Below are 72089 nucleotides of genomic sequence, written 5' to 3'. Positions count from 1 at the left end.
AGGGGAGCAATGTTACTCCCAGACTGGATTTCACAACTTTCTAAGTTCCTCTGGGCAGGGAACTTTGTCTTCTGTGTTTGTGGGGTGCCAGCCATAGCAATTGTGCCATAGTATAAAGTGGAGTGCCTGATCCTAAATTCAGTGGGGTCAACTAGACTTTTCCCATGGGTTTTGTATCCACTACAACATTACCAGAGAGGGGAGATATCTCTCTATATATAGTGTAGCAGGGCCTCTGGGTCTACTGCCACACAGCAAAATTATTTCAAGATAACATCTACATTAGAAAGTTCTTCCAAAAGACTTTTCAAAAGAAGGGGGCTCTTTCGAAAGAGCCCATGGAGAGTCCACACACAAAAAATGTTCTTTCAAAGGTAAATAGAAAGAACGTGGTGCTCCTTTCGAAATCTCTGTTCCTTTCCCTTGTCAAGAAGAACGCCGTCTTTTGAAAGCTTCTTTCAAAAGGAAAGATGTGTAGATGCTCTGCAGGCTCTTTTGAAAGAACAGGCTTCATTTTCGATCCCCAGCACATTCCTCCAAAACAGTGGGGGCTGTATGGACACTTCCTTTCAAATAGCAGATCTTTTGGAGGAGATCTTCCGGAAGAGCTTCTTTCGAAAGATCTCTGTAGTGTAGACATAATGTAGACATAGATTATGGCTGCATCTACACTAGCGCCCTCCTTTCAGAAGGGGCATGGTAATGAGGGATTTTGCAGATGCTAATGAAGCACTGCCATGAATATGCAGTGCCTCATTAGCATAATGGCAGCTGCATGTTATTCGAAAGTGCCACTTCTGAAACACGTGCCACCAGTGTAGATGGGAGCCTTCAAAAGGACCCCTTGATTTCGAAAGCCCCTTCTACCCAGTTGATTTTGGGAAGAAGGGGCTTTTGAAGTCCAGGGTTCCTTTCAAAAGGCCCTGGCTACACAGGCGGCAAGTGTTTCGAAAGCTGCACTCTCCTTCCATCTTTCCCTGTCGGGTGCAAAGAAACGAAGCCGATCCACACTGATCTACTATATCATCTACCCATTCTCTGTGGGGTCTGCCTCTCCTATTCAAACCATCCATTATGCCAAATACCAGGGTCTTGATTTTTTTCATTCATCATTCATTCTGCAGCTATGCCTGACTAGCTGTAACTTCTGTTATATAAACTTCTCCAGTAGGTTCTCTTTCAGCTGTATCTTCCTATTTAATTACTTGTTGGTGACCTTCTGCATCCATCCCATTCTCAGAATCTTTCTATAAGAACTCCTCTCAAATGCCAAAATCCTCCTTTTTGAATCTTTTGTTATCACCCATATCTCACATCCATACAACATGCTGCTGAATATACACATTTTCAAGACACTCAGCTTCATTCCTAACCTAATTGCTTTGCTTTTCCAGATCTTATGCATCACCTTCAAACTTGCTCTTGCTTTTGCTTTTCTAGTTGCTATTTCCTTATTAGACTCTAGATCAGTGGTTCTTAACCTGGAGTGCACACACCCACTGGGAGTATGTGATGCCATTTCTGGGGGTGTGAGACATCCCAGATTTTTTTGAAAGGTAAATCATCGAAAACACAGATTAAGCACGGGCAAGTAAGTACAACTACTTTGGTTTGTCAAACCTATACATTTATTAACATTATATAATTTAAATATATTTAGTATGCATTTGAAAGTATATAGCCCTCCCCCATCTCCATTTTTCATAAGAGGTGCATGAACATATTTGATTTTTGATGAGGGGCATGAGAACAAATTTTGAGAACCAAAGGGGTGCTGTAAAGGTTAAGAACCACTGATCTAGATCATATGTTATGTTGCTCCCCAGTTATATGAACGTCTCTGCATTCTCTAGTTTGATCCTGCCTACACTGATCTTCCTTCCTATTTCCTTATCTCCAAATACCATGGTTTTTGTTTTATCAGTGTTCATAATGAGTCCATACCACTTCCCTTCCTTGCTTAGCACTTGCACTGTTCTCTGTCATTTCTCTTCATCTTCTTCAATGATAGCTGTATCATCCATGACCCTCAAGTTGATTATCATCCCATGTACAGATATCCCTTCTACCTCTTCCTTGATCTTGTTAATCAGCCTCTCTACGGCTACGTCTACACGTGAAGCCTACATCGAAGTAGCCTATTTCGATGTGGCGACATCGAAATAGGCTATTTCGATGAATAGCGTCTACACGTCCTCCAGGGCCGGCAACGTCGATGTTCAACTTCGACGTTGCGCAGCCCAACATCGAAATAGGCGCAGCAAGGGAACGTCTACACGCCAAAGTAGCACACATCGAAATAGGGATGCCAGGCACAGCTGCAGACAGGGTCACAGGGCGGACTAGCGCTTCCGGGGCAACAGCTAGCCGCTCCCTTAAAGGGCCCCTCCCACATACACTCAGCCTGCACAGCACGCGGTCTGAGGAGCCATAGGCACACAGACCCCGGGCGCCGCAGTCATGGGCCCCCAGCAGCAGCAGCAGCAGCAGCAGCTAGAGGTCCACCCAGCCCTCCCGGCAGGAGCAGGGCTTGCCCTGCTCCGTGCCATGCGGGAGGCAGCTGAGCACCTCCTTGCCCCAGAGGAGGAGATGTCCCCAGGGCAGCAGGGCTCAACCCCTACCCCTGCAGCACCCCGCCCCCTCCCCGCCTCACACGCCGGCGGCTGTGGAGCTACCCCACCAGCACCGACTGGTGGGAGCGGCTGGTGCTTGGGGAGTGGGACGACGACCGCTGGCTCAGGAACTTCAGGATGAGCCGGCAGACATTTCTGGAGCTGTGCCAGTGGCTCACCCCCGCACTCAGGCACCAGGACACCGCCAAGCGGCGTGCCCTCACAGTGCAGAAACGGGTCGGCATCGCTGTCTGGAAGCTGGCCGCTCCAGACAGCTACCGATCCGTGGGCCAGCAGTTTGGTGTCGGCAAGGCCACCGTCGGGGCTGTCCTCATGGAGGTAAGAGAACCCACGGGGGGAGGGCAGGGCAGGGCAGGGCCATGCACACCCTGCTCACCCCTCATTGGTGCTGTCCCATGTGCTTTCTCTGCAGGTTGTGCGTGCCATCAACGCCATGCTCCTGCACAGGCTCATGAGGCTGGGGGACCCAGATGCCAACATCGCCGCCTTTGCCACCCTGGGCTTCCCCAACTGCTTCGGGGCTCTGGCTGGGACTCACATCCCCATCCACGCCCCGCATCACAGTGGAGGACGATACCTGAATCGAAAGGGCTACCATTCTGTCGTCCTCCAGGCCTTGGTGGACAGCCGGGGACGTTTCCAGGACATTTATGTGGGCTGGCCTGGCAGCACCCACGACGCCCAGGTTTTCCGGAACTCGGGCCTGTGCCGCCGGCTGGAGGCGGGGACCTACATCCCCCAGCGGGAGATCCCTCTGGGGGACACCACCATGCCCTTCTGCGTCATTGCAGATGCGGCATACCCGCTCCGGCCCTGGCTCATGCACCCCTACACGGGCCATCTCTCCGCTAGCCAGGAGCGCTTCAACGAGTGCCTGAACCACGCGCACCAGGTGGTGGAGCGCTCATTTGGCCGCCTGAAGGGACGCTGGAGATGTCTCCTGACCCGCCTGGATGCAGGCCCCAACAACATCCCCCAGATTGTGGGTGCCTGCTGCGCCCTGCACAATTTGGTCGAGAGCAAGGGGGAGACTTTTTTCCAGGGCTGGGCTGCGGAGGCCGGCAGGGCACACGTCCAGCCACCTGCTGCCCCCAGTCGGCAGGTGGACCCCGAGGGGACCCGGGTCCGGGAGGTCCTGCGGGCCCACTTTGATGAACAGGCCGTGGGGTGAACTCTGCCCAGGCCCCCTACTGCCCGCCCCTTCCTCCCCCACACTCCTGCCCCAACGCCTGCACCATGGAGCACCCCACCGCACCCCCCTCCCACTTGTCCTGGACAAATGACAGCACGCACTTGTGGCTGAGTGTAAACTTTTTTTTTTCTTTCCGAACCTTTTTTTTTTAACTGTAAATAAATATTTGAATCACAAACCAAAAACTATGTACAAACGTTGAACAAAAGCAATATGTACAAAAATAAAACAATACAAAGAAACAACTGTCTGCAATAATAAAAAGAAAACCAGGGAGGATAAAGGGGAGAACTATTTACATGGGGGGGACGGGGCAAACTGGGGGCCGAAAACAACATGGTCCAACTATATACAAGGGGGGGGGCCACGTCCCAGGCCTTTCGCCCCTATAGCCCGGCACCGGGCGTTGGCGGCTGGGAGCCCCGCCGCGGTCGCAGCCTGGTCCGTGGCTGGGTGGGAGCGGGCTGGACTGGAAGGTATGGTGGCCGGCGAGTGTCAGGTGGCTCCAGGGGTCCCTCGGTGCTCCGGCCCTCGCTGGTGGGTGGCGGGGCAATGGCGGACGGGACGGCGACGGGCGGAGCAGCTGGTGGTGGGGCTGCAGGAGCAGGCAAGGCGGGCGATGTTGCGGCCGGCGCGGCATGGGGGGCCAGGTAGTCCACCAAGCGGTTAAATGTCTCCATGTAGGCCCCCCATGCCTCCTGGCGCCAGGCCAGCACCCGCTCCTGCAGCTGGAGGTGCTGCTCCGCGACCTCCAGCTGCCGACGGTGGATGACCAGCAGCTGGGGGTCCGGTGCCGTCGGCGGTTGGTGGCGCGGGGTCCGCCGTCTAGCCCGCCTTGGGGCCGGTTGGTCCTCGGCCGAGGGGCTGCCCCGGAGCGATGGTCCCGGAGGGCTCTCGGGGACGACTGACGCCTCGCCGGTGCTCTCTTCCGGTCCTTCTGATGGTGCAGGTGCAGGACACAGGAGAGGAGGGGGGGAAGAAGAATGGAGACAGGCATTAGTGTGGGCCCCGAGCTGTGGCCTTTGTCCCCCCAGCCCTGTGCTGCAGGTTCCCCATCCCCGTCCCCGGGAGATGCTGCTGTGATGGATGGGGTTCAGGGGTCCCCCTGCCCTGCACCCCATCCCCTGGTGGGAGCGACTCTCACTTCACCCCCCAGGGTCTGAGAGCAGGAGAGGTTTCTTAGGCCACAGATGCCCAGTTTTTCCCAGGAGTGACAGCACCAGCTGTCGGAAGAGACAGTCCTTCCAACCCATCCTGGGGAGAAGACCCCAAGGGGTGCCCCTCGGGGATGCAGCTTTCCCCCTCCTCAGGCTGGCTGCCTTCCAGCTCTCCCTTCCCCTAGCCTCTACCTGTGTCCCCCGCCCTCGCCCCCCAAGTCCAAGCCAGCTCGGCTCCTCCCTCCTGTTTGTTCAGGGCAGAGGTGTCACCTGCCAGCTGTAGCGCCAGGATCCTCCTTTGCCCCGGGAGCTATTCGGCTCTGGTTGCTCATATGTAGCCTGAGTCTCCCTTTGGCACCCCCCCCACTCCATCACATGCTGCTTCTGCGGGGTGTCCCACCCCCTCCTCCCGGGGGCCCCTCGAGGTTCCGCTCCCCCCTGGCCCGGGGATGGGGCATGGCACTGTCATGCGGGGTGGGGGGGGGCAGGGGCTGATGGATGCAGTGCTGTGAGGGCCATGGCCCTGGTGTCCTTGGGGCCATGGCCATGTGAGCATGTGGGGGGCCCTGGACACATATCTTTTACCCCCGCCCCTCAAGCCCAGGGGTGTCCACCAGAGGGGGGTACCTACCTGTAGGTCCGCTCCCACGGTCCGGAGATCCTCGGGGGGCGGAGGCCCTGCTGCTGCTCCGGGATGGCAGGAGGAGGATCTGCAGCCCGGATTCTGCGGAGGAGGAGCCCCCCCCCATCCTCCTTCTGCCGCGATGTCCCAGGGGTGGCCTCCGGGGGGGGCCCCCGGGGTGCAGGGCTTGCCTCCGGGGCGGACTCCGTCTGCAGGGCCTGCTGAGGCTCATCGGCCGAGGTGTCAAGGGTGGCCGGAGGGGAGGAGGTGTGCCGGGAGCCCAGGATGTCCCTGAGCTCCCTGTAAAAGGGGCAAGTGATGGGGGCGGCCCCAGATCGGCTGGCCGCATCCCGGGCCTGGGAGTAACCCTGCTGCAGCTCCTTGACCTTACTCCTGACGTGGTCAGGAGTGTGGGCAGGGTGACCCCGGGCAGTCAGGCCGTCGGCCAGCCGAGCGAACGCATCCGCGTTCCGCCTCTTGCTCCCCATTACCTGGAGCACCTCCTCCTCTCTCCAGAGCCCCAGCAGGTCACGCAGCTCGGCCTCCGTCCAGGAGGGGCCCCGCTGCCGCTTGCCAGCCTGGCTGCCCTGGCTCCCCTTGTGGGGGGGTCACCTGGGGGCGCTGGGGGGGGCTGCCGGCCAGCCATCGCAGCTGTGTGGGGCTGAGGGTGGTGCAGGCTGGCCGTGTGTGCAGGCTACAGCCTGCACGTTCCCTCAGCTTCCTGCAGAGGAAGGGAGGGGGAGGGGACCTTTAAGGGGCCGCTCCACGCGGCCACCAGTGAGCTGAGGGGCTGGAGAGAGCGTCTCTCAACCCCCCAGCTGATGGCCGCCATGGAGGACCCGGCAATTTCGACGTTGTGGGACGCGGATCGTCTGCACAGTCCCTACTTCGACATTGAACGTCGAAGTAGGGCGCTATTCCGATCCCCTCATGAGGTTAGCGACTTCGACGTCTCGCCGCCTAACGTCAAAGTTAGTGCCGCTACTTCGAAGTAGCATGCACGTGTAGACACAGCTTAGGTGTGTGATGAAGATACTCTGTGATATCTGATCTCCTTGTCTCATACCTCCACTCGTTCTAACCCAACTTTCCATGTGTTCTCAGTGCTGCCTCTGCATTGTTGTTGATATCCTTCAATAACCGTATCAGTCTGCTATCTACTCTGTAGAACTCCAACACTATCCATGTCACTTTCTGAGCTATAAGCTGTGTCTACACGTGCACGCTACTTCGAAGTAGCGGCACTAACTTCGACATAGCGCCCGTCGCGGCTACACGGGTCAGGCGCTATTTCGAAGTTAACTTCGACGTTAGGCGGCGAGACGTCGAAGTCGCTAACCTCATGAGGGGATCGGAATAGCGCCCTACTTCGACGTTCAACGTTGAAGTAGGGACCGTGTAGACGATCCGCGTCCCGCAACGTCGAAATTGCTGGGTCCTCCATCAGCTGGGGGGTTGAGAGATGCTCTCTCTCCAGCCCCTGCGGGGCTCTATGGTCACCGTGGGCAGCAGCCCTTAGCCCAGGGCTTCTGGCTGCTTCTGCGGCAGCTGGGGATCCATGCTGCAGGCACAGGGTCTGCAACCAGTTGTCGGCTCTGTGTATCTTGTGTTGTTTAGTGCAACTGTGTCTGGGAGGGGCCCTTTAAGGGAGTGGCTTGCTGTTGAGTCCGCCCTGTGACCCTGTCTGCAGCTGTGCCTGGCACCCTTATTTCGATGTGTGCTACTTTGGCATGTAGACGTACCCTCGCAGCGCCTATTTCGATGTGGTGCCGCGCAACGTCGAAGTTGAACATCGACGTTGCCGGCCCTGGAGGACGTGTAGACGTTACTCATCGAAATAGCCTATTTCGATGTTGCTACATCGAAATAAGCTTTTTCGATGTTGGCTTCACGTGTAGATGTAGCCATACAGTCAAATGCCTTCTGAAATTCAACGAAGCAATTATAGATGTTCTTGTTCTTTCTTTGAGCTTGCCCTGCTCTCAATCTTAGTGACAATATCTGCTGTATGGTACTTCTATTTTTCCTGAATCCCTCTTGCTCATCTGCTAGATGTTCTTCTATCTGCAGTCTCAGTCTCTCCGTCAATATCATCATCAGCACCTTGCTGCTTGCTTATAAAGCAATAAAGTAGAAGATTGGGTTATTTGCAATGGAAGACTGGATCGGTGAGGAGGATTGTACTTTAACTTAAGCATAACATTGCATTTAGTGTATCATACTGCAAATAAACCAGTTCATCCTTCAGCATGACTTTAAGGCCATTGTGCTAATTGGATTTCTTAATAAAACCTAGCTCTGATAATATTTCATTAGCCAATCTGAAAGCACTTTACAAGGCAGGGTCAGGGATATTATTTAGCCCTGTTTACAGATGGGTGAACTGAGAACTAGGGAGGGATGAGTGCTGTTTTCAGGCTTGTTCCCGCAATTAGATTATTTTATCCATAACTTTATGTAGCATCAGTTACACTGACCTCTTGGATAACCACTGGCCCTGCGGAACACTGTGAGGTTATACAGAGGGGTTAATTCCATCATGTACACACACAGAGAATGTCTTTTTAAGACATTCCCAAATTAGTCTGGAAATTGATCAAATCCCTCAGGACTCAGATATCAATAATAATCTCTGGGTAAATGGATTGTTTTGAGTACTTAGGGCTCAGCGGCCCAGCAATAACTGGTAGGTAGATTTTAACTACTGGTTTACTGGGTACCTAGACAATGAGGTGTAAATCCCATTGATAAGAACTCTTAGTATTACAGGGGCCACAGCAACTAAGTCAGTGGCAGACTGGAGAGTGGTTTGGTTGGAGACAGGCACATGAATCGCTAGTCCCTTAGGGGAGATGGCTAGTGAAGAACAGGAGATTCTCAGCTCTGCCTCTCCCTAGGCTGTCAGCTGTGCAGCCTGCATCTGGCACTTCAGCATCCTTCTTGCTCACATGGTTGTGTGGAATTGATTTGAGGCATTGGGTTATCGCCAACGGTGGGGGCTCCCCCGATTTACTCCTGCTGAGGATCTGCTCCCATTAGTTCAAAGTCACCTCCTCTCAGCTCTTATCAGTGTTTAGAAAGAGAGCTCCAATCTGTTCGTTAGTGGTTTGGCCTTAGCTATAAATCGAGGGGCCCAGTACTTTGCTCTGACATTGTTGTCTTTTTTATCTTGCCTGTGCCCCCAAAGGGAGGCAGAAGCATTAGTTAGGGCTGACCTCAGTGGACTCAGAATGAACAACTCCCCATTCTCACTATTTTCCTCATTCCCAGGTTATTATTACATCAGAGCAGGATACTTAATACTTCCCAGGCCCTAAAATATTTTTCAAATCATTTCGTTGCTCAGTTACATAGACATTGCAAATCACCATAAATAATGAAAGGATAAGAGGGATTAACAGCAAGGATAAAAATGTATCTTACATCATTGTTTTTCCAACAAGACCAATTAAGATGGCTCCTGCTTAAGTCTGAGTCACCCATCTGCCATCCCTTTGGCTCGCATCTCAAAAAGCACCTGTGTTTTATTCCTGATTAGCACTTCCAGCCTCCCGTTGGCTGAATCGCTGGCAGATTATATAGCAATGTATGTACACCTCTCTGTCTTTGTCAATGCAGGGCAAACCTCTAAAGGTTCAGAGGTTGGTTGGCTGGGTTAGGGTTGGATGAGCCAACATTCTCAGATAAATTGTATCCAGGGGTTGGAATGGTGAATTTAGAATGGGATCCAAGCTCTTCAAAATTCTGGGTTGTTTAGTGCCAGGGTTTGGGTGGTTCAGATGGCGAGGGGGAGGTAGATAAACATGGGTTTTGAAACCAGCCCATGCAAAAATCCTCCATTAGCAGTACCACTGAGACACAATGTGTGAGTTTAAATACCCACTGAGTATATGCAAGTCAAATATATGCACATATGCTCATGCACATATACCAATATGTAGCTATGCAAGGCAGGTCTATATAAAATGGTGCACAAGCTTAAACATTTGACCCCTAGAATCTCATTTTATTCATTTGAGCCTACAAAACATGCTGTAAAATAATTGTGATGTGTTTGCTTAGATTGTAATGGAAGTTGTATGTTGAGAGCTCAACAATGCTATATGACTTCATTTTGTAGGCAGTGTTTACATCTGTTTAATTATGAATCCTTATGTGATCTCTCCAAGCCTAGTTAGTCAGCAAAATTGGACTGAATTTTTTCAGTCTGGCATTTTTATGAGTTGTCTGATACTTCCTGCTTTTTGCTATGCCAGGAATAGCACAAGACCAGCTTTTCTGTAGGACTTTGGCTTGCAGTCCCAAACATCATAATGCACAGCTGCAAAGGAACTAGACAAGGGTTCTCTGTAAGCTCAATGCTCATGCGGCCCTTTAGCAGAGGTTCAAATATTGCCTAGCTAATTAGCAGAGTGCCCACAGCTAGGCTTTGGTTTGTACTGGTCATGCACATTAGCACATGCCCAGGCGCACAGAGAAAATGTATTCCACACATGGATGGAAAAAATCTGCACGTGGATGGAAAAGATTAGAGAAACCATTGAGCTGGACTATTGAAAACTAATAAAGGAATGTCCAGAACATTTCTTAGCCTCTCTCTCTTAAAATAAAAATAAAATAAAATAAAAAGAGAGAGAGAGAAGATTTGAGCTTGAGTAAAATTTTGATTGGTGGTTTAGATCAGCTGTTATTTTATTCAAATCAGTTCACAAGTGCTTACATGAATATACACACACACACACACACACACACACACACGGTCTGACAAATAGTAGGCAGAACTTTTGGTTCATGGATTGCCATTGTGGAACAACAAAGCCACCTGTCACCCTTTTTTGAAAGATGTCACTGAAGAATAATAATATATACAATTATTTTAAAAATATTCTTTGGAACATTTTTTGTTTGCTAAAACGCCAGTATTTCCTGGGAAGTACCTTTAAATAATTTCAGGACAAAATCCTCTTTCATAAAAAGCTGAAACGTGTAACTGCTCTGGTTTGTGCAGAGATTTGGGCCTGATCTAACCCAACAAACTGATTCAGAAAGGTACATGCCACTTTTAGGTCTCTGTAATTTCCCACTTCTGCTACTACTTGCCTCACCGTAGATCTGTTTAGAGCAGGTCTAGCCATAGACAGTAAAACTGCAGCAGCCAGTGCTTTTATTCTTTCCCATCAGAATCACTTTGTTATTACAGTTAGTAACATTTGACTGTTCCCATACTAGTGCACCTGTTATGACATTACTAGGTTGTTCATGGTCATCCCTAGATGCTCAATAAGTCATCTGCAAGGATTAGGGTGACCATATCTCCCTACCCCAAATATGGGATGGGGGGGACAGCTCCCAGGCTGCAGCTACCAAGGGCTGCCAGCTTCGGGGACCTCCCCAGCTGCCCCACACCTTGGGGTACTGGGAATGGAGCAGCAGCCATGCTGGTGTACTCCCGGCTTCCCCACACTTCTGGGAGCAGGTAGCAGCTGCACCAGTACTACTCCCATCTTCCCCAAGCCACCGGAAGCCAGGCAGCAACCATGCCAGTTTGCTCCCAGCTTCTCCACACCTCTGGGAGCCAGGAGGCAGCCACACCGGTGATCCTCCCAGCTCCCACAAGGCATGAAGAGTTAGGAGCCAGGTGGCAGCCTCGGGAGCGGGTTCCCTGCTTCCCTGTGCCTCGAGGAGCTGGGAAGGAGGGGCAGCCACCCCCAGAGCTCCAACATACCCTTCATTCTGCATGGCCCCCTCCTGGCTCCATCTGGTGGGGCCAGAAAGCAAGCGAGTATGTGTTCTCCAGCCAACAGCTATGCCTGCGCACCAGTAGGGGCCAAAAATGGGGCAATTAACCCCTTTGTTAAAATAAGTTGGGACATCTTTCCAGCGCCTGAAATACAGGACGGTCACCCTGTCTGTGAGTAACTGTATAATTAAAAACACGCTGGGAAGGCAACAAGAAAGCTTGTTCCCCAGGACACAATGGTTCACTTTTCATATCTTAAGTCAATGTTCTATATAAAGGGCAAGTTGGAGATCTTTTGCCTTAATGGATCCTTGTCATGTTTGTGTCCTGCCAGTAACCATGGGGCCAGGCCTGAATCAGGAAAGGAGAAAAGACACAGAAGCCAAAGCCAAGATGCTAGATCAGAAATATAATCTTTATTATTAATAATATGTGAGCAGCAGCATGAAAACTGAAAAATAAATAGACTTTCTTTACACAGACTGGCAGGTCCATCCAAGGCAGCAGCAACAGTGAGAGAACCATTCATTGAGGCATTAGTATACACATAGATCAGTGAATAAATTAAAGGCTGAATCAGATGACGGCTTTGCATCTTCCTTCTCATCCCTGCCTCAGGACTCCTCTTGCCAGCATGCTTTATTTAAAGGAGGGTTAAAACAGTGACCAGTTGCTTGTTCAGCCTCTAGGTCATATTTCTACAAACTGCCTCTACCTGTCATGAGGCCTGGGGAACTGGCACTGTAGCTCCCATGCTTGAGCCCAGAGCACTTAAGAACGTGCTACACTGTAAGCATTGAGCAATCTCACAGTGGGTGAGAGCTAACACATCCAAAGTCAATGCAAAGATTACCATGGATGAGATTACCTACATGCTTAACGTTAAGCATGTGCTTAAGCACTTTGCTGAATCAAAACATCAATCACTCCTACTAAGGCACCTTTGACCCTTGATGGTCCTTCTCCTCAGCCTGCTTGATTGCAGGGAGGGGAGAGAAACGAGACAATGGCGCAACAGTAAATATGTATGTATTCAGTTGTGTCTTGTATTTGAACAATGTAAAATAGTTAAACTACTCCATTCTGTTAGCATGGCTGAATGCAGACTAACATATCCTTTTGAAGATATTTGTCTGCCATTGAACAGACTAAGCATGGGGCACCCTATGCCCATGTGACTCTCTGAATGGGTTAAAGGGGTGATGTGTGTTGGCTGCATTACAATCCCTTAATGAATCTCAATGGGAGGTAGGCAAATAGAGTGAAGGGTTAGTTTATCTTTCCTGCCTTCTAATTATCCTTATCCTGAGGACCATAGATTTTAGGTGTTTGTAGCTTGGGCTTATACCTTTGTAGAGTTTTTCTGCAACCCAGAAAAGGCCACAATGTTTGCTACTAGATATGAGACTCCATTTTGGGTTAGGAGGAGGGGGCTGATTGGCCAGATGCTACTAGCGGTGGGGCTAAGGTTCTGTTAAACTGACTACTAAATCCAAGGAAGTCACTCCAGACTGGAAGCTCAGTCTGGTCAGAAGGCTGCGCCAGTTCTGGGCTGATGGTTGTGGTCTGATGTAGCTCAGAGTTCACTTCTATTCTGAGTGACCATCTGTCCCATTTTGGCCAGGACAGCCCCGAATTTTTGGCACCAGGAAGGAGTCCTGATTTATTTTAACAAAGGGGCTAATTGTCCTATATTCATGTGGGGGAGCAGCTGCTGCCCAGTTCCCAGCAGCTTGAGGGAGCTGGGACCCAGACTAACATGGCTGCCACCTGGCTCCCCACAGCTCGGGGAAGCTGGGACCCTGACCAGCACAGCTGTCACCTGGCTCCCCGCAGCATGGGGGAGCTGGACAGGTACAGCTGCACTTGGCTCCCAGCTCCCCATTGCATGGGGCAGCTGGGAGGAGCACCAGCACGTGGAGGTCCTCAGTGGGACCACAGCCCCATTCCTGCTCTCCCAAGGCATGGGGTAGCCAGGAGCTACAGCTGCCCCCTGCAGCCAGGGAACACACTTCCTCTTAACTATTCAGCAGGACGGCAGCCCTCACAGAGCAGCCACTGCCTGAGTAGGATGACCATCCATCCCATTTTGGCTGGGATAGTCCCCTATTTCAGGTGCCAGGAAAGCGTCATCATCTGCTCCACCTCGGGCATCCCATATTTAGCCTAGGGAAATATGATCTCCCTAATTCTACTTGGGAGTCTGACAGTGCTCAGAAACACATCCCGGCTCAGGAGTTTGCTGTGGCTCAGCTGCTTATTTCGGCCTTGAAGGTTAGTTTAGCTCAAGAGCTTGTTTGAACTTTGGTGGTTTACTCCAGCCCAAAAAGCCCAGCCCAATTTCAGAAATTTAATCTGGGTTAGGAGTTCAATTCAAGCTCGTACCTAGCTGGTAGGATTCACTTAGAAGCCTTTTTTCCCTAAAAGGAGATTTAATAGAGAGCTGTTTGTTCTTCAGAAAGCTGCTACTGTTTATTATTATTATTATTATTATTGCTATTATTACTATTATTATTATTATTATTATTATTATTAATTAAACAAATTTGTTTCCTATGAGATCTGGACTCCTGATTTCTGCTCTTAATTCCCTTAATTATACTCAAGTCTATGACCCACAGTTTGTTGGGTGAAGGTCTATTTGGGACTGATCCAAAGTCCATTGTAGGCAAGAGGCATTTCAGTCATGTCAGCAGGGTTTGGGTCAGGCCCTTAATCCTTCCAACTCCCATTCACACTGGATCATCTGTAAATACAAACCTCCTTCTTTAAATGGCTGTGGAGATACAATGGCAACGGGCACCAGTACAAACCCTAAGACAGAACGGGTTGAAGCTCTCACCCAGGACTTGGCTGAAAACATAGAGGCCAAGTGCCAGAGCAGGGTGCCTTCTCTGTGATGATGGAAGGAGGAAGCCCCAGTGGCAGAGGTGAGAGAAGGAACATGATTTTCATATTAACTGATAACATTCAGAGCATCAATTAGGGAGTGAAGCTCATCCTTCACATTCTCCAGAGAGTGGTGGATCTTCTGTGTGCTGTCCAGGATCTCAATGCTGTGGGTGTAGGGATCATATTTCACTGCAAAGGGTCGCTTGATGCGTGCAGCGTAGCTCCTGCAAGGGGAGGGGAGACAGCAAATATAAGGAGTATAAAGGAGCTGGGAGTAGAATCGGTTGAAAATATGAGGGGTGGCATGCTCCCATGAAATGTCTTCAAAACTTTCTGTTTTCAAACAGTTTTCATTTTAAAATTTTGTAATTTAAAAAAAAAATCTGTTCCTGTCCCAACATCAAATTTATTTCCTTCAACAATGGCAAAGATGTGATCTCAATATATATCTAGTGCATTCATAGAATCACAGAACAATAGAGCTGGAAGAGACCTAAAAAAGCCACCAAGTTCAGCGCCCCTGCCCTAGGCAGGACCAAACCCATCAGATCAGCCCAGCCAGGGCTTTGTCAAGGCAAGACTTAAACACCTCTAGGGATGGAGACTCCATTACTTCTCTAGGTAGACCATTCCAATGCTTCACCACCCTCCTAGTGAAAAAGCTTTTCCTAATGTTCAACCTGGACCTTCCCAACTGCAACTTGAGACCATTTCCACATAACGGAACCACATCTGGCACAAATTTGTCTCAGCACATTTAATTGGGCTAAGATAACTCTGAAAACAGGTTAAAATATTGCCTTAAGTCAAATGTGATAGTGAATCTAGTTGGGTGGATGCTTGTGCAGATGACAAAACACCATCCATTTTGGCATAGGGCAACATGACTAACACCCAGATCTTCACATTTAGCAAACTAATTATTTTAATTGGACTTAATTGCTTAAATACTTTTGAGACTTTGGGCATTAGGGTGTTTGGAGACTGAGATCTAGTGTACATGGGGAAGATATGAGACTAGAAAGTAATACAGGTTGAACCTCTCTAGTCTGGCACCCTTGGGACCTGGCTGGTGCCAGATGAGAGAATTTGCCAGACCAGAGGAGGTCATTTTTTTCTAGCAGCACTACCAACACTTTCATTACTTACTGGGCTCTTAGAAGACATTTAGGGATAAATTACAGCTACATAGCAGCCCAAAACACTGAAAGGCAGGACTGGTGGTTGTAAATAAACTTTATGAAACCTTGGGAAAATTTGGCCACACCCTTAATAAGTGGTCATCCCACTAAAATGATGGCAGATTACGGATGTTTCCAGGTGAGAGAGTTTTGGATTAGAGAAGTTCAACCTGCATGTGAATTTAAATTGCTATAAATATATCAGCATAACTCCCTTGTGTGGATGCTCTTAATCCATAATAAGAGGGCCTTTTTCCAGTCGATCTTAAGACCCTTTGGAAGCAGTTTAATCTAAACCAGAAAAAAATTATGCCTGAATAAGAGTGCTCAGATGACATGATCCATGTAGCTATAGTGATCTATCCATAGGCGTGCCATTAGACCAGTATAACGTCTCAGGTAGAGAAGCCCTAAGTAAAATTTTCAAAATTACCTTAGTGACCTTGAAACCAAAATCCCATTGATTTTAATTGGGGGTTAGGCACCATAGGTACTCTTGAAAGTTTCACTGATAGTTTATAGTCTGTGCTCAGGAATGGAATGACAGCAAGTTCTGCAGGCCAGGAGAGACATACATCTGCATAGCTTAGAACCAAGGGTGGACTATGGGGAAGAGAGACTGTGTTGTTAGAAATCTGCAGGTGAAGGGCAAGTTGGCATGGCTTCTCAGTACAGTGTCCTGATCCAAGTCTCTACTCAACTCTCAATTAGTAGTCCGGCAGCTGCCTCAGCATTAACCCATTGACTTCAGTTGCAGGTGTGAGTGTTTCAGCATCTTTCAAAAATCAGACCCATAGATCCCAACGTTCTAAACCCCAAATGAGGGCTAAAGACCTTATAAAGGTCAGAGGAAAAGTTAACAAAGGCCAAGATTGTCAAAACTAGCTGTCAGACATTAGGTTCCTGTGCCAATATTTAGGAATCTAAATAAGCAACATGCTTTTCCACTGCTGAATAAATACGGACTTTTTATAATTGGAGATACACATCTCCTAGAACTGGAAGGGCATCTAGTCCAATCCCCTCCCCTCTTGGCAGGACCAAGCACCATTCCTGACATCTATTTACCCCAGTCCATAAATGGCCTCCTTAAGAAATGAACTCACAACCCCAGGTTTAGCAGGCCATAACACTGAGCTATCCCTTCCCCATTAGGATCCTGATATCAAACACTCATATCTGAAAACCTTACAAATATGGGGGAACAAGGTTGTTCCACTAAAGAGAGTATTTCTGATGAACACCAGTTATATGATTCATTATTTCTGATGGCAATAATTGGCACCAGTAAACAATTTCAGTATAGGTTAGGTACAGGTGCACAGCATCTGAAGCATAAGACCTCTAGAATAACCAAATGGTGTTAAACAATATCTTGCCCATTTCTCATTGTTGCCAATATTTGAGCAAGATGCATAATACATGGTTCACCTACAGGTTTTTACCAGCAGCCTTTACAGAACCAAGCAGTATTTGTCTCTCCTTAAGTTCTGGCACCCTCTTGTGGTGTTTCAAATGCTGGTCATTTGCAGTTCATTTTGAGGAATGTATTCTCTTCAACAAAGCAGTATTTTGCAAGAAGAAATGTCTGGCTGAATCCAAAAAGTGACCTGAATCACAGTGTATCACCATCCCAACAACCCTTTTAATGACCATGCTGTTGGCTACACTGTGTGGATGAGCCAGTCAATCTCTCTTGCTTTTTCCCCAGAAGTTCTCCTCCCACCTCCCAATGTAGAACACAACCATATCTCAAATTGTTTCATGAAATGAAGCTTTTGTTTTCTGGCCAGCTGTATTATCTTCCTCACGCTCCCAGTTATGCCGCTATTGAATGCTGTTTGTCATTGTTCCTCGGATTAGAATAATAGTTCTTTGAATGCTGGCTCGGACAGGGCACTGTAAAAGTTAACATGATTGATAATGATAGTCTTGTTGGAACTGTGCTGGTCTGCTTCAAATCAGGATGGGGAAAATATTAATAATTAGAAATATGGGTTCTCTGAGCATCCATACCATCCTTGGAAATCTTGATTCTCTTGGTGCACAGGAACCAGACCAGCTGACAGTGGGGCAAAGGCCCAGCGATTCAAAAAATCTGAGGCTCCCAGCCCAGACTACTGCAGCAGAGGTGGCACACAGAGCCTCAGACCCTTTAAACCACCACCAGAACACCATATGGCATGTTCCAGGCAGCACAGAAGGCTGGGGGAGGGGTGCCCCCCAACATTGCTTCTTCTGCCCAAGCTCACCCCCACCCAATTAAGGTGACCATCTGTCCCATTTTTCCCAGGACACTCCTTTATTTAAGCTGTCTCATAGGTCTCCTGACTTCTTTAAGAAAACAGGCAAATTGTTCCATATTTTGTGGGGCTCCTGTTCCCTGGCATCCTGTGTCTTGAGGTGGCAGCTAGGGAGCAGGTCAGCCACCCTGCTGTGTGAGCTTTGCAGAGTGGCCTTAAACCTTATTGTGGCTTGGTATCCCCACCTAAAGAAGGCATTAATATACTTACTTACCTGCAGGGCCTTGTGAGGCCTAATTAATGATGGTTTCTAATGTGCTGTGAGGACAGAGACCTCCTTTAAGTACCAAGTATAGCCAATGAATAATGCAAGGGGAAGGCAGGCCATGATATAATCAACTGTGTATTTACTTGCCCTGGTTGCATTTCCATTCCAGATCCTACCTGAGTTTGTTTTTGGCATCGTTGAAGCTTTCAGATACAAAATACACTGGCTGGTAGTTCTGATCTTGGTAAGGCTGCACAGCAGCAGCATCTGGGTCAAAGTCCCGGATCTCTGGTTCATCCGACAAGGAGTGCTGAGAAGATCGAGAACAAAAGCCGGTGCTTAAAGGAGAAGAAGAATGTTTATATGCATGTGTAATGCTGACAGACCCAGGTTGCTGGCCCTAGGGATAGGGCCTGCAAGCATAGGGTCTGAAGCCCTGCACTCTACCACGTGAGCTAAAGGCCAGCTGGCTCTCATCTGAAGCTGTAGAGCAGGGACTTTAGTACCCAGAGCAACTGAGATCTCATCTGGGGTGAGTACACATGTTTCAGAGAGAAATGAGGAAAGTGGCTTAGATAAAGAAACCAGAAGGAAAAGAGTCCCTTGAGGCAATGTGTCTGAGCACTGAAGGGCAGGACAGGTTCAGACTTACTATTAGCTCCCCATAGGAGGATAAGAGCCCAGCTCCATAAGCTTTGATTATTCCATTCTGTTTGCAGAGACCAAACTCCACTGTAAACCAATAGAGCTGTGGAGGAAAGAGAAAAACAGGCAAGGAGTCACTCCTTTTCTCCCACATCTTCATTTTCCTTTCACCTCCCCAACGCCAGTTCAACTCAGAGAACAGTTGTCCTGGGGCTTTTACTTGGGTTTGAAAGGAAACAGAGAAGTCACTGGTCACAAACCCCAGTTAGAACATTCATTCATTTTGGGAACAGCTCTCATCTTTCTAGCCTGTTTGTGCACACTGTGCCCATCGCTGTCATATCTGACTTGCATTGACTGAGACCTTCTCCAGAATAAGTCCCTCCTTCACAACAGGGCGAGAGCTGCCCGGTCACTCCTGTCCTGCTTTGGAAGATTTGGGGACATGGTGCCACTGTGTCTGAATTCATTGCTGGAAGTAGTGAGGCAGGCAGTGAGTTAATGATCTTATTGGGGGGCCCCATAGCAAGGGGCTCCAAGCAGTTGTTTGTGTTATGGGTGCCCAAGGCCAGATAATTCCAAGGTGGCGCATGATTTCTCTGAATAATGTACTATATATTTTGTTTATGTCCCTGAGTATTCAGCATCAACAAAATGCTTTTGTTAATTGACCTTGACCCGGAATTTGTTCAGGCAGACTCAAAGGGAAAGGATGTAAATTAATCCCTCCCCAAAGATGCTACACAGTAAATTCCACATCTTTGAAAATCTGATGCCAGATGATGTATACATGGAAGTGCCAATGTACATGACACTTAATGTGCAGTTGGATGAACTCTGATAAACTTTAGTCCTTTGTAACTAACCGCTGTCACTGCGAGTGAGGTAGAATATGTTCCCAGCATGCACTTCAATGGACACTATACAGCCCCACAAGTAGGCCCTGAGTGTTTCATTGGTAGTATGTGACACCCTGGAGAAGGCCACCTAAGAAGAACCAGAGTTCTGTGTTCTCAACTAACACTCTTCAGTGATGTAAGGCAGAGTCCTGGATGGGAAAGACGCTAACAGAGGTGCCATGGAGACACATTTGCGGACTGAACAGAGAATACATGAGGAAAGACAATGAAGATACTGTGCATGGAGACAGGCCCTTAGTAGCTGACTTCAGGGCCTCTACTGACCCTGTATGTAACTCAGGAGAATCTGTCCCATCTCCTGAGTACACCACATCCTTCAGAATCCTCCCAGCCACTGACACCTCAGAAGGAAAAGGAAGAGGAGAAGCTCATTGATTCGGCTAGGGAAAGAGCAATCCCTTCAGAGTAAAAGACAACTTACTGTGGCAAGTTTCTCAATCTCTTCCTCAGTCGCACCCAGTGATGCCAGGCCAATATCCTAGAAAGAGAAGGAAGGAAGAGGGTTAAAGTGAAATGTTGGTTGTGCTCACGTCCATTTCAGTCCCATTTTACTAAAAGCTTTGGTTTCTAGCCTGCTCAGATGTCCCTTGTTGTATGGATTTCCCACACCATCCCTCGTCACCCACTCAGAAATCAGCAGCAGGGGGCACTATGCTAATTTTGAGCAACACCAGTAGCAGCAGCTTCTGTACCCTTTTCTGTAGCCACCCCACCCCAACCCCTGCCCCGAGCCCCCTGCACTCCACCCCACACTTAAATTTCTTAGAGGAACTGTTGTATCACAACCCCCGCAGCCAGCTGCCCTGAGCACACACACCCATCCCCTGCTGCCCACCAGGGCAAGCTGCAGTATGACAATACCTTTAAGGAATTTAAATTATTTCCACCCCTGAACTACTACTACTACCACTCCTAATGAGGTAGGTGGCCAGTCACCTGTCGAAATAAAAAGCACAGCTCAGAGCAGAGAGGGCACAAACAATTGTGAGCTGAAACACATTCACACTGTGTATTTGAGGAACACTTAGTAAGAGTGAATATGTTCATTAAATGCAAAGTTTGATTTGTTCCTAATTTGAGGGGGAAAAAGAAGAAGAAGAAAAAAATAGGCCTAAATCGACTGGATAAATTGTTTGCTATGGATACTTTGTGCGGCTCTAGTCTGGGATCCTTTAGCATGCACTATGATGACTCCTGATAGGATAGTGGCAGCAGTAAACTCCCTCATAGCTACTATTCCAATGCCATTCCCAACCATACTTCCAGGAACAATTTAAGTGGGGTAGCTCCCCTATAGCCATCATAGTTATGCAGATTCCCATAGTAATCCCTGGTGAAGGAAGTTGGGATTGGAATAGATTTGTGCTCCCTCACCATTCTCTAAAACAGCTTCCAAGCATTGGGACCCACTTCTGCCCTAATTACCTGGGAGAACTGTGCGAAGGTCCTGTCGGCCAGCATGGGTACATGCCCCAGAAGTTCATGACAACAATCCCTTCCATCGGAGAGACAAGAGGAAGGATTGGTTAGTCACTGCTTGAGAGCTGAATGGCATTTCCTGACTATCCCACAGGCCACGAGCAGTATGAGGACAGGGAGGAGTCTGCATCGTATGCGGCAATACTCACGGCTCTGGGGAGTGCATGGGCGAGGATGCATGGCGGATGTACTGGGTGCACTGGAATACCCTGAAGGCCAAGCTGGAGAGAAAGTCCCGTGCAGACAGCAGGCCAGCTACAGGTCGGAGCTGGAACCCAGTTCTCTCTGAAATAGTCCAAACAGTCACTTATCTAGGGAGAGACCATTCAGTCTCAGAGTAGAGCAGGCGGAGAGGGCATGGTGACTGGCAACTGCTGAAACTGACTGTGTACAATGGGGGCCATACGCCATTATCTCACAGCTTGGCCAATCAGGGTAGGTCTACCAGGCGAAGTTATTTTGAAATAACAGCCATTACATCTACAAAGCGCAACTGTTATTTCACAATAGTGGTTGGCTTATTCTGAAATAGCTAAGCCTCATTGGCTGTGTCTACACGTGCACACTACTTCGAAGTAGCGGCACTAACTTCGAAATAGCACCCGTCGCGGCTACACGCGTCGGGTGCTATTTCGAAGTTAACTTCGACGTTAGGGGGCGAGACGTCGAAGTCGCTAACCTCATCAGGGGATCGGAATAGCGCCCTACTTCGACGTTCAACGTCGAAGTAGGGACCGTGTAGACGATCCGCGTCCCGCAACGTCGAAATTGTGGGGTCCTCCATGGCAGCCATCAGCTGGGGGGTTGAGAGACGCTGTATCTCCAGCCCGTGCGGGGCTCTATGGTCACCGTGTGCAGCAGCCTTTAGCCCAGGGCTTCTGGCTGCTGCTGCTGCAGCGGGGGATTCATGCTGCATGCACAGGGTCTGCAACTCGTTGTCGGCTCTGTGGATCTTGTGCTGTTTAGTGCAAGTGTGTCTGGGAGGGGCCCTTTAAGGGAGCGGCTGGCTGTTGAGTCCGCCCTGTGACCCTGTCTGCAGCTGTGCCTGGCACCCTTATTTCGATGTGTGCTACTGTGGCGTGTAGCCGTTCCCTCGCAGCGCCTATTTCGATGTGGTGCTGCGCAACGTCGATGTTGAACATTGACATTGCCAGCCCTGGAGGACGTGTAGACGTTATTCATCGAAATAGCCTATTTCGATGTCGCCACATCGAAATAGGCTACTTCGATGTAGGCTTCACGTGTAGACGTAGCCATTCTGAGACGAATAGAGCCTATTCTGAAATAAGCCTTACCGCATCCAATGGCTCATTTCAAAACAGGCTGAACATGTGTAGACGCCATATTTCAAAATAGCTAAGAGTGTAGTAGTGTTATTTCAAAATAAGTTAGTCCGGAATAGCTCTTCCAGAATAGCTGATTTCAGAATAAGGTTGCTGTGTAGACATACCCTCAGTCCCAGCCCACACACTCTTCACAATAGACCCTACGTTCCTTGGGCTGATTCTCACTCATGTGCTTGGAACACACATTTCCACACCAGACATCCCCTCAAACCCTTCTTTACGCTTCAGACTCAGAAGCCCACAATTCAATGCACTGACACAGACCACCACCTCACATTCACAGGCTGGGGTCCACAAACCTTGCTTGCTCCCTTCCTTCCTCTGTAATCACATTCAGGCTCCTCAGAGGAGCACACGCACTTGCACAAGCCCCACTACTTCCCTCTTGGAGCACGGTAGACCTTTCCCCGGTTTGCCCTACCTTGCAATCCCATACACACGATCTGCTGCCTCAGCAAGCTCTTCTTTACCTTAACTTGCTGTCCCTCCTCCAAATTCACACGTTGCCTTACAATGCCCACTACATGCTGATCCTCTTGACCCAGTGATCCCACTCCTGGCCTGGGAGGGCACCCATGCCCACCTTTCAAGAAGCGGGAGACATCCTCCAGTTGAGGGATGTTGTTCTCACTGTAGCCACAGAATCTCTCTAGCAGATGAAAGGCCTCCAGGTGCTCTTTGCAGGCATGAGTCGGGTACAGGCTCTTCAGTGTGGTGTAAACCTCCCTCCTTCAGAGACAAAGGTAGGAGAGACCCTGTGAATTCATGATCTAGCTCTGTCACTCCTCTCATCAGGACAGATGTGACTTGTTGCTCTTACTGCTGCAGTTCCTCTCCCTTGTGGGTTTATTTTTTTTAAGCCATTGAGTTTGTATCCATTTACATACACATGGACATGCGCGCTTTCCAACCAATATTTGATGCCTGACTGTGGGAGTGGAGAACTCAGAGGGTGTCTTGACCAGCACAATTAACTGTGGGCCAAGGATGCGCCAAGAGAGTTCCTTCTAACAAAATGAGGGAACAAAAATCCAGTCCATTGGCCCTGATAAAAAAAATTAGACTAGGGCTAGACAATTAAGAGAGACACCAGATGGTCAATCCAGAAATGTACATCAGATGTTCTCCTCTGATGAGCATCTTCATTCCTATTAATCGGCCTAGTTATCATGAGTACATCCACGTGGCAAATAGTAACAGAGGTAGCCAGGTTAGCCTGTATTCTAATAAAACAAAACAAAACAGCAGTAATGCAGCACTTTAAAGACTAACAACATGATTTATTCAGTGATGAGCTTTCTTGGGACAAACTTGGTCTGTCTCACAAAAGGTCATCACTGAATAAATCATGTTTTGGTCTTTAAAGAGCAATATTACTGCTGTTTTGTTTTGTTACATGGCAAATAGAAACCTGCAGCAGTCAGGCTCAGAGCCCAGGTTTACAAACTCAGGCTTACAGGGTTCATGTTAGGGGGCTAAAAGCAGCAATGAAGATGTTCTGGATTAGTCTGGATTTCAAGATCTGAAGCCTGAGCCTGTTCCTAGGCTTGGAGGCTCACTGCTGTTGGTTTAAAATGGCTTAGACATACCATTAGAGCGGAACTGTTACAGACTTTAGGCACAACCCTCAGAGACGAGGAGTGGCTGAAACTGATTTATGGTACTGAAGGGTCCTGGATTATCTTAGATCTTTTCAGGTGACTGAGCAGTTAGCAAGCAGCATGGCAGTATAGGGTCAGGATTCCTCCATGCTGTGCCTCTTTCTGTGCATTATGAACAAGAGCATTACCTGATGGTCTTGTTCTTTAGGGACGGACCTCCTGGAATTTCCTCTCAGAATTCCCTTAGCTCACAGGGAAGCCCATGCAGACAGTCAAAATTCTTTGCATAAAGTCCATTAGGCAACATCCATGCCTTAGTTCTGAACTTCTAGTCAGGCCCCAGGATAAACCCAGGGCTGTTTTCTGATTTCTCTCTTTGCTCAGAGCACACTCCTCAACAGCTGGGTAATGGGAAAAAATCTTTTATTTCTTTCATGGTTCCTAATTCAGCTGGACTGAGCCAGAAAGGATTTTGCCTTAACTCAAACACTCACCAGGTAGCAATTTCATCTGCCCTGTACTCCACTCGAGGGATTGGCTCCCCACTGTAAGGCAAACATGGTGTTGGAGACAATAGGACATGGGGAAATAAATTAGCAATATGATATACAAGGTGGAGCTCCAGAGGTAAGAAAATTCACTAGGTTTCTGATGCACAACATCCGCACAGTTTAATGTGGGTTAGCTACATTTAAACCTAAGACATGGCTAGCAAATAGGGTACAGGATTAGCATAGGTCTAGCAGGAAACACAAAGCTTTAGCATGCATAGAGTTGGGCCATAACAAGGCAGATTCAGGGACATCAACCCTTTTAGTGAATTTGTGTCAAGATTGCCATCTGTTTTGGTCAAACCCTCGGATGCATAAATGGAGGAATATTAAGGAGGGACTGGAAAGTGATGTTGTACCTGCAGCCAGCACTGAATAAACTATTACTAGAATGCTGTGTCTAATCCTGGTGTCCATATGTCAAAATGAATGTTGAAAAACTGGAATGGGTTTAGAAAAGAGCTACAAGAATGAATTGAGGACAGAAATCATACCTTGTACTCACTGTTCACGCTTGGTTTTTGCCTCCTGGGTGGAACAAATTTTGTTCTGTGCACCAAGATGGGCAGATGTGCACCACCAATAGAAATACATGCTGCGGCTGTGAGCCTCTATGGGCATACTGCTAATCAGCTGAGCTGCACCTGAATGTCTCCTGGGCAGCCAACCAAGCACTCAGCTTACAGGGAACCCTGCTTATAATGTGATAATTAGGAAGCTCAATCCAAGAGAATATTTAGTGTTGACTGGTTGCAGTCTATAAATACTTCATGGGGAAGAGAATTCAGATATTATATGGTTCTTTAATCTAGCTGAAAAATTTGTAACAAGATCTAGTGATTGAAATCTAAAGCTAGACAATTTCAGTCTAGAAATAAAACACACATTATTAACAGTGAGGCTAATTAACCATTGAATCAGTTTACCTAGGCATGGGGTGGTTTCTCCATTACTTGATGTCTTTAACTCAAGACTGGATATCTTTCTAAAACAGATGTTCTAGCTCAGACAGAAGTGGCAGGCTTGATGCAAAAATTATTGCCTGAAGTTTTATGGCCTGTGTTATGAAGGAGGTGTGGTCTGGCCTTACCATCTATGAATTAATAAACATGCAGATTTTTAACATGATAGGAAGCTGGCTGAGTGGAGAGAGCACAAGAAATGAGAAAAGAAGCTCAGAAGGGAGAATGAAAGGGCAAAGCATGGAGCGAGTTCCCAGCAGGTGGCACTGTGCTATGAAATTGCTGTCACGCCTTATGCTGGGAACGTGTCTTACTGCTTATAGTGAAAGGCAATTTCTGCAATCATTCTCCTTCGTTGCCGGTATGCTTGGTCAGAAAATCCCTGTAACAGAAAGGAACAGAACAAGTATTTCAGTTAGTTAGCTTTCCGCACAGAAAAGGTCTCATATTTCCTGCACCATCACACGCACAAATACGAGCAATGTGGTGGAGTAGATAAACACACCCACACATTAACAGGTAGCAGCTGCCCCTCATTACAACAGAGCCCCTCCTTTCATACCTATAGGTAGTTCCATTCCCCAACTCAGAGTGAATGCTCTGTATTCTCCTTCTACATGGGAGGAAGTGGGCCCTGCCCCAATCCAGTGTATGTTTTATCTATTTATTTTCTGGGAAGCAGGTCCTTCAAGCCAAAGATAAGGCATCTTTACTGTGTCTCTCAGAAACCAAGTCTGAAACAGAGCTAGTTTAAATTATGCAGGATTGCCAAGAAAATTGCTTCAGAAGCGGGCTCATTTGCTCTCGGGACCAGTCCTACTAGAGATGTAGTAGAACCCCCATCTCTGGATAAAAGTAGACTAGACAAAGCACTAAGGAATAAATGGTGCCAGAACCAATCCTGTACTGGCTAAAGGGAGATAAACAAGGTGGGATTACAGGTAGAGAGGGCCAAAAATGATTTTCACATCCTAAGAAAATGTTTGACATTTTGAAAAGTTTTCCCGCCCCAATTTGGGATGAGAAGTCAAAATCTTTAAAATGTTCATGAATTGATTATCCCACAGAAGTTCTCATTTGAGCCTATGAAAACACTTCCTTTTTCACTTTAATCTTTTTATATTTTAATTTCCCTCCATAAATTATCTTAAATTTCAAACTGCAAAATCTTTTGGAACAAACAAGTATACCCATCCACAAAACCCCCATCATGAAAATGTCAGAATTGGATTTCTCAACAATTTTGAATTTTTTCAATCATTTTAAAATGCGACATTAGTCAAAATAGACCCTTTCCTGGAAATAGTTTTGGTTTTGCAGCGTGAATCTTTTCTGATAAAAAAATAATTCAGCCAAAAAATTCCTGACCAGTTCCAATCACAGGTGCTTCCATTGCTCTGTGGCTGCATCTACACTACAGTGATCTTTCAAAAGATGATCTTCTTTCAAAACAGCACATCCATACACAAAAAAGCTGGTTGAAAGATCAATCTGCTTTTTGATAGACAGAGTCCACACAGACCCCACTCTTTCAAAAGAATGGGCCAGGGACTGAAAAATCCGGCACCATGAAAACTGTTCTTTTGAAAAAAGGGCTTGCAGAGCATCTACAATGCTTTTTTTTTTTAAAAAGAAACTTTCTAAAGGAGGTGCTCTTCTTGATCCAGGAGCAGAAGGCGGCTTCCAGAAGAAGAGCCTCATTCTTTTAAGTTCAGATTGAAAGAGTGCATTTTGTGTGTGAATGCTCCACATGTTCTTTCAACAAAGGGCCTGATTTTCTGAAAGGACTTGCTAGTGTGGACGTGGCACATGTCTCTGTTGGAAGAGCTGTGGCTGAAAAGTGAGGCTATGTTTGAATGCACCAACTCACCGGGTGGTCCAAATCCAAGTCTGGGTCAAACTTGGTGACTAAGTGGTGACACTTGTCCAGTTCAGAGATTTTTCTTGGAAACCAATAAACTGTAAAGGGAAATAAGACCACAGAAGTGAACACTGAGTTAAATGTATCTCATGTCTTCTGAAGGAGATGGGTCATAGCACATGCATAACCTGATGTGGCACATGCATAGACACATGCCCACATTAATTCCAAATGATTTAAGTGCTCATGACATCATGGTGCTTCAATGACTATGCTTCATGACTGCCCATGATCCCTTTATCTGGTGCACCTACCCACAGCCAGACTTCATAAACTAACCTCTACCTCATGACCAAACATGTCTTCCCTTTCAATATCTCTGCATCGAGGCCATTTTCAGACATGAGCAAACTACTAAGGAAAAAACTGGCTTTCACTCATATCAGCTTCACTCTCCCAAAGGTAAAATAGTCCACTGTCACAGTAAAACACCTGGGATCCTGAATGACCACCCCTCCTCCCACACACAAAGCCTTTCATTATTTCTATCGATGAAGCTCAGGTACATCAAGGGGTTAGATAGCAAGAGACTAAATCCAGTTTAGCAGCCTTCTCAGGCTTGCATGAACATTGGGAACAATCATCCCATGACTTGGTCTATGCTATTCACTTGTTTTGCTAGGTCAAATGCAGCAGTGATCAGCTGAAGATGAAGGACAGAACTATAAGGCATGTGGGGAGATAAACATGGCCCCATATTATCAGGGTGACACCGAGGACCCCAGGCACATGATCTTCTGATGCCAGGTACAGTAAGAAGAAAAACCCGTAACTACTTGCTTTCCCATCACCCCATTTTCTGCTTTCCTTTTACTTTGTATCTGTTGATCACGTTTAGCCAGAGCTGGTTCCTATACGTCACAAATATAGGGGCTGAGACAATATCATGTTTAAATCACCTACCAATTGCTGATGTGCTGTCATCTTTCCAGGAAACAATTCAAGTGATTTTCCTGATGAGTCTCTAGGGCTACTTTTCACTTTCCCACCTACCTAATGGCTTTCCTGTGAATCAAAACTGGGAGGATGTGAGAAATCCTCTCATCTTCATGTTGTACCAAAGTAAAAATTTAGCCCAACTAGGAAGAATTCACTTTACTAGTCCTTAGAGACAATCAACAGATCACTGGTGTCACACTGATGTAGAAAAGGCACCATCCAAACACACTTCCAGTTGCTGACACATGGGTAGAAAGGTCATAACTGTGAAGTTAGACAACTGGCTATAATAAGTAGGGTGGAAGCTGTACAGTGCTAAATGTTGGGCATTAAATTCCTAATCCTGTTGCTCTTTGGACCTGGAAGAAATAATCTGGCACACCTTGAAAGGAGAGAAGTGAGAGAGAAAAGAAGCGAGTCTGCTCTCATGGGAGGTGCATTCTATTCTGTTCTAGTCTAGTCAGATTGCCCGTACGTGAGTATTGCAATCCCTATGCCACAGTTTCTTAAGATCAGTCTTCATGTTAGAATTGAAAAAGCTGAAACAGCTGCAAGTTCCTTACACTTGTCTTCCTTAGTGCTCCTCACTTCTTCTGACATTCTTTTGATGGAGCTCATAAGAGTGCTGACATCAGTGCTATAGACTTCACAGCGTATAAAATATTCCAGCTCAGTGGACCCCGCCTGAGTCTTCCTGCTGGGCCTTGTCTCCAGGTGGTGAATTTTAGCTTCAAATGTCTTTCGAGAGTGGAAGAGGAGAAACATATAAATGTAAAAACACAGGTTCTAGTAACATTGCATTGCAAACTTTCCAACAGGTGAAATTCAGAAGGGGAAGAAAATCCAGAAACACAAATTCTTCCCCAAGATGTTTGCAAGGCAGAAGCAAGGGTATTTCTGGTCCTCATCTGGCAACTCCTGAAATCAGAACAGGGTACTTTCTTATCAGTTCCATCCCTTTTATATACTGTAACATGATTAAGCTGAAATTCTATGACTGCAACTTTCTCCAATTACAAAACGCAGTTTAATCAAGAAAACAACCATGGTGTTTAAAGTGCATTTTGAAATGGAGAAAAGTTTCTTCAAGAAAATACCAATTACGTTAAAAATGTAATGTTAAAAATTGCACACAAGCCAATTTGAACCCTTTGAAATGGGAACACGGTGACACTTTCAGTTCTCCAGTTTGGAGAACAAAAATGAGAACAAATGTTTTGAAACAAACCATCTCAGTTTGAAGGAACAGAGAAGTAGCCATGTTAGTCTGTATCCCAACAAAACAAAACAAAAACCAAAAAAGCAGATCCATTTCTTCAGGTCTGCTCCATGAATAAATTATTATGTTAGTCTTTAAATTGCTATAGGACTGGTTTTTTTGTTTGTTTCATTTTGAAGTAGTGATTCAAAGCAAAAAATTGCTTCTATTTAAAATCTCAAAATCTAACATTTCAAATTTGATATTTCCAGCATTCTGTGAATGTTTTCTGTATTTTGGCTTTTCACTCTGACTCAGATAAAAAGTAGTTTCTGAATGGTCATGTTTCCTACCCATGGAATATTGTCCCCTTCAAACAGCGCTGTTACCAAAGTGATCACGGCTCTGTCAGTCAAAAGGGTCCAGCTCTCAGATTAGATTGGGCAAACAAATGGCTGCAATTTGTTATAGTTGCAGAACTTTATTACAACTGCAGTACATTTAAGGAAGTGACCTTCAACCGATGCATTTAACATCTCTCAAATTCCTACTATGGGTGTGGTTTTCAGCCAGCATTACCCAAAAGGAAGCAAAAATGTGACTCAGGAGTGAGCTTTCATTTACCAGGCAGTGTCAGTCCTGTGCTCTGGCCAAGGTGCTGAAATATTGACAGTGAAGAAACTGTCAGTGGCATGGCTCATGTATTAGTTCTCTTTTCTCTCTCAAGGCACTACAGGCTCAAACACACCGTGTCACTTTCTCTTTCCAGCACATACACAGTTTTTCATGCATTACACCCATTTCCCCTGAATTCATTCCTTAAGGCTCTCATACCACAGCTACTGTATCTCAGATCCTTTACAAACATTTGATACCCTGGTCCAAAAAGCTATCGTCATCTCTAAAGAGATGAACAATGACCTGTCCATTCTCACCACCCATATGAGCTACGTCTACACGTGAAGCCTACATCAAAGTAGCTTATTTCGATGTAGCGACATCGAAATAGGCTATTTCGATGAATAACGTCTACACGTCCTCCAGGGCTGGCAACGTCGACGTTCAACATCGACGTTGGGCAGCACCACATTGAAATAGGCACTGCGAGGGAACGTCTACATGCCACAGTAGCACACATCGAAATAAGGGTGCCAGGCACAGCTGCAGACAGGGTCACAGGGTGGACTCAACAGCAAGCCGCTCCCTTAAAGGGCCCCTCCCAGACACAGTTGCACTAAACAACACAAGATCCACAGAGCCGACAACTGGTTGCAGACCCTGTGCATGCAGCACGGATCCCCCGCTGCAGCAGCAGCAGCCAGAACCCTGGGCTAAGGGCTGCTGCACACGGTGACCATAGAGCCCCGCAGAGGCTGGAGAGAGAGCGTCTCTCAACCCCTCAGCTGATGGCCACCATGGCGGACCCCGCTATTTTGATGGTGTGGGACACGGATCGTCTACATGTGCCCTACTTCGACATTCAACTTCGAAGTAGAGCGCTATTCCCATCCCTTCATGGGGTTAGCGGCTTCGACGTCTCGCCGCCTAACGTCAATGTTAACATCGAAATAGCGCCCAACACGTGTAGCCGTGATGGGCGCTATTTCGAAGTTAGTGCCGCTATTTCGAAGTAGCATGCACGTGTAGACACGGCTATGGAGAGCCAGCAGCTTGGTATACAGCTACTGCTGTCTTCCCATACCCTACTAGCCTGGAAGCTGTATTCTCAATCTAATCTCCAGCATGTTAACAGGTGGTGATATTGTTTGGCCACAGAGCATTGTGACTGATTGGTTTAGTTTCTTTTCTAATGCCTTGAATGCAGATACATGGCAGTAACTCTCTTAATTAGTAAGTCTCTTCAGCTCTGTTTGGAATTAATTACTAGACACCTCTGAAATTCCTGGTGAGAGTCCTCCTCAAGGTCTTGTTTTCTGTGTTGTTCAGCAAAAGGAAGGCAGCAACATGACAGGCAATCATCCAGTGTTCACGCTGCTAATAAAACATCTAGCTTCGTGGAAAAATTGGAACACGTCTTCATGTCCTACCTTCCAATCTCAGCAGCAGAACTAGAAGTGCTCCTGGGAACATGTAGTTGTGTGTTGGAGAGCCCCCAAGTGCCCATTAGGAGATCCCTAACCACAGGCCAGATCCTCAACAGGCATAAAGAGGCATAACTCCATTAAAGCTAAATGGAACTAAGATGAGTTACAGTTGGTGCAGATTTGGCCCATCGTGATAATTCATTTATTAAATATGAAAAAACCCACAAAATCCAGATATTTTAACAGAGTTCAACAAGTTTATAAGTTGGGCTGTTTCTCACTGGCAGCACACAAGTTGCCCATCTACTCTGTCTCCAAACTAACTGAACACAGGTTCAAGTTAGAATATTAATTACAGGGATAATTTTTTTGGCTTACTCCCCAGGTATTTGGATATAGGAAACCAGCAGCTTGTGCACTTCATTAATTTAGATGGAATGAAGGACACAAAGGCTGTGTCTACACGTGCACGCTACTTCGAAGTAGCGGCACTAACTTCGAAATAGCACCCGTTGCGGCTACACGCGTCGGGCGCTATTTCGAAGTTAACTTCGACGTTAGGCGGCGAGACATCGAAGTCGCTAACCTCATGAGGGGATCGGAATAGCGCCCTACTTCGACGTTCAACGTCGAAGTAGGGACCGTGTAGACGATCCGCGTCCCGCAACGTCGAAATTGTGGGGTCCTCCATGGCAGCCATCAGCTGGGGGGTTGAGAGATGCTGTCTCTCCAGCCCGTGCGGGGCTCTATGGTCACCGTGGGCAGCAGCCTTTAGCCCAGGGCTTCTGGATGCTGCTGCTGCAGTGGGGGATTCATGCTGCATGCACAGGGTCTGCAACTCGTTGTCGGCTCTGTGGATCTTGTGCTGTTTAGTGCAACTGTGTCTGGGAGGGGCCCTTTAAGGGAGCGGCTGGCTGTTGAGTCCGCCCTGTGACCCTGTCTGCAGCTGTGCCTGGCACCCTTATTTCGATGTGTGCTACTGTGGCGTGTAGACGTTCCCTCGCAGCGCCTATTTCGATGTGGTGCTGCCCAATGTCGATGTTGAACATCAACGTTGCCAGCCCTGGAGGACGTGTAGACGTTATTCATCGAAATAGCCTATTTCGATGTCGCCACATCGAAATAGGCTACTTCGATGTAGGCTTCACGTGTAGACGTAGCCAAAGAGTTAAAGAAGTTAACATGACCATGAAACTATCCAACGTAAAACTGTTTCATATAATGAGCTCACCATGTGAGGCCATGACACACACTTAATTTTTAAAACCATTGTATTAAAGATATAGGAAAAAAAGGAAGAGGTAAAGCATCAGAAATTTAATATTTTTTTCCCTAACAACCCTTCTACACTTCTCCTTTTAGAAGTAGTGAGCCTTTTGAAGGGGAAAAAAATCTTTGAAAGTCATTTAGATGCTGTTATACACGGCAGTAATTGTCCTTCTGAGGCCAGAATCTAGCTGGGAAGGAGCTGTTGTTGTTTCTTTGGTGCAGAATTCTGATCCTGCTTCCTTTCAGACGTGTAAATGAAGACATGTGAAATGGGGGAAGGAAAAAGAGATCAGCAAAGGTTGAAAATGCTGCTTGTTTCTCTGGTGTTTAATCTTACTTTTGACTTCCCTGGGAGGGAGAAAAAAAACACAAGGGTAGCACCTGGTCTTATTAGTCACTTTAAGACCTAAGAAATTTGTGCCAACAGCTGGCAGTTAAGGACATGGCTTTTAGCTGCCTTTCTAATCACAGATTTACAATCATGAGGCAAAAAAGAGAAGTTTGAGCACTAAACTAGATTCTTATTAGACAGAAAGGGAAATGAGGCAAGTAAGAAAATGACACACGGGGTGGGAGGAGACGAAGTCTCACATACCAGGTAGGATTTAGTCCAGGTCAATGGAGGTGACACTGTCATCTGGCTCCCACTCCTTGGCCTGGTCTGGCCAGGGTGTCTCTCAGAATTATGACAAAGAGGGTCTGGGGCCCCAGGGGTCAGTGTGAGTGGCAGATTGCTGGTGAAACTTACCCATTCCCTGGATTTTAGTCAGTCAGCCTGATTTCCTTCTTGAGGGCTCCAAAAGGGAGCAATGGGCAGAATGACTCATCTCTTCATTGTTTTGTCCAATAATTAGGCCCAATTTTTGGTACACCAATTGTGATTCACTGATTCCTGATCCCATGATTTTCTTGTTTACCAGGCATGATTTTAACACAATTTTTGGGTTATAGCGGTTGTCTGTTTTGTTTGTACTAATTCAGCTTTTCTTTCCCTTTTGCATCTTTTTGTTAGCATTTGTTGGGTTATTGTGACCCTTTATGAGCTTTCACTCATTTTTCACAGCAGAGTTTACAAGGAAGGTATATGTGTAGGCCCAAATATTGAAACAGTAGACACAGACAGAACCAATTAACACTTCAGTTGATGACTTATGTGGAGAACTTTTACAGCAATATTTGAATTTTTTTCCTAGACGCAGAAAGCACTATGAGGGATTACAGGCTTCAAACCCGGATCTTCAGCTCTCAGACCGCAGATGGCTGACGACTAGTACCCCAATGAGTGGGCATTGGTGGACCGAATGCACTAGGGGCACTGCCTAGGGAGGCCCTAATGAGAAGTGATGTCCAATCCCTCCGATTGATTCCAGCACTTAATTCACTCAGAAATAAAGTGGTGAAGGGGGAGTGGCCCTTGGTTTCAAGACCAGCATTCTCACAGCTTCCTGGATATTTTCCATGGTGCAATGAAATCTGGTCCTAGCAAGCTACTTCTTTGGGTGATGACCCAGTCTTTTCAAAATCTCTGAACTCTTCAGTAGAGGAAGGGGTAAGATTTTTAGTTAATTGGAAGCCAAATGAGGAAAAGAAATGGAGGCACTATGACAGATAAATTCAATTTAGGATCATGTTTTTGAATGTACCTACCCACTTGGCTATTACATTGTCCCCCAATAATCAATACCTTAACATTAAGCTGACAGCTCTGATTGCATTACCTATGCATTGGCCGCATGTCACACTTACCGCAGAGTGAAACCAGTTTCCCTGCAGCTTGTTTCATGATGAGGCAAATGTCATTATACTCATCTGTTTTCATATCTTGGACCTGCATGGCCAGAGGGATCTGAGAAATGAATCTTGCCCTGTTGTAGCTTGACACGCTTGTGGCTCTTTAAAATAACCGTTTTTGTCAAGCTGAGAGAGCTCCTCATGCAATGAATAAATTGCCCCAGGACAAAACAGGTGCCATTTGAATAAAAGTCACTCTGAGTTCTTGCTTGACATTTTAATTTGTTCTCTGCCTTAGTGTGTGTATATACACACCACAACACACACACACAACATAACACAACACATAGGCTATGTCTGCACTACAGCAATCTTTTGAAAGAAGTTATTCAGGAAGATCTCTTTTGAAAGAACGTCTGTCAAAAGAGTGTGTCCACACACAGAAAGAAATAGTGGATCAAAAGAGTGGTAAGCTCTTTTGAAAAAGAGTGTCCACACAGCCCCCACTCTTTTGAAAGAACGGGCCAGGGATCAAAAAATCAGGTGCCATGTGAACTGCTCTTTCCAAAAAAGGGCTCATGGAACATCTACACACATTCTCTTTTGAAACAAGCTTTCAAAAGCAGACACTCTTTCTGAAACAGGAATGGAAGAGCGCTTTGGAAAGGAGCACTGTGTTCTTTTGATTTAATTTCAAAAAACAATTTGTGTGTGTAGACACTCTGCTGGATATTTCAAAACAGCCCCTTCTTTTAAAAAATATTTTGAAACAACTTGCTAGTGTAGATGTGGCCACAGAGAAAATTAAATGTTACTCAAATCTACTAAATGTAGAACCCTGTAAATTCGCAAATGAGAATCACTCTGCGTCTCATGTCACAGATGTAGTAAATTGCATTTTAAATCTGTTGTTTATGCACTTCTGAGCCTTTTCTGACAGTCACAAACTTCCTGGAAAGAGAGAGCAACTGCAACAAGACCGGGAAGGCTCTCAGATGCTTGCCTCAGACACTTCCAATCCACAGACCCTGCAGCAAAGACACTATGCTACAGGAATACAGTGCTAGATGTTGTAAGGTGGTACATTTCCACCCAGCTTCCTCCTTCCTTTCACAAGAAAGACAAGGTCGCTTATGGTCATTAATGCTTTTCATAAGATTCAAGTTGTCCTGACCAAATTTCAATGTGGGTAAACGCTAGCTAAACTTCTCCACCTTCAGTTTCAATGGAATATTATTTTTCTACCTGTCCTCCGTTGTTTTGTAGCATTGCTGTGTATTGTTAATGGCAGTCTAGTTTCACCCCCAGAAGTGGCTGCATTTTAGTGGGGGCTAAGATGGTATGCACACAGGCACGCATGGGCTATAATTGTCCTCTCATTCACACCATGGAAGACAATGGCATTAAATCCATAGAAATGAAAGGAGATTCAGGCTTTTGAAAGTTTTTGTGTGAAAAGTACTGTAACATTTCAAGTCATTATCTTTGACTACTGGCTAAATATTCAGCCCTTACCTATGGGAGCTTTCATCCCCATTACCAGTGCCATAGATAATACCATTTTACACGGTGGGGAAGTGGTTAATTAATTACTCTCTCCCTCTATTATTGTATATAGTGGTAAGAAATGCTTCCCCTCATGGGCATATTGAGCACTCAGTGCTGAGGGAAATCAGTGCAACTTTCAAAAGTTTATGGGCCCCATTCATCCCTGGGCTAAGCAGATGTCTTTGACATCAGTGGGAACTATGCATAGTCATGCCCGCGCTAAGGTTCATCTTTTTACTCTGACTGATGTGCAGTGGGGATGTGATCCATAAATGGGCAGAACCTCAACTGAGGCAGGGAATGAGGCTCGGTGAGGGGGCTGCATGGTTCATTTACAGCCTCTGAAGTCAATCTGAATCTGTCTGCTTCAGGAATTGCCATAAAAGTGGGCAACAGAGTGGCATGCAGGTGGTGGCAGGGCCCCATGGAAGTCAGAGAGCAATACAAATCCACAGCTGTTGATCATTCTGCTAGTTACTGGCTCACTCTGGACAATGTTCAATCAAAGGCAAGCACAGAGCCTGGGGTTACAACTACAGGATCATCAGGCAGGGGTTCGTTTCATTTGTAGTGGTCTCCTCGAGAAAAAATGTGAGAGAGGCACCAGTAAATAAGTAGAGTATTCTGCTTAAGTTAGTGTAGCCATCGATATTTACATAAGAACATAAACATAAGAATGGCTACACTGCAGCAAACCAAAGGTCCATCAAGCCCAGTATCTTGTTTCCTGACAGAGGCCAATGCATGATGCCCCAGAGGGAGTGAACAGAACAGGTGATCACAAAAGTGATCCCTCTCCTGACATCCATTTCCAATCTCTGACAAACAGAGGGTAGGGACCCCATTCCTACCTATCCTGGCTAATATCCATTGATGGACTTAACCTCCATGAATGCATCTAGTTCTTTGTAGAACCTTGTTAAAGTCCTGGTTTTCACGACCTCCACAGGCCTTCTACACACTGTGTGAATAAAAACTTCCTTTTTTTAGTTTTAAACTCACTACCCATTAATTTCATTTGGTGACCCCTAGTTCTTTTGTTATGGGAACAAGTAAATAATGTTTCCTTATTCACATTTTCCACCCCACTCATGATTTTATAGACCTGCCCTATCTCCCCTTAGCCTCCTTTTTTCTAAGATGAAAAGCCCCAGTCTTTTTAATCTTTATTCCAATAGCACCTGTTCCAAACCCCTCATCCAAACCCCATTGGATTGCATTGGAGACAATTTTTTATTCCAAAAGGTTGAAAAAGCTACCGGGGGGAACCTGTTCTAGATTTGATTTTAACAAATAGGGAGGAATTGGTAGAGAACTTGAAAGTGGAAGGCAGCTGGGGTGGAAGTGATCATGAAATCATAGATTTCACAATTCTAAGGAAGGGAAGAAGGGAAATAGAGATAATGGATTTCAGGAGGGCAGATTTTGGTAAACTCAGAGAGCTGGTCCCATGGGAAGCAAAACTGAGGGGAAAAACAGCTGAGGAGAGTTGGGAGTTTTTCAAAGGGACATTATTAAGGGCCCAAAGGAAAGCTATCCCGCTGCGTAGGAAAGATAGAAAATACAGCAAAAGACCACCTTGGCTTAACCAGGAGATCTTGCATGATCTCAAAATAAAAAAAGAATCATATAAAAATGGAAACAAGGACAAATTACAAGGGATGAGTATAGGCAAACAACACAAGAATGCAGGCGCAAGATTAGAAAGGCTAAGGCACAAAATGAGCTCAAACTAGCTACACACATAAAGGGAAACAAGAAGGTGTTCTATAAATATATTAGAAACAAGAGGAAGACCAGGGACAGGGTAGGGCCATTGCTCAGTGAGGAGGGAGAAACAGTAACAGGGAACATGGAAATGGCAGAGATGCTTAATGACTTCTTTGTTTTGGTCTTCACTGAGAGGTCTGAGGAATGCTAGTGGGAAAGGAGTAGGGTTAGGAGTTAAAATAAAAAAAGAAAAAGTTAAAAATCACTTAGAAAAATTAGATGTCTGCAAGTCACCAGGGCCTGATGAACTGCATCCTGGAATACTCAAGGAGCTGATAGAGGAGATATCTGAGCCTTTAGCTATCATCTTTGGAAAATCATGGGAGACAGGAGAGATTCCAGAAGACTGGAAAAAGGCAAATATAGTGCCCATCTATAAAAAGGGGAATAAGAATAACCCAGGAAACTACAGACCAGTCATCTTAACTTCTGTGCCAGGAAAGATAATGGAGTAGGTAATTAAAGAAATCATCTGCAAGCACTTGGAAGGTGGTAAGGTGATAGGGAACAGCCAGCATGGATTTGCAAAGAACAAATCATGTCAAACCAACCTGATAGCTTTCTTTGATAGGATAACGAGCCTTGTGGACAGGGGAGAAGTGGTAGATGTGGTATACCTAGACTTTAGTAAAGCATTTGATACGGTTTCACATGATATTCTTATCAAAAAACTAGGCAAATACAGTTTAGATGAGGCTACTATAAGGTGGGTGCATAACTGGCTGGATAACCATACTCAGAGAGTAGTTCTTAATGGTTCTCAATCCCGCTGGAAAAGTATAACAAGTGGGGTTCCGCAGGGTCTGTTTTAGAATCGGTTCTGTTCAATATCTTCATTGACGATTTAGATATTGGCATAGAAAGTACGCTTATTATGTTTGCAGAGGATACCAAGCTGGGAGGGGTTGCAACTGCTTTGGAGGATAGGGTCATAATTCAAAATGATCTGGATAAATTGGAGAAATGGTCTGAGGCAAACAGGATGAAGTTTAACAAGGACAAATGCAAAGTGCTCCACTTGGGAAGGAACGATCAGCTTCACACATACAGAATGGGGAGAGACTGTCTAGGAATGAGTACAGCAGAAAGGGATCTAGGAGTTATAGCGGACCACAAGCTAAATATGAGTCAACAGTGTGATGCTGTTGCAAAAAAGCAAACATGATTCTGGGATGCATTAACAGGTGTGTTGTGAACAAGACACAAAAAGTCATTCTTGTGCTCTGCTCTGCTCTGGTTAGGCCTCAGCTGGAGTATTGTCCAGTTCTGGGCATTGCAGTTCAAGAAAGATGTGGAGAAATTAGAGAAGGTCCAGAAAAGAGCGACAAGAAGGATTAAAGGTCTAGAGAATGTGACCTATGCAGAAAGGCTGAAAGAACTGGGCTTGTTTAGTTTGGAAAAGAGAAGATTGAGGGGCGACAAGATAGCAGTTTTCAGGTATCTAAAAGGGTGTCGTAAGGAGGAGGGAGAAAACTTGTTCTTCTTGGCCTCTGAAGATAGAACAAGAGGCAATGGACTTAAACTGCAGCAAGGGAGGTTTAGGTTGGACGTTAGGAAAAAGTTCCTAACTGTCAGGGTGGTCAAACAGTGGAATAAATTGCCAAGGGAGGTTGTGGAATCTCCATTGCTGGAGATGTTTATGAACAAGTTAGGAAGATGTCTATCAGGGATGGTTTAGACAGTACTTGGTCCTGCCATTGGGGCAAGGGGCTGGACTCTATGCCCTCTTGAGGTCCCTTCCAGTCCTAGTATTCTATGATTCTATGATTTGATTCTATGATCATTTTTTAATTCATTCTGCTCATCCCTGAAGAATTAAATCATGAACTGGTACTCAGGAGACCTTAAACTAGACCTTGAGCCTGTTGAATTTCTGAGTTGGAAGTGTCCCTCCCACACTATAGTCACAGACCTTCCAGCCACATTATAGGCACAGTGTTCAGCAAGTGCAGTGCAAGAGGTTAGTTAGCGACTCACCTCAAATACTTTCAGTGCATGGGACAGTGAGGAAGTCTTAGCTCCCTTGAGCATGAAGAAGAGGTTCAACATGGCCTTCCCATCCTTCTCCTCAAAGACAATTGTGTCAGTGGATTCTGCAGCATCAGCGGCTGCTGCAGCTGCTGCAGCTTCTCTCTCCTTCCTGGCATCTTCGATGAGGCTCTGCCGTCTACCAATGAACCGTGGTGACTGGAAGGAAAGCAGAGTTAAAATGCAGCAATCCTCTCCTTCAGGCAAGTGAGGGACAAGTAGACTCCCACCACCAGAGCCCCATCTTAACACTCCTCCAGGGACTAGCAGAGCACAGCTCTTGGAGGAGAAAATTCTGCAGACCTCTGTCTGGGTCCAGCCTCTTTTCAAGGTTCACAATTTGGCAGTAAGTGCTGTCAAGCATTGGAGATGTCCCACTGCAAAACATGCTCAAAATAATTCAGGTTGGCTGGATCAAGTCTCTAGTCAACTGGGATTGGGTCAAGCCACTAGTGAGTCACTCCTGGAGGCAGATTAAAGCACGTGACCTTTGCCCTTCATATTCTCTCTGTTTAGATCCCCTACCATAGCTAACAAATCTAACTGTGTTAATAAGGTTGAGCCTGAATTTTTTGCTAAGAGTCTTATAGACACTATTGTTTTCATGTTTGGTTCACAATAAAGAAGCTTCTTCTAGAGCCTTGGGACACACAGAATTAGACCCTGGTCTCTGCTGGAGGCAGAAGTCTGGAACTCACAAGTACCTCTACTGCAAAAAGCTGAGTAACTTCAACTGTAATTGGTTTCAATGGGAGTTACAGGTTCCTGATGCCTCACAAGGTTAGCTGACACCTGCTGCAGTAGGGGCCAGCACAGAGGGAATATGTGCCCTTACCTGGAAATAAGATATGTAATTTGCACTGCACAAATTACGTATCTTATTTCAAGTTAATTTCGAAATCGGGTCTTTTGGGATATGGTGTTGTCTACACAGTGCCAAATTTCAAAATACAGAGCTATTTCAAGGCATCCCTTATCTCTCTTGCAAAGATGCATAGAGGGATGCTGAAATAGCGCACCTAGTATTTCAAAAAATATTTCAAAATACCGGGTGTGTTTCCTACACACAGTTACTATTTCAAGATACCTCAGTATCCTGAAATAGCTTTGCAGTCTAAACATAGCCCAAGAGACAGAACCCCAGAGAGCTGCATTTTTCCCTTAGCTTCTATTGAAAATATTTCAAAAATATTGATAATTCTCATAATAGATTTTGTAGATTTTTTTTAAATATTGCAAAATTTACACCAGCTCTACCTTTCAGCTTTCTTTCTTCTCTCTTTTATATTTTTAATTTCCTCCAGTCACCCATGTGTATTTTCTTTTTAAATCATTCTGGATGATCTGACATTATGCAGCCAGTCTCAAAGCTTCTCTCACATATAAAACACTGGCACCTGTGGTTTAATGTGCAGCATATTTTTATCCATCCACCCACATATCTACCCCGACTACTTTTCATGAAAGATTCCCTTAGGGGGTGATATTTGCAGCTTGTCACACACTTGTTCCTTGCAGTATAACACACACACATTTGAACAAACAAAACAAAAAGCAGTCAAGTAGCACTTTAAAGACTAGCAAAATAGTTTATTAGGTGAGCTTTTGTGGGACAGACCCACTTCTTCAGACCATAGCCAGACCAGAACAGACTCAATATTTAAGGCACAGAGAACAAAAAACAGTAAGCAAGGAGAACAAATCAGAAAAAGATAATCAAGGTGAGCAAATCAGAAAGTGGAGGGGTGAACAGTCGCAGATTATCTGCATGATGTGGGCCACAATGAGTCTGGATGACCGGGTGTACATTCGCACCCAGACAGAAAACTCTTATAACAAATATATGAGGTCCCAATTCAAGAAAGCATTTCTACTAAAGAAAGCTGTTACATGCTTAAATCCCATTGGAAGTGTTTACAGGTAATCAAATGTTTAAACTTCTCATACTAGGCAGAACAAACAGCTCTGCGACATCCAGCTTCTATAACAAATAAACTCCTCAATTGTCCAAGTCAGGCCATGCTCAAACAAAAGGTGCATCGGACACTGTGTCCTGAAGTTCAACAAACTTTAGCTTTGACTGGATAGTGAAAAAGAGAAAAAAGGAATGAACCATACCTGCCAGATATAGATTACAGAGTGTTATGGACTATCGGAGAAAGCTATTAAAGCACACTCATTGGTGTCGTGTAAAAATCAGACTAGAATAAGCAGATGAGATCATTTATACAGACCCGCTTGCCACCTGTTGTGTCCACTCAGTGAATTATGCTGGCATTCAGGCCCCAGCCTAATCCAGCGCTGACCCTGCAGCTTGGCTAAAACTTACTCTGTGACAATTCCCCCTCTTTATGATTAAGGCTTGCTTTGTGGATGTGCTGCAGACATCACTGGACCTAAAGGGAATCACTTCTGTTTCCTTTTTTTCTCGGCAGCTGGTTAGTAGAAAGAACTGTAGAATCCTCCTACCAGCAGGCAGTCATCATCCACAGTCACCTAGTATGGCTGGGTAAGTTAACAAAGTACTATATGTTGTTTGGGAGCACTTGAAAGGGGTGATATTTGCCTGCCACTGCTTACTCTATTCCCCCTATTTGCTGGTTTTCCACGAGGCTGATCTCTCCCTCTACTCTCCTCTTTCCTATTTTTCGGGTGTTGTTTAAACCCAAAGGGGTTAAGTTATAATTTAATATAGTTGCACAGGATTCTCTTTACAAAGCAAACTGATTCCTTCTTCCACATCAGCAGTTCTCTCCAGCTGTGTCTACACTTGCATTCCTCTTTCAAAAGAGGCATGCAAATGAGGGGTATCAAAAATGCAAATGAGGCATAGATTTACATATCTGGCACTTCATTTGCTTATTTTTCTTTCAAAAGAAGAAAAGCAGTGTAGAAGCAGCTCTTTGGAAAGTAATTCCCCTCTTCCAAAGATCCCTTCTTCCTATTTTTTTTAAATCTGCACCTCATTTGCGTGCCTCTTTTGAAAGAGGAATGTAGGGGTAGACACAGCCTCCCTGAGTAATGCTTGGGTTTTAGGGTTTTTTAGAGGTCATTGTTAAAAGGTGTATTTGGAATCAGCTTGTGAGTTCGTTCATTGGATGTGTATTTTCAAATTCTTACTGCAATAGAAACCATCATGTTTGCTCTGTTAGGCATCGGGTTGCTTACTCTGGGCTAGATTCTGTATCCAGGACATTTTGTGGTACTTGCCTCCACCAAGAGCTGCTGTGAAACTGCGGTAACTTGGACCTGACTTGGTGTGAGTAAAGAAGCTGGAGTAGAGCCTTGTGAGTTTAAAATTATAAGCAGGGGAAAAGCCAGGTGTCTGTGTTATTGAAAGAATCTAGAAAATCGAATTTTACTAGTGGCAAACATTTACTATAGCCTAGCATACTGATCAATATTGTATTATTAGGTCCTTTTGCGCAGGAACTAATATACAGTAAATTACGCTACCAAAGGCACTCTTTTGCTGGTATAAGCTGCATCTCTGCTATGATGGTACAGCCTTTTTTAGGGTAGACAAGGCTTAGCTTAGGGGTGACTGACCCACAGCTCTCATGCTGCATGCAGCTCTTTGAGCAATGACAAGCGGCTCCTGCTTGGATCCACATACCCAGACTGCTGGCTGCTGCTCTATCCATGCACCCCAGTGCTGGGAGAGAGAAGTGCACGATGGTGGTGGTGGCAGCGGCTCTGGTGAGTCCCAGGCATTGGATTAGAGCGGGGGGAGGGTGGGGCTGGGGTTGCCTAGCTCTGGGGAATGGGAGGGCAATGGGGTGAGATCTTGAGGTGCTTGGCTTGTGGGGAGGGGAGGGGGATTAGGTTAGAGTAGAGGGAGGGGCTGGGAGTGCCTGGCTCTAGGGGACGGGAAGCACTGGGTTAAAACAGGGAGGCTGCGGGTGCCTGGCTCTTGGGGAAAGTAGGAGGATTGGGTTTAAGTGTTGGGGTTGGGAGTGCATAGGTCTGGGAGGAGGGAAGGACCATGTATTATATATTTATTTTTATCTATCTATCTAGGTAGATAGGTAGATATACAGATAGATAAATATGTAACACATGGCTCTTTGCACTCTAGCCACAGCTGTTTTGGCTCTTAGTCTCTATTTTGTTGGTCACCTCAGCTTAACTCATCAATGCCTTGAGACAAGCACTTTACATTGTGTTTTTGTACCGTGCAGGCCGCAATAGGGTGTGGTTTATGATAATCTTAATAAAGAAAATGCAACAGCTCCTTTAGAACAGTGTGTGTGAGAGGGGTAGGGGGTAGATCACTGAGAGGAAGCTAGAATACTGAAAGAAGATGACAGCTTGTCCCCATCATACAAGTTCTGATTATTAAAGTTTTCTAGATGTTCTTCTGATCAGCCTCACAAGACTTCTATGATTCAGGACTCTAAATCTCATTTTCAAAAGGGATTTAGGAATTTGAGTCAAAAACTCATAGCCAATTAATGGATTAAGACTGAGTTTTTGACTCTCAAATTCCTAATTCCCTTCTGAAAATGAGATTTAGATTCCTAAATCAGTTACACAACAGCCGTGTCTACACATGCACACTACTTCGAAGTAGCGGCACTAACATCGAAATAGCGCCCGTCACAGCTACACGTGTTGGGCGCTATTTCGATGTTAACATCGACGTTAGGCGGTGAGACGTCGAAGCCGCTAACCCCATGAGGGGATGGGAATAGCGCCCTACTTCGACGCTGAACATCGAAGTAGGGCATGTGTAGACTATCCGCATCCCACAACATCGAAATAGCGGGGTCCGCCATGGTAGCCATCAGCTGAGGGGTTGAGAGACGCTCTCTCTCCAGCCCCTGCGGGGCTCTATGGTCACCGTGTGCAGCAGCCCTTAGCCCAGGGCTTCTGACTGCTGCTGCTGCAGCTGGGGATCCATGCTGCATGCACAGGGTCTGCAACCAGTTGTCGGCTCTGTGGATCTTGTGTTGTTTAGTGCAACTGTGTCTGGGAGGGGCCCTTTAAGGGAGCGGCTTGCTGTTGAGTCCGCCCTGTGACCCTGTCTGCAGCTGTGCCTGGCACCCTTATTTTGATGTGTGCTACTTTGGCGTGTAGATGTTCCCTCACAGCGCCTATTTCGATGTAGTGCTGCGCAACATCAATGTTGAACGTTGACGTTGCCAGCCCTGGAGGACATGTAGATGTTATTCATCGAAATAGCCTATTTCGATGTCGCTACATCAAAATAAGCTACTTCAATGTAGGCTTCACGTGTAGATGTAGCTAACGTGATGCTAAGCACAGCCGCATTGAAATAGGTTTAAAAATCTGGGACCATAGCCAGGAGACCATAGAACTACAGGGACAGAGCCCTGACAGCTGATATAAATTGGATTAATGAATAGTGGGAATATAAAGCCCTTCTGCTAAACATGCAGTAAAAAGGGTAAAGCCAAAAGGAAAAGATTTGCTGTCTGTTATTAAATCCTAACACAGTTTTGTTCGGAGCTTTGCCAAATCCTCTTCCCTTGGATGGCAACTGTTTTGAAAGAACTTGAAATGTGGTATCTGTTTCTCAGAGCTTCAAGCAGTCTGAAAAAGGGGTGTGTGTATGAGTGGAGGGGGTGTTTCATAATCTGGGAGCAGCAGCTTTGGTAGGACAGTACTAAATGTGCCTGTGGCAGCAGCCCAGCTCACTGGTTAAACTAGCCATTTGGGCGGAAGGAGAGAGTCACTTAAAGGGACAAAAGGAGAAAATCAAACACAATTTCATTTTGCGCTTTTCTACACTCCCTTCCCAGGCTGTCACAAAGCAGACAGTATGGCTATCACTAATACACTTGATAAACAAGACCATTCAATGACATGGCTGTCATTTAAAGATTAAACATCCACCAGAATTGTACAACAGCAACAAATAAACACCCCTTCATTGCAAGCTCCTGCTCTTGGCACAAGCAGAGGGATGAGCTCCTAAGCATTAATTTGACTGACAATCTGGAAAGTGCCAGCATTCTAAGAGTTACAACTATGCCAGCCAATGGGTGCTTTTGTAGGTATAAGCTGCATCTCCACAAACAGGGTTCAAAGAGTTAATTATCTCATAGTTCATTATTTGCGAATTGGAAAATGCCAAAGTGAAAGGTGACAACTCCCATGATTTTCAACAATTGCATAACAAAGAAATCCCATCTACCTCTTATTTTCCGAACTCTTTCCCTCCTTTCCTAGCATGCTACAGTGACTAGGAAAGTGTTTTGTTGTTGGCTCAGTAGTTGATTTTACAAAATATATATGCAGCATTGCACAAGGCAGAACCAAGAGTGAATCAGGAAAATACGGAGAGCAGCAACTAACTAACATATCAGAAATTCAAATCTCATTTTACACACCATATTAATCAACAATTCTGTACTGGATGATATGAGCTGTCTTTTTTTCCCTGTTCAATATCTACGGTTCTGAAACTGGTGGGAAAAAGGACAACTTGAGAACTTTCATGTGGAGGGAGAAGTTTGCGTCAGGCAGCTGTTGTCTGATTCTGCTAGGGAAAAGACTGTATAGTCATTGCTAGGACAAGCAGAGGATTATTTCAAACACACACATAAACTATAATATAGACAAACGCTGACCTTGTCTTAAATCCAGATTTTTCAATATGTACTCTGCACCTAGGAAGTGACCCATTCAAAAGTCTACTAATTAAAAAAAAAGTCTCCTACCTACAGGTGTTTAGAACAAATTATGGAAGGCCCTAAAGTGAGTTTGTCAAAGGCAGGTGCTGGTTAAAGCTATCACTTGAGACCCCAGTGTGCCGTACCTGAGGGGCATTAGGAAGCTGATCCATAGAGTTGCCTGCCTGCTGTAATAGTCAGCTATCTATCAGAGTGCAAGACTGCCACAAAAAGGGACAAACTGTGCATTGAGGGTTGGATCCTACAAGGTGCTGCATGCTTTGTTGTCTCACCCACTTTAATGTTGCGTAGGGACATCAGTTAGCACTAGCTGACAAAACTGGTTGTAACTAAAACTCCCTGAATGTCCCTAGTGCTAGGCCAGCTGGATCAGTGTATCCGAAACTCACCTGGATTCAGATTTCAATAGTAGTTTAAGATTCTGCACCTTCCCCTCCCGTATAGTTATATTGCCTGCAGGTTTGTTCCATGCACTGAGCCATGGACCCTCAACCTTTGTGGGGGACAGCAGACCTGCCAGTTATTACACAATAAAAATTAGAAAGTTTGCCTGAATTCCCACCGCCTCTTGGCTTCCTTAGGAAAAAGAAAGATGTGTGTCTTCATTCACCTGGCAGAGAATAAAGCTCTTCGAAATTAACAAAACCTTGAGAGTGTTTAGATTTTCAAAGTGCAGTTTTACACTGGGGTTTCCTTGTTACTCTAGTTCCCACTCTGGTTTTGACTGTTGCAATGATTAGGTACAGTTATCCTTTTTCTAACTTTCCTACTTATTGTGCATTAGTTTGTGTGCATGAATGAGTTAGGCTGGATTTTATTACTGATTATATATTTTCCCAAGACTGTGTGCCTGGGTGCAGTGAGGCTGTAGAGATAAAACTATCATTCAGTTAGTAAACCTAGCTATGATTGCAGTCCCCTGTGCAGCTTTAGCCATGCTGGAGGTTTCTGCATTCGGGTGTGTGGGGTGAGGGGGGTTCTTACCATGATGGCCTCGGCTTGCTTGGAGTCCAGTTCTGACACCGCCCTGCGGAAGCCTTTGGCTGAAGAAGTGGAGGAGTTGGGGTTTGGCATCCTGGCTGTCGTACTGGCTCTGCTCTCAGCTTTGCCTCTCCTTGCCAGGCTTTTATAGGGCAGGTCTGACGTCAAAGACCCTTTCACATCCTCCTCCCCTTCCCCACCTCCCTCCCTTTTGCCTGAGGGGGAGAGAGAGGAGGAGGAGGAACAGGGAGGAGAAAAACACTTCTGTCCCATTAAATCTAATTGCTACAAAGATTGCAGACACCCTGCCTCTGCAAACCAGCTGGCAGCTCTCCTCCTGCATGCACCCCAAAGCTTTGGCTCTCTGTTTCTTTCCCTCCTTCCAATGGAGTTCATCCTGGGGCTCCATGTGTTTTCTCCCCCCCACCCCTCTTTCTCCTCCAGTTTGGGTTACACTGAACTGAAGGGCAAAGAAAACTAAGGAAGAAAAAGAGCCAGACTGTTCATCCTTTTCAGTCCCCAGCCCCACAAGAGCAGAGACAAAATAATTATAACAGATGGAAAGAGAAATGAAATGGGATCATGGCATGTAAATTTGGACCTGGTTCTGATTTCACATAAGCTGCTGCTGGTGTAAATCAGGAGTAGTCAAAGGGTCAGCTCTCCCAATTTAGTACATAGGCACTACCTACTTGAGTTCAGCACTGATTAACAGCAGCTGAAGGTCTGGCTCAAAGGCATCAGACTGGTGTGAAATCAGTATAAATATGACTGGAACCCTTCAGAGGTTATGGACGGGGGGGCCAGTGGTTATTAAGAAATTGAAATGGAACAATATTCGATGGAATCAAGTTTTTGCTCCATTGGCTGTAATCACTCTGAAGCCAATGACTCCAGAATCCAAGGAGATGGGCACTTCACACCAGTTGAGGGGTGGCCTCAGAGATTCCAAGTTGCTGCACGTGTGGTGCTAAAACTGCTTTTTGCCATTGGGCAAGACCAGCTGGAGCTTTATTGGAAACTACCTGTGATCATTTAAAAAATGGGATAAATGCAGCATGCTGGGTTGCAAGCTTTCAGACCTAGGGTCAGCTGGTGTAAGTTACTATAGCCCCATGGAACTCAAAGAACTTCTGTCAACTTGCATTAGCTGAGGATGTGCCGCAGAAAGCCTCTCTCATTAATTATATGAGCTGCAGCATTGTAAGACTCTTTGCGCCCCCAAGCCTGGATGGGAGGGACCATCTTCAGTGGAGAGATGATAGATAAGTCTTGATGGCCTCTCTAGTCCTTAGCCTCTCTATTGAGACCACCAGCTTGATGCCAATGACACAGCTGGTTGCTGTGTTGTGGATACTCCGCCACTGAGATCGAGACTAACTAAACCCAGTTGGTAAAGTGCTTGGTGTCTCTTGACTTTTGCCATTTTGTTGTTTGTCATCTACTCCAGTAAAATAGGAAAGTACAAACAGCATGACACAGCGATGCCCATGTGCTGAGGTATTTTTGACCAGCACATTGGTGAGTGTAGGGCAGCTCAGCTCCTTTGATGTCAGAGTTATGCCAGATTACACCGGCTGAGGAGCTGTCCCAATGCTGAATACAAATACATTTCAACTGAATACATGTAAGTGCCATTGTCTGAGGGAGAACTGGTCGTTTTATGGGGGAGCAGGACACAGTGCACCTGTGATTCAATAGCTGCCTCACAGTTGGGTTTAAATGAGAACACTGGGCCAGAGGAGTGGGGAAGATGACAGCTGCATGGGGCAGTGGGAAGACAGATATTTGTCAGAGGGGAAAGAGCACCAGCAGGAGAGCAGTAACCACAATATGATACTGTTGAGTGCTAATGAAGACTCCTGGGAGGAATGGTTAGAGTTGAGGAACCCTGCAGGAAGGCTTGTGCAGTGGTCCCAAGGGAGAGGGAAAGAACCAGCACTGTCAGTGTAAGCCAGGCTCTGAAGCAAGCGGTTGATTTTAGAGGAAGGTCTCAAGGAGCAGGGTGGGTAGGACGCACAGCAAGGAAACCTTGGAGGTGTAATGCTGCAGAAAGACCTGAGTGGAGCGCTGCAGAGGTGAGGAGCCTGGGCGCCATTAAACACTTTGGGGAGTCCCTCTTTCAGGAGGCCTGGCTTGGGGCTCTAGGAGAGGACCTGGGGGGAAAAAGTGGGTCTTGGAACTCTCAGGTACAAGGGCTGGAGAGTGGGACCCTGGACTGGGAGAAAGGAACTGGGATAGAATAGTTAATGGCTCTTGAGTGGGTGACCTGGGAATGGTGACTTTTGTGACTGGAGAGCTGCTGAATTGTAACTCTTTTACTTTGGTGGTTTTTAGAGGAGCTGGTTTTATTATGGGGGATCTGCAACCCTGGATGTCTGGCAAAAAGGGAGCTTGTATGGTTATGCCTGCTGCAGGAAGGTGGCCCTAAGAGGGGCTGCCTTAAAACAGCCATTCTTCAGCTGTAAAAACTTAATAAGCAAAGTACAATCCAGAGAGCGTGCCATATCCCAGCTCTCATCAGACCCCAGCCACCTCTGCCTCCCTGATTTTCACACACAGTACCCTTTGCACATCTGAACACAGAGTTCTTTCCATGCCTTTAATTTCACCCATAATCCCCTCTGTGCCTCTCAAATCCACTGTTCTCCCTCTGCTAAACACTGGCAGCTTGAGGAGTGAGATTAAAAACATAGCCTTACAAAGCTGAAATGCGGGACAGCCCTTCTGAACCCTTGAGCCCTTCCCACACAAGATCTGACTCCAGGTAGGTTGACTCACTGTGCTTCTTACAGAAGCAAAGCAGTCCACTCTCCTGTCCAGTGCTGATGTGCTACTCCTGTTGCTAGCTCTGGGCAGTATGTGCAGGGTAGAACAGACTGAGGTACACACCATGGACTCTATACAATATTCTGGGAAAAGAAGCAGAGAGTGAGGCATGGCCAAAGCGCTGCTGAGCTCTGATGACTGCTGCTGGACTGGCACTTGGGGGCTGCTGGAAGTGAGACACAAATTAGAGCATCCCTGTTCTAGTTGGAGGTAGTGGCTGAAGCAGCCCCTGACAAGCAGTTGGATTGTGGTGTGGGTGAGGGAGGGGAATGGAGAGGGAAAGGGGAGCTGTAGATAGCAGGTTGCTTAGCGCCTTTGTTTCTTTCCCCACTGGATCAAGCACCGAACACAGCACGGCCAGTCCTGTGGGTTGAGTCCAGCACTTGTGTTAATGTCTTTGTATAAACTTTTCCAGCATTTGCACTCAATATACATTTGCTTGATTCCTCCCCCCATGGTTAAAATTCTAGCCAAGAGAACATTTTAACTTGAAAAATGAAGGACGATTCCTATAGTCCTTCAGCCCTTTCACAAGGCATGTGTGCATAGCCACTCGCCCACCCCATGGATTTATCACAAGCAAAAGGGAGGAAATATTTTTTTCAAGTCACTTACTTTAGGCCCAGTACAAACACATGGAAGTCAACCCTTACTGATTACCATTTAAAAAGAATGTCTGGGACAAGAATGATGCCTCCGATTTGTCTGGATAGATTCAACTATTGGGTAATATCGAGGTGCATTGTCAGTATCAAGAAATGACTCCATCGACATGATTCAGAGAATTAAATATGAGAGTGAAAGCAACTCCTGAGAAGGAATTAATGCTCCATGCTAAAAGTGATACGTGAACCTACCAGCTTTGTGCAGCTTTGTGCAGAAAAAGTATGTGGAAATTAATGTAAATTAAAAGAAATTTGGAGAGTTGAAATCGGTTATAATCTTAACCCATGAAAATCTGTGATCAGAAAGGAATCAACTTTCTAAAAGGATGATGGAATCAATAGTCACTTGAATCCTGCATGTTATAATTTGATGAACGAATACTGGATACAATCTACATGTATTAGAATGCTGCTAAACTAATATACAAGAGAATGGATTAGATGTCCATTTCAGCTGTAGCAATCCTGCAGTTATTTTTCTGGCCAATTTGTCTTTTGCATTCTTTTCATGCAATGTCTTGCTTTTGCACCCGGCAATAGTGGGACTGTGATTTCTAAGAGACATTTAACTATAGAAGCCAAAAAAGCCAAGAACAAAACACCACTGGTCATCACCTACAGCCCCCAACTCAAACCACTGCAACGAATAATTAAAGACTTACAACCTATCCTTAATCAGGATGCCACACTCCAGAAGGCCCTAGGTGACAGGCCTGTTCTCTCCTATAGACAACCTCCCAACCTTATGAGGATTCTAACCAATAGCCACAGTCTATACTGCAGGAATACCAGTCCTGGGACTTTTCCTTGCAACAATGCCTGCTGCCAGCTTTGTCCACATATCTATTCTGGCAATACCATCACTGGACCTAACCAGGTTACTCACAAAATCACGGGCACATTCTCATGCCCCTCAACTAATACCATATATGCCATCATGTGCCAACAATGCCCAGATGCTTTGTATATTGGATAGACTTCAAACTCTCTCAGACAAAGAGTTAATGGACACAAAACAGACATTAAAACATTCCTGATCCACAAACCAGTTAGTCTACATTTTAATGGAGTGGGCCATTCTGTTAATGACTTAAAAGTCTGTGTTTTATTGAAGAAGAATTTCCAGTCTGCTTTACAAAGAGAAGCTGCTGAACTCTCTTTCATATTCAAATTCGACACATTAACACGTGGTTGAACTGGGTTGCAAGCTTTCTGGGACATTATAGGGGCTCTTTGGCATATTTGGCTTAATCTAATTCTTGACTCCCTCCCCCGCTCCTCTGGTCTCTGATTTGCTCACCTTGATAGTTTTTTTTTCTGATTTGTCAACTTTGATTACTGTTTTGGTTCTCTGTGCCTTAAATATTGAGTCTGTTCTGGTATGACTATGGTCTGAAGAAGTGGGTCTGTCCCATGAGAGCTCACCACCTAATAAATTATTTTGTTAGTCTTTAAAGTACTACTTGACTGCTTTTTTGTTTTGATACCTTCTCTGTTACCTTCTCTGTTAGCATGGAAGCCATAGTTAGACTGAGGACTGTGGAGGTATTTGTCATTAGAGCTGGTTGGAAAAACTTCAAACCATATTCTATCAGCAAATTGAAATGTTTCATGAAATTGGGTTGATTTTGCTGGAATTCCATTTAGGAAGAGATAGGGAAGATTTGACACTATTGGAACATCCAGTTTCATCATGTTTGGAATGTAATGTTTTGATTTGGATATTTTTTGTTATGTAGCAACTTTTTACTTAGACCATTTTTATTCTGCATTCTATTATACATGATAATGTATGCAAGTATGAATGCATCAAATGTCTTTTTAAAAGCTCTCCCGCATACAGAGAATTTTGTAATTTTGGGGGTTTCACTCAGATTGTGCATTAAGCCACCTTTTGAAACCCCCCAATCCTTTATGAAAGGAACCTTCCAGCCTCCAGACAAGTCTGTAATACCTACCCTTAAATAAGGAATACTTATGTCTCTTTCATTCTGGCAACTTAGCACTGCCACACACTTGGGGAAGCAGAGCTTTTCTGGAGTAGCTGTTAGTAGGTGATAGTGGGCATAAACCAGCCACCAAATACTCCAGTCGAAGATATCTTTTTTAAACTACCAGTTAAAGTAAACAAAGGATATTGGCAAAGTACTTAGCCTTTAATAAATTCACTGAGCGCACAAAGTGTCATTTAAATGTCTCTCTAGCAGACAAATATAAAGCAACCAAAGATTATATATAAGCAATGCTCTGAGAAGTATTGGCTTTAAAACCACATGATGCCAACAGAAAAGCTTTCAAGAATATTGTACTGCTAACATGAGTCTGCTGGGTTATATTTTCTGTGTGCCTTTTGCCACATCCTTTTGATCTCTTATGTCCATGTGTAAACAAAGACTTTGTTGAAGTTCATCCCTTCTTCGTATGTGTTCTACCGTCCCTTACAAAAACTAATCCTCCTCAGTATGGGGATGCATAAGAAACTCACTCACTGCTAGAGTGATTCTTTGTAGCCAGCAGTGCCATAAGAGCTCTCTGCCCATTTGGTGCCCCATGCTGACCATTGCTCCTGCACTGCAGTGATGCATATTCCCCTGACTTGTCCCTCTGGCCAGACCACTGTATAAGTCCATGCCTGTCAGGTTACCAGAAAAATCCAACAAACAAAATCCAAGACCAGGTAGCAGATCTCCACCCCTAACTCTGGGGTTTGTGGTTCTTATGCCTACTTCTCAGGGCTCTCCTTCATCCTTGTCTGCTCCCTACAGCTTTCAAACCACCTTCCCCAGTGACAGAATCTGTACTGTCCTACTACATGAGGTTGCATTCCAGGGGCCCTATAACCAACAAGCAAGGTCAGATCCTTCAAGTGACTTTTTTTGCTTCCCTGCAGTTCCTACCATGTCTTTTCTCTGGCCTTCTCCCTCACAACCTCTCTATGCTCACCCTTCCATGAGGGCCTGGATTCATATAGCTTTCCCCTGGAATCCCAACAAAATCCCAAACAATCTTACAAGTAACAAGCAGTCCTGTAGCTCTTAGATACTAACAAATTTATTATGTTATGGGGTTTTAAGGGTAAGACCCACTTCCTCACATGACTGGAGTCCAGCTGTTTAGGGTAAGAATTTGCATGTACGAAGTTTCTTTGTGGATTAGAATGAGCTCAGCATTTTTGTTCATTTTAATTCAGTAACTTGCTTTGACTGGATTATTCTCACCTGCAACCACTTAAATGCTACTTTTGTACTTAATAAAAACATTTTTTATTTATAACTAAGCCCAGTGTAAATAATTGTTACTTGAGGGTGGAGCAACCAGTGTGCATATCTCGCTTTCACTGATAAAGGGTGTGGATATTCTAATAAGCTTTCTCTGTGCAAAACTGTTTTACAGAGTGAGGTGGATTTATTAGGGGTTTTGGTCCCTTTTGGGGGGTTGGTTTCCTCGGTGCTGAACCCTAGGAACTGAGTCCTCCAAAGCTAAACTGGTTCAGTGTGTGTTGCTCTCCAGGGGAGCGGTAACCCCAACTCTGTGCTTTGTCTGGGGGAGACCAGAAGACCTAGCCCAACAGGACAGGTTGGTGGGGAGCCCTAGAGAATAAGAACATGGGTGTCAGTGGTTAGATGAGCACACCAGGGACATCCCTCAGGATATGTCTGTAATTCAGGCCATCACACTTGGATACATCAATAACTAGGCTGGCCCACTCATCAGCTGATGCAAGGTACCTTGAGCTCAATAGTTTTTAGTTACCTTTTTTGCGCTAGCATGGAATACATTCCCCATCACAGGTTGGTATTCTTGGGCATATAAAAACCAACCCTTTTGTGAACTCTGCTAAGCTCTTGCTCTCAGTGATACCTCATGGCAATAAGTGCCATACACTAATTCTTCATTGTCTGAGAAGATTATCTAGGATTTTCTTAGAGGCATCAGTTGGGTGGAATAGAGTGAAAGCAGGATAAAATCCAGGACTCATTGACATTAGTGGCAAAATTCCCGTTGACTTAATAGAATCATAGAAAACTAGGGTTGGAGGAGACCTCAGGAGGTCAATTAGTTCAAATCCTCACTCAAAGCAGGACCAATCCCCGATAAATCATCCCTGCCAAGGCTGTCAAGTCTGACTTTAAAAACATTCCAATATTTCAACACCCTCCTAGTGAGGTAGTTTTTCCAAATATCCAACTTAGACCTTCCCCACTGCAACTTGAAACCCTTGCTCCTCATTCTGTCATCTGCCACTTGGAGAATAGCGCAGTACCATCCCCTTTGGAACTTCCTTCAGGTAGTTGAGGCTTCTGTCAACTCCCCATCACCTTTCTCTTCTGCAGACGAAGTAAGACAGGCTCCCTTAGCCTCCTATAAGTCATGTGTTCCACTCCCTAATCATTGTTATCACCCTCCACTGGACTCTATCCAATTTGTCCACATATTTTCTGTAGCAGTGGGAAGGGCCCAAAATTGGATGCTCTGATACAGATGTGGCCTCACCACTGTTGAATAGAGGGGAACAATCACTTCTCTTGATCTGCTGGCAGTGCTCCTACTGAGGCAGCCCAATACGTCTTTCGTCTTCTCGGCAAAAAAAGGGACACAATTGACTCTGATCCAGCTTCTCACCCACTGTAATCCCCAGGTCATTTTCTACAGAACTGCTGTTTAGCCAGCCAGTCCCCAGCCAGTAGCAGGGTATGGGATTCTCACATCCTAAGTGCAGGACTTTACTCTTTTCCTTGTTGAACCTCATCAGATTTTTTTTTGGCCTAATCCTCTAATTTGTCTAGGTCATTCTGGATGCTATCCCTACCCTCCAACATATCTACCTCTCACCCCAGTTTAGTGACATCTGCAGACTTGCTGAGGGTGCAAACTAATCTGCCATTGAGATCATTGATGAAAAAGTTGAACAACTCTGGCTGTTGCCTCAACCCCTGAGGCATGCTGCTTGACACTGTCTGCCAAGTAGACATTCAGCCTGTTGATCGCTACCCACTGAGCCCAATGTTCTAAACAGCTGTCTGCCTAGTCTCTCTCTTCCTTTCTCCTCTGTTTCTTCTATCCCCTTTTCAATGGAACATAGTGTTGGCTTCTTTTTTTAACTACATATTTTCCCCTGCCCTGGAGTTTTCCACTTGTTCTAAAGGCAAGGCCTATAGCCAGTTGCCTGAGGGAGAAAAGAGTCAGGGTGATCCTACTTAGGGATGGAGACACAATGACCAGTTCTTTAACACCCACCTTTTCTCTGGCATTCGGCTGAAACCCTCTCATCTGGGCTTCTGTGCAATAAAATGTATTAGCATGGTGCTGCCTTTTGGTACCCCATCTTCTTAGTAATGCTATGGGAAGAGCTAGAGATAGCCTATAGGAGAGTCAAGTCATGAGCAAGCCCCTTTCTGGACAAGGATGGGTGGGAACAGCTCCTCTTAGAGACAGTCAGTGCTGTGCAGTACATCTGCCAAGGGGAGTGGCACGCCCTCACCGTAGTATAAGGTATTGCTCCCTGGCAAGGGCTGGTGCACTTACTCTACAGCACACTCAGTCTCTGCTTCATGGAGCTGGGTCCCCCAGTTTGGCTTAGAACCATATTGGTGGGATGCACAGTCAGTCAGACCAACTCTCCTGCTTTCCAAATTGTGCTCCCCAAACAGTTATCCCTGATGTCTCTGCTTAGGTCAATTTTGGACTGAACCTAAGAGCCAAAGTATGGCTTCATTTACCACTAATACTCCTTATTATTTACATTTCTTTACTCCCTAGACGCGGCAGCTGAGATCAGATCTTCTGTTAGGGTTCCCTCCATATTTTTCCATCCGTGGGCAGAATACATTTTGTTATGTGCATCATGGCATGCAGGAATGTGCGCCAGTAGAAACATATCCTGCCAGGTGTGAGTGCTCTGCAAATCAGTTGGGCGGCACCTGATGCTCTCTTGGGCAGCCACCCAAGCACTCAGCTTGCAGGGAACACGTCCTTTTATTGCTAGGTGCTGTACAAACATATAGTAAGAGTCAGTCCCTGAACCACACAGCTTACAATTTTAGTGGACAAGATAGACAAAAGGAAGAATCACTATCCCCATTATCATGCATGGGAAACTGAGGCACTGAAACATTCCGTGACTTACCAAGGCCACACAGGAAGTCTGGGGAAGAGCTGCTAACTAAAGCTAGATCGCTTGAGCCTGAAGTGAATCACATACTCACCAGACAGCTTTCCTCGTGCTTCTTCCACCTTCTCTCTGACATTCTGTCAGGGTGGGTCAGCCTTCTCTCCAGTGTACTTCTTGTTCGGATGGGCTGCCCTTCTCCAGCTGAGGGCAGCCCATCCAAACAAGCTGCAGACTAAAGAAAACCAATCCCCACCTGCCAGGAGACAGACTACAGCTCTGACATTTCCATCCCTCAGTGCCTCTGTATCTCTGTTAATCATCTATTCAGTTGTGTGTGCCATTAGTGCTAATGTCAAATGTAATTGGTGTGCGTGTGCCTAGCTAAAGACTAGCCCCACCAGAGCCATGCCTGCCTGAGGCTTCACCACTGTTTGACTAAATAGTAAACCTGTCTGGGAAGAAAGAGGAGCACTTCTTTAGGAAGCATTTGAAAAGGATTAAAGATGAAGCAAGAGTGCTTGTTCTCTAGTGCAACATTTTTGATGTTCGAGCCATTGGATTTTCTCTGCATGTGTATGGGCTTCATGATCATCATCATGCATATGTATACAGTAAAGGGATTTATCAGTTGTTATTCCTGAAGCAGGAGAAATGGCAAACACTGGCTACAGCACTTCAAAAGTGCCACAGTTTACTCGCTCACAGGTTGTCTACGTGGGGGTCCCTTTCGAAAGGACCCTGCCAACACCGAAATCCCCTTATTCCTATCAGCTGATCCTATCGGGTATTTCAATGTTGGCAGGGTCCTTTCGAAAATGACCCCCTTGTAGATGACCTGTGGGTGAGTGAACTGTGGCACTTTCAAAGTGCCGCAGTCGGCAGCATGCTAATGAGGTGCTGAATATCCATTTCAGCACCTCATTAGTAGTCTTCAATTTGGCCATTTCGCAAACCAAAGCTCTGCTTCCTACTCAGATATCAAGACATTTCATTCCCCAAAGAGATCCAAACAGTATGTTTGCCATTCTTGGAAGTCAACTATAAATCATACAATACCTTCTCTGTGCTGGGATCCCGAGGTGCAACATGGAACTGGCATACCACCGTGATCCCTTAACTCTCCAGTCTGGGGCTGTTGTCCCACAATATTTTGCTAATGACAAGCAGCAAACACCTTCCAGTGCTTTTATTACTCAGTACAACAGAATGTGGAGCCCCACTCCCAGCTTGATTGCATAAATGCTCCCTGAGCCACTCAGAATTACAGAGAAAGGCACCAGCAAATCTCACAAGCCTCCAGCCTCGCACCCCAGAACTGTACCAGTTTGCTCTTGTCAGAAGTCTCACCAGTGTAGGTTCATTTCCCAGTCCACCCAGCCCCCAGTACGGGGAAGATCCACACTATCCTTCCTAAACTGAGCACTTCAAAGCACACTGTTACAGGTAAACTATAAAACATGGTTATTGATTACAGAAACATATGAAGCGAATATAAGTAGGGCTTTGCAGTTAACTCATGGCAATAAAAAATAGAATGGCAATTAATTTCAGTTTTAATACCAACTGAAATTTATTTTACCTATTTTAGATATTTTCCTATATGCTTAAATATATTAATTTCAATTCCAACACAGAATACAAAGCACATAGGCCTCATTTTCTATTATTTTATTACAAATATTTGCACTATAAAATGATAAACAAAAGAAATAATATTTTTCAGTTCACCTCACACTAACACTGAAGTGTAATCTCTGTATTGTGAACATGCAGCTTATAAATGTAGTTTTTTTTGCACTCAAAACCAAAACAGTGTAAAACTTTAGCACCCATAAGTCCACTCAGTCCTACTTCTTGTTCAGCCATTGCTAAGACAAATATGTGTTTGTATTTACAGGAGATGCTGCTGCTCACCTAGTTACAATGTCTCCTGAAAGTAAGAACAAGCACTTGCATGGCACTTTTGTAGTCAACATTGCAAGTTATCTACATGCCAGACATGAGAGTATTTCTATGTCCCTTCATGCTTTGGCCACCAACCCAGAACACATACTTCCATGCTGATAATGTTTGTTAAAAATAATGTGCTAATTAAATTAGTGACTGAACTCCTTGGGGTGTGGGGGGAGGGGGCAAATTGTATGGCTTCTGCTCTGTTATACCTGCATTCTGCCCAGAGTGGATGTGTGGGGTGGGCACAAGAAAGCACATATTCCCCAAATGCTGTGGGAGGGAAGGACAAGGAGCTAGCAGCCAGTAGGACCAGAGCCTCAAGACAGCTGGTGGGAGGGACAAATGTGGGGTCTGCTACTTGCAGGAGGGATTGCCTCCCCACACACATACACTCACCAGAAGTGCTGAGTGGGGTGGGGAGACTGGAGGGATGTGGCCCTATCTTGCTCGGCTCCCCAGTCCTGTCTGCATTGTTTTGCTTCCTGTCATGGAGTGCAGGGGCGGGGAGAGGGGTGTGGCCAAGGAAGTGAAATGCATATGCACCTGCAGAAATGAGCTGTATCTCAGGAAGTCTTATACCCTAATACATTTGTCAGTCTTTAAGGTGCCACTGGACTCCTTGTTCTTTTTACTGAAACAGACCCACATGGCTACCTCTCTGAAACCATACAGCAAAATCTCATAACTTCATCAAAACAAACAATAGACATATTTTGACAGAATAATGGGTTTCAGCAGGTCATGACCTTTTATATAAGTTCTCATGCTTTGTTTGAGAAAATACAACAATTTATAAATGATGAATATGGTGATATGGTGCTACTTTGAGATATGGTGTTGTGACAGCCCCAACCCATGCTTAATGAAAATTGGCTTAGAAAAAAAATATGCATAAATCAGAGATGTTTTGGAAAAAATACTTTAGGTAACATATCTATTTTAATGTTATATTCTGCTGAATCTCTATATCCTATTTTGGTGCATGTATCATTCGCCAATGTGGAGTTAAAATATGAAGTGTAAGTCTGCTTATAGTTTTAAATATGCTGATCAGTCATTACTCATGCCCCAGAATGCTAATGATTGGGTGATCAACTTAATGACTTGTAAACAGTCTTGTTTGTCCTGTAAGTCTAGAAGTTGGTGCTAGCAAGACATGTGACCATACCACCTGGTACTGAAAGCCTTTTTGAGCCAGTGTTTTTCCATCAAAATAGAGGTTGTAAAACAAAGATTTCCTGCTCTGGAGGAAAGGCTAATTAAGCAATGTGAAGCTGTCAGTTTATCATTTTAATTAGCTAAGCAGCCACTTATCATGGGTGTGGCCAAGTTTCCCATGGTCACATAAAGTTTATTTAGAGCCACCAGTCCTGGCTCTCGGTGTTCTGTGCTGTTATTTAGCTGTAATTTACCCCTTAATGTCTTCTTAGAGCCCAGAAAGCAGCGAAAGTGTGATCAATGTGCTAGATAATATTGACCTCCCATGGTCCAGCAAATTCTCGTCTGGCATCAGTCAAGTCCTGAGGGTGCCAGACCAGAGATTCAACCTGTACTGTGAAAGTGACCAGTACCTATTGATCATGCAGTGGGATGAAATTTCATATGGCCAACAATGAACAACATAGTCTTCTACTGGTGACTATGTTTGGAGCTCAGTTCCCCATGTGGTTCTCTCTCTTTTCCGATAGGCTTGAATAATTATAGTCTGCCACTTTAAGCAATTACAACAGAGTTTAGCCAGCTCTATCAAATCAGGCTTTTCTCCACTCACAGCGCCATTCAACTTCACTGAATACCACAAAACAGTTTAATAGCCCATAATGATACCTCATCTCAGCACCACTGGCAATCTTCCGGGGACCGAGGGAACAGGGAAAAAATATAATTAAAATTTACATGTCTGAATTGACTTTACAGCCACCTATTATTTAGCAAGCCCTGACTTTTGGCACTTGTTCCCTTGCACTCTGAGTAAGACAGGGCTGCTTTGGTAGGCACAAAGCTTTCTTAACTTCTGCAGTGTCTCTGGACTGCAGTTATCAAACCACCGCACCCTGGACAAGGTGATTTCAATAGGCAATGGGCATGGTGTGTGAATCCTCCAAGGCCAGGCTGGTGTCCTGTGCACTAGGTCACTGGAATGTTCATGGTAGATCTTACCCATAGGGGCTGGAACTAGGAGTGGGGCAGGGGGATGCTGCAGCATCCCCTGGTTTGAAGTGGTCTCCATCATACACAGGGTTTCCAGTTTAGTTTAACCACTCTCAGTAGCCCCACTTTACAAATTGTTCCAAAACCCCAGGCCTTACAAGGCTCAGAGATGGGAGGGTGGAGTCTGTCCCCACTACGTTGCTGACAATGGCAGAGACTGGGAACTCATTAAATGTCCACTTTTAGCAGGGAAACAGCAACAGTTCATTTACTGCCAGAGTATCGAGGATGTTGGCCACAAGACAGATGTGGAGTACACAGAAGGGGGGAAAAAGATCTCTTCCCATAGTCCTTTATAATGCTCCCAATATCCTAATCTTCCTTCAGTGCTACTGGCTAGGGATCTTTCACCATCTTTCAGATGCTTCTCTGGGCCTCCTTCATTCCTCCCAACTCTACGATGCATCTCTAGAATTTTGGAGGTCTACCCACTGCTCACCATTGGTGATCTGCATCTGCTATCCCACATCTCCAGTGGACAATTGAGTCTCAGATTCAAGCTTCTGACTTTTGATTCCAATAGGCTGAGATCCATAGGAAGCCAAAGTTTGTTTTTTGTTTTTTGTTTTAATTCTCAGCCTGACTGAGATTCATATGGCCAGTAAAAGTGGAAGGTGAACCAGTCCAAAACAAAATCACTATGCTGTCTGCTTAAACAGAAACACAAGGTCAATGGTTTGAGGTGGAGAGATTGCTGCCCCAGAAATGAGCAAAACAGATCCAATGATGTGCTGATCTAGATCAGGGTAGTTCCACTAAATTCAAGGGTATTTACACAAGTTGAGGAACTGATTCAATATCTTAATATTTGAAAACCTCAAAATCTGAGATTGTATAATTTGTGGAGCAAGCCAAAATTTAGGATAAATTTCTGCAATTGTCCCCTTCTCAAAGTTAGGACATTTTGAACTGCAGATGGGACTAAATTTCATACCAACAAATGTTGGAAGGATAACAACCTAGCTTTGAGCGAACTTTCCCCCCCCAAGAACACATACAAAAATCAGTGTTTTCACATGGCCCTATAGCTTAGAATTTGGTCTTGACGTCTCAGAAAAACAACAAAAATTTCTCACTTTCTGCCTCTGAGGGAGAAATGCTGCAGCAATTAACACTAACAAGAGCCAGAAAATGGACAAGGAGCATCTGAACAAGAATTCAGAAACATTAAATTGATGATTTGCTCGCCACTGCAGAATCCAAAACAACAATCTCCTTTTCGATCAATGGGGAAGCACTTAAATGTCATTTGGTCTCTTTGGAAGGATGGGCAGTGGACAGACAGTAGCAGCAAGCAGGTGGCAAAATAAACTGAACCCTCCCTTGAAATATTTCAGATTTGTAAGGATAATTTGTCATCTTCTCACACGCACAAAGCAAGTATAGATATTTTCCCATAATGTCTCTTGTAAGGACATTGACACAGGAAAAAAAAAGGAAATAGTTCTGCTTCCTGCTGACATCAGAATGAGAATGCTGTGAGATCTTGGGAGAGTTCATAAATTTGCCCATATTTCCATCCATCTACTTGGCTGCCGGTGCCTTCCATTGTTCTGTGAAATTCCACCTCCCAGAAGCCATTAGCAAAATATTCATATCATACACAAATACTCCCGAGCACCAAATTCTATGTGTCTGACAAATGAGAATCAATTAAGGACAGCCATTACTTCAGACAGAGTGAAATTCAACCCAGTGCAAGCAGCACAATGTTTATGTACCTCTTACTTCCCCTATAGAGCTCAGCCTCTATGATTCTAACATGAATTGCATGATAGTTAATGTTTTACGGCAAGCTTCAGCTCCTGGAGTCAGGTGATTGTGTGACACCCTCATCTTTCATTTAATAAGAAAAAGTTTCTAGCTCTAATAGTTGTGGAGAGAAACCTGAAAATGTGATCCAAGTGCATCCGAAAGAAAACCAGCAGGTGAACAAGACTCCAAATGTATTAATTATTATTATTATTAAATCTCAATATACTTAAGTCCAGTTTAAAAACTGGGGAGCTTGCTTCAGGTTTTTAAACATTTGGATTTGGCAAGACCGTCATCTGTAAAAGCTGTTCCCCGGTTATCCTTATACCAAAGCAGACAGGGCAAAAAAATCAGAAGCAAATTGAAATTTAAAAATACTCCATTGTCCAGCACTGATTACATCTACAGAGCAGCTATGTGAACAAGTGGAGCAAACATAGGGCTGCCTTTCTAGTGGTTTGCTATGGAGCCTCGGGCAAGGCATGTAACTCTGTGCCATAGTATCCTGCTCTGTATATTAGGTTAGTAGTTTCCATGACCTCTTACTTTTTAGTGCAGTTGCAGGAAATAATGGGTTAATGTCTCTCCAGAGCTTTGTAAATGAAGAGAACACTATAAACACTTGAACATTGGGCTGGATTCACCTTCCACAAGGCTTCTATTCAGTGGCAAATCCTATTGGTAATAGTCATGATGAACACCCCTCCCATGATAAACAATAAGTCCTGTGGCACCTTAGAGCATAACAGAGTTATTGGCACATAAGCTTTTGTGGACAAAGACCCACTTTGTCAGATGCATTTTTCACCCCATCACATTCAGGGATGGCCAGGGAGTACATGGATACCACAGTAGCCCTGTGCAGGGTCTCACAGCCTCCACAGACTGAGGTCCAGGACAGAGGCACTGTCCCCACTTTCCCAGGGGCAGCATGACCTAATAGCCAGAGCCAATATACCAGCCCTTCCCTACAGGGTAGCATGGCCTAGTAGCCAGAGTCAAGAGGACTGTCACTAGAAGAAAGGAGGGGAGGTCAGTAGCCCCAACAGAGGAGGTGTAGACCCATCCAATTTCATCAGGATCCAACCCAGGCAGTGATAGAGTGCTTCACCATTAGCTCGGCAGGGAATCCCACCACAACATGCCACACCTACTCAGGTGAGAGATACCACTCATGCAGCCTCCCTGGGCCATTTCCTAACATCTCTGGCAGCAGGGCAATCAGGGAGACATTGGGATCTTCTGGCTCCATGGTGTAAGTAACTCCCCAGGACTCTGTCAGCTGAAGAGGCTCATGCCCGTCACCTGGTCTCTGGCTCCCACCATCAGGATCCAGGGCTAGACCACCTCTGGACCTCCTGCAGCAAGCCCTTCCTTTCTGGCATCCAGCCTAGACTGAACTAATCTGCTCCCTTTTATACTGAGCCAGTACTTTGAGCATGCTCGGTACAGCTGGAGGCACGGGACTTCCTCCACCCACAGTGTGGGGTTAACCCCTTCCAGCCCAGTGCAGGGTATGCTCACCCCATCACAATTATGAAAAGGGAGACAAGCTCAAAAGTAGTGCATCCTCTCAGTGCTTTGCAAACATATCTCTCCATTCTATTGTCTCACATACCCATGGGTTCTAATCTAGGTTCCACCCCAGCATGTCTCATGTACTTCAGGCCTGAAATACAAATGAAATCTCAAACAGTCTACAGCGATATTCTAAACTGGCACTTTGGTGCACTGGAAAGGCATTGATGATGCAAATTGGAATAGGGGAGTATGTAGCAAGATGAGATAGAGGTTCAGTGATAGAACAACATAGGGACCTAACAACAGAATCAGTAGGGTATTTTGCAAATCAGGAATAAGATGGATTTGCAAATCTATTACTTAGACGCTCAAATACCTCATCTTCATGCAGCTGTTCTATAATAATTTTATTTGTGTGTCTTGTCCATGGGCACCAAAAGTCTCTCACAGAAAACCAGTTCACAAGCTTTCTTTCACTGGTTTGGCCTACTGCAGGTGAAGTCTAATGCCCTGTCACTCACACTATCTCTACAGTGTCTGTACCAAGCCTCCAGCACATCCCTGGTAGCACTTGACAGTCTCTGACAAATTACACACGTGAAAAGCAATAAGAAACACTCAGATCTTATTAGCTAGTCATTCACCAGACAGGACCGTCCACAGCTGTATTTTGACAGAGATCATGGTCAATTATATTTGTTGGCATTCTCTTTCCTACCCCTCCCACTCCAAACCCTGTCCTGGTGCCTATTCTAAGAAATCCCCATTTCACATAGAGCAAAGTCAAATGAAGGGTGTAACCTAGGCAATAGTCTTTGCCTCAGGCAGGAAGACTGGAGAACTCCACCTGGACAACAGAGGCGGTGCTGGATTCTGCCTTCCTGTAATTTGCAAGACTGCTCCCTGTGGCACTTCCTGTTGCCTTGCCCCTAAAAGTGTGTGCGAGCAAAACCAAACAAACAGTCACACTTCACTTTTCTTTCCCCTACCCCAGCTGTCAGCCTCAGAACTAGGAGGTCTGCAAGGAATAGATGCTCACTGGCCCCATCTATAGATGAAATTTGAGTGTGTGTTCCTGCTTACTGCCAGATTCATTAGTCTGTTGGGCTTGTTGGCTCCCCCTATAGATGAAAAGGAAAAGTTGAGCACTTTCTAACCCTTTGCCTCAGGGAAGGCAAAAGTGCAAGCAATAGTCAGTGCAATTAAAAGTGCATTTAAAGAAAGCAGGGACTTTTTGTCTCCATAGAACCTTCCAGGGTCCACCAGGCATACTGCAAAGGCTATGCATTTGTGTGTGGAGAACACATGTAGTTTTTGATACAAAGCTGTGGCTAAGATTGCCAAAAAACGAATACTGAGTTTGAGCACTCGGGGTGCACCACCTTAGTGCGGCCTAGTGTTCAGAAATCGCCAAGCACCCGCCCTCTGAGAATCACTGTCTGTCAGTGAAACTTGGGCTCTAGTATGCAGTATGTACGTCACTTTTGAAAAATGGCTCCAAGCTCCTAAATTGTTTAAGTAATTTTGCAAGTTTTGTCTTTGGCTGCTGTTCTCGAGCATTCTATAGCTGGAAATAATTTATATCATTTGTGACTGTGGCAGAAGGGTAAGTGCCAAGCCAGTGTCAAAGCTCACAGACCACATTCCATCTCCCTTTGGAATCCTCACAATTATTTCACAGTTTGCTACTTATAGCAAACGTTTTTGTGTGAAAATCCCATCAAAGTCAATGCCAACATCTCACACACTTCAAGAGGGCCAGGATTTCACCCTTTCCTTTCCTCCCCGCAATCCCTCCATCCCTTTCTCTATCTCTCTCTCTTTTGAATTGCAACATCGTGTCTACACTTGCATTCCTCTTTCAAAAGAGGAATGCAAATGAGGGAAATCAAAAATGAAAATGAGGCACTGATTTACATATCTCATGCTTTATTTGCATAATCAGGAAGACAAGGAGAACATATGACAGTAAAGTGCAGCTCCATACTACAGTAAACTCTTTCATATCCAGCAGCCCCAGGACCAAGAGGTTGCCAGACAGTCAAACATTCTAGATAATAGAGAGGTATACCTAGCAATGCATAACACTAAAAAAAACAAGATCAGATATTAGGAAACAATCAAAAAAACTATGCAGAGTACTTTATTTACCAACAACAGCTGTATTGTACTCTGTAAATTTATACTGTATTTGCCGTATTTATCTGTATTTACTTTCACTATCCTGTACTATTGGAAAATGTAAATCAAATTTATATACAGTGCTGGTTATCTGAGAGTTCCGGATGATAGAATGCCAGGTCTGAAAGAGTTTATTGTTCTTTGGAGTGCACAGAAAAATAAACCATTTCTTACCCACTTCTCTAGGTCTCTCTTCAGACATCAGAGAACGAAAACAATCCATTTGTCAAACAAAAGGTCTAACATAATTTTAGGAACAAACACTATGCAAGGAATCCCAAATCATATGGAAATATCAGCCCACTGACTTCAGACAAGTGTTTATTTGTACAATACTAGACAGAAATATATTTTATATGCAACATTGAATGGTTGAGATTTATTATGTAGACTCAACTCATTCTGAATCAGAATTTGCTAACAGTATTTCACAATGAAGTGCATACAAGACGCATTGATTCACACCAGCTGAATCATGAGTATTCATGAGTTATTTTCAGGAGACAAATAAAAGGGAAAGAGCAAGAGAAAAAATTATGCCTCTCTTTTCACAGATACAGGAATAAAATGTATCTGCTAGTGACACGCCTCCTTCAACCCACTCAGGATTAGGGATAGTTCATTTTTCAATTCAGATTTTGTGCCTATGTTTTGTGCCTTCAGGATATATAAAAAGTCTGAGCCAAGTTTTTGGATATAAATGACCGAAAAGATGTGGCCCTTGTTCACCAGTGCATTACTGCAGTTTTACACAGGTATGTCATGGTTGATTTCAGTGGACTTACACCAATTTAAAATCAGTAACACAGTGGTGACTCTGACTCTTTTTAGTTATATGTTCCATAACCTTTGCTGTTACAGGAGTGTACTGTATGCTAACAGAGAAATATGGAGAACAGCATTAATAAGGATCAATGGCTGGTAGTTCAAGCCAGACAAATTCAAGTTAGAAGCATGACACAAATTTTTAATAGTGAGGTTGATTAACATGTGGCAAGTGGTGGGATGCCTATTTCCTGAAGTATTCAAACCAACATTCAATGCCTTTCTGGAAGATAAAATGTAAGGGCTCAATATGGGAGTAACTGGATGGAATTCTATGCTATATGTCAAGCATGATCATGACGACGGTCGAGATGATGATCTAATGGTTCCTTCTGGCCACAAAATCTAGACTTTCCAGTACTCTATCCAGTCTCATAATGAGTTTGTGTAGAAACTGAATGAGGCAGTGATTTACATGTCTTATGCTTCATTTACATAATCTTACATAATCATAATGAAAGAGATTCTTTCAAAAGGAAAAGAGCAGTGTAGATGGGGCTCTTTCAAAAATAAACCCCATCTTCAAAAGAACCATTCTTCCTATTTTGTTTCAGGAAAAAGGGTTATTTCAAAAATGGGGGTTATTTTCGAAAGAGCCCCATCTACACTGCTTTTTTTTCTTTTGAAAGACTATCTTGCAAAAAGAGATTATGCAAATGAAGCACATGATATGTAAATCAGTGCCTCATTTGTATTTTTGACTTCTCTCATTTGCATTCCTCTTTCAAGAGAGGAATGCAGGAGTAGACACAGCCTAGGAGTACTGGAGGAGGAAATAATACAGACGAAAATTTGGCTTTGATGGAACTTTCTTCTTTTCATTCATCACTCCCCACAGACCTGCCTGCCTGCCCACCCCGCCCACAAGATCACTCTAAAAGCAATCGATGCTGAAAGCACCCACCACTATTCCTTACCTGAGGTTAACACACAGTGGCTACATCTACACGAGCCCCAAACTTCGAAATGGCCACGCAAATGGCCATTTCGAAGTTTACTAATGAAGCGCTGAAATGCATATTCAGTGCTTCATTAGCATGCGGGCGGCCGCAGCACTTCGAAATTGACGGGGCTTCTTTTTGAAAGGACCCTGCCTACTTCGAAGTCCCCTTATTCCCATGAGCTGATGGGAATAAGGGGACTTCAAAGTAGGCGGGGTCCTTTCGAAAAGGAGCCCCATCGGGACAAGCCGCGCAGCGGCGAGGCACGTCAATTTCGAAGTGCCGCGGCAGCCCACATGCTAATGAAGCGCTGAATATGTATTTCAGCGCTTCATTAGTAAACTTCGAAGTGGCCATTTGCGTGGCCATTTCGAAGTTTGGGGCTCATGTAGACACGGCCAGTGTCCCACATCTGCCATCTCGTTCCCACTTTCACCCTTTGTTTCCTTCACTGCCTTCATTTCTATCTCTTTTCTTCCCCTATTCTCCTGGCTTCCTTGTGCTCCCCCCTCCCACCACACCATCTTTTTCTCTGTCAGGCTCACATGCACACCCACTCACACAAGCCTTGCCATAGCCTGAAAGGAATTGTCTTGTACCCAAACCCAGATCATGTTCAATTTGTCTTATCTACCACTGTTAGGGCCATGTGTTTTGTCTCCATTTCCTCTTCCCACTACTATGCATGTGTAGTTGGGGGCAATGAAGGCCAAGAGGTCATCATAAGTGACTTATGATAATTACAGGCTAGTAGCTGCTTTGAAAAAATCTAAATTCCTCCCTGACATTTGCTGCCTAAGGCTCCCACTGACTCAGCTGCCACTTGTGATATTTAAACAAGGATTATCTCCTTTTTGATTCTGTTCTTTTTGATAATAGAATGGGGGAAGCTTAGTTTAACACTTTCCTATAATGTCTTTTGCTGTTGCAGATGCTGCTGCGTTCATGCCCCCTGCCCATATTCCAAAGGCCATGTTAGTCTGTAGCTTCATAAAAACAAAAATCAAGCAGTCCCGGGTCTTCCCCATGAAAGCTAGTAAATAAAATTGTTAGTCTTTAAGGTACTACAGGGCTGCTTATTTTTTTCTGACATCCCAAGTCACTCATCCAGTATGAGGGATGGAATGGACTCCTAAAGGAAAAAATAGGGATCCTTCCCTGGTATACATGATATCTTCTTTGCCTAATTTTCCCCAATGCTAGGTGAAGCTGTAGTGAAACAGGCACCTCCCTGATGTAAACTGGCATAGCCCCACTGTTTTCTCTGGAGCTGAGCTGATTTCCAGTAGCTGAGGGCCTCACCCATTCAGCTGGGGGCTGTTCACTTGACAATAATACAGATTTTGCATGATGGGAATGAAGCATAGGACCTCCCTTAAGGGGAAGAAAGCTCAGGATGGTTTTTAATCCTTGAGAGAGACAGGAGTGGATCAGGATTAGGGAGATCCATAAACTAACCAAACCTTTAATATTTTCTTTTACATTGCTCTCAAAACCTGGCAAATGTCACTGTCGCCTTGACATCAAATGTCTCCAAATTATGACTGGCTGAGAGAGCTTAGGGGGAAATGGTGGGACAGGTAAGGAACAGCCTCTGGGGACCTCTCTCCCCTCCACCAGGCAGGCGTAGCTTCTCGTGCCCACCGTGGCTCCTACGGTGGGGACCCTCCTCTCTCTAATCACTCCTGCTCTTTTTTAACCCTGTGAGTCTTCTCCAGAGTTTAAATGCTATCAGCAGCTTTGGTTTTCATCATCCTGCACCACTGTCTTTACAATAAACTGAGCCCTGAGTTTGTTAGAGGATGCAAGATAGCTCTGTCCCTGCCTGGCTGAGAGTGAGAAATGGCTCTGCCAGTCTCCCTGTGATCCTCAGAGGAAAGGGGCAGTCTGAATCCAAAAGAAACAACTTGAAACATGTAAGCACGAACAGATGGAGAAATAAAAATAGGCTAATGTGCCTGTGGGGAGGGGCAAAACAAACCCTTCACTTCCTTTTCCACACAGAGCAAGGCTGGTCTGATTAGTCACAGTCTGCCCTAGCTGAGAGACCGGCCAGCTCCAATTCTCCCAGAAGAAGGTGTTGTTGGGGAGGGGGTGCGGAGAGAGAAATCTGAGATTATCAGCTTCTCACCTAACCACCTCCATCTCCATCCATGCTTCCTTCCTCCCACACACGAAAACCCTTCCCAGCATTCTTCCAGAAGGCTCTGTTGATGGCCTCATCAAATCCCTCCTGCAGAGTCACTTTCTCTAGACTGCCTCTTGGGAATCTAGTTGACTTAGGCTAATGCATTGCCAACATATGCAATCTCTGTGTTTTCCATAATATGATCAAACATTACCGTAAACATTTTGGTGACGTTTCCCCAACCTGTTTTCTGTCCTTAGACGGTGAGCACATTGATTCAGGGACCAAATAGTCTTGTCTGTCTGGAAAGCATCCAGAACATTGTGAGTGCTGTAGGAAGCAATAATAACAATAAAAGAGAGACTCATCCCCTACCTGTTCATCCTTCCTCCTGTTCATTCTCTTTTCTTGAAAGAAAATTAGCAAGGAGTCAAAGCAACAATGGGTGCAAGTGAAAATGAGATAATAAAAAAAGCTGCTCAGGACATTTTCAGGGATGTGGCTTTTTGTTCAAAAATGCTTCTCCATTGGAAAGATTTCCTCAGGGCCAGGATGGAATTTCTGGTCAGGTGGAGAGAGGCCTGCTCCAGGATAGCCAATAGCCAGGTAATTAGGGCACTTGCCTAGATGTGGGAGTCCCAGGTGCAAGTTTCTGCTCTGAATCAGGAAGAGCAGAGATCTGAATCTGTGTCTTGCACATCCTAGGTGAACACCCTTACCAATGGGAAATAGGCTATTCTGAGCTTTCTTTCTTTCTTTCTTTCTTTAGAAATTTTTGAAAGATCCAGATTTCCTTCTGAGGCACAAATAAACATCTAAACCTTAACATTTTTCGCCAGACATCAGTCTTGTTTTCTGGGTAGCCCTGAACTTCTGAACACTCAATGTTAGACACACTGTAGGAGCCTGCTTCTCAAGTGATGAGTGCTTACATCTTTCTGAAAATTAGGGTCATTTGAAGATGAGCATCCAAAATCAGGTCCATCTGAAGATGAACATCTAAAATCACTCATGAGAAATATCAAACCTTGTTAGTAAACTTCAGATAAGTTCCCAACTGTTAAGTAAACTTTTATGAAATCAAGATTTAGTGATGGGTCCAATGTCAACTTCGGCTAAGCTTTAATTCTTACATTAGTTAGCTGCTTTGCCTACATCTTAAGGTTTCAACTCTGTCATATTTTGGAACACATGGGTTTGCCTTTTGTTTTTCCATTTTTCACTTTCTTTATAACTTACTAGTTTAATTAGAAGTATTGTCAGCAGATATCAGCTCTTGGGAGAAGAGATTGTCCTTCATTTTGCATATTTCTTAGCAGAATGTGGGGTAATCAGGTTGCAGTTGGTAGGCTTCAACTTTGGAAAAGGGTCTGCCTTTTTGTTCTGTGTTTGTGCAGAACCTAGCACAATGAGGATTCAAGTCCAGGACTGTGTCTCCCATATAATA

The 72089-nt window shown here is 45.1% G+C and overlaps 1 protein-coding gene across 2 annotated transcripts; it reads right to left on the bottom strand.

Annotated features, from left to right (window-relative positions):
• Positions 1 to 14300: 14300 nt before the first annotated feature.
• On the bottom strand, positions 14301 to 47614 carry TH (tyrosine hydroxylase). Of its 2 annotated transcripts, none has more exons than XM_074995982.1 (13): positions 47517 to 47614; positions 39831 to 40044; positions 28856 to 29030; positions 27303 to 27391; positions 25747 to 25814; positions 24414 to 24464; positions 22902 to 23047; positions 21122 to 21257; positions 20919 to 20988; positions 19915 to 19971; positions 18581 to 18676; positions 18105 to 18238; positions 14301 to 14460 (listed from the first exon to the last, which is right to left on the bottom strand). In XM_074995982.1, the coding sequence occupies exons 1-13, from the start codon at positions 47612 to 47614 to the stop codon at positions 14301 to 14303; spliced, it is 1494 nt and encodes a 497-aa protein (XP_074852083.1). The 2 variants fall into 2 exon arrangements, with proteins under 2 accessions (XP_074852083.1, XP_074852084.1); XM_074995983.1 differs by having other exon boundaries at positions 39831 to 40040; positions 47525 to 47614.
• Between the last annotated feature and the right edge of the window lie 24475 nt (positions 47615 to 72089).

This window comes from Carettochelys insculpta, chromosome 6 (genome assembly GCF_033958435.1).
Source record: "Carettochelys insculpta isolate YL-2023 chromosome 6, ASM3395843v1, whole genome shotgun sequence".
Lineage (NCBI taxonomy): Eukaryota > Metazoa > Chordata > Testudines > Carettochelyidae > Carettochelys > Carettochelys insculpta.
The sequence above is the reverse complement of the archived record's forward strand: the minus strand, read 5'-3'. Positions and strand labels throughout refer to the sequence as shown.

Bases quoted from the DNA above. Each gene is read 5' to 3' on its own strand.
- TH (XM_074995982.1), bottom strand. From the start codon at position 47,614: ATGCCAAACCCCAACTCCTCCACTTCTTCAGCCAAAGGCTTCCGCAGG. The intron at 27,392-28,855 runs GTAAGGAACTTG...TTCCCTTTACAG, and splicing joins GAGCACTAAGGAAGACAAGT to TTTATTGGTTTCCAAGAAAA. The intron at 25,815-27,302 runs GTGAGTTGGTGC...TTTCTGTTACAG, and splicing joins ACTTGGATTTGGACCACCCG to GGATTTTCTGACCAAGCATA.